The following is a 71,461-nucleotide window of genomic DNA, read 5'->3' on the forward strand; positions in this document are numbered from 1 at the left end:
TTTCTGCTCCCTTTTATTCTCTGTGGCCCTGCCAGAGAGGAGCCTCGTGAAGGGCTGTGGCCCGGGATGGAGCAGCCATGAAAGCCCGCATTCTGAGGGTGGGTGAGGAGCCTGAGGTGGCTCAGGGAACGGAACGGTCATAGGGTTAGGGTTAGGGTGAGGGGCCTGAGGTGGCTCAGGGTTAAGGTTAGGGTTAGGGTGAGGGGCCTGAGGTGGCTCAGGGGACGGAACGGTCACAGGCTCCCGCATGCCAGGCCAGGGCACTGTGCTGCATCATTCTCTCCAACGCTGTGTTGATGCCTATCAATTGATTCTGGCTGTAAACAAAGATTTTCCTCTGAATCTTGCCGTTCTTCCTGCCCTGTCTCCAGACCTTTAATCCATGACTTCTATCCTTGCCTCCTCTCTGGCTCCAAGCAGTGGGAACAGAGAGCTGAGGTAGCACCAACACCCCCAGGAACTCTGCTCAGCCCCCAAGCCATGAAGAAGTGAGAACTTGCACCAGGAGCAAACACAGCAAAAGGGGTTTGTGAGGGTACAGGATTCTCTGCTCCCCCATCCTGACTTCCAGAATACCGGTTTGATGGTTCCCTGCCCAACTTTGTCATGGGGAAAGGAATTCAGATTTATGGTTCAAAAAGATGACTGTGGGACTGTAAGTGGCCCTGGTCCCCGGCCTCGGGAAGGAGCACATCTTTACAGTCTCAATACACCTTTCCAGCTGGTGGCTGTCTGCTGTCATATTAGTAGTTACTGAAGCTACATTTGTCTGTCTTGCATTGCCTCACCGATGGCCTCAATAAGCAGCCAACACTCCCTAACACAGCCATGGCTTTCTACCAAGAGTGCTAGACACCAAGCCATGATACCTTTGCTAAGTAATGAACACTGCATAATTTTAGATAAATTAAAGTTTTAGATAAGTCCAAGGCTCATGGATATACCCTAATCCAATCATAAAATAAAGCTCACATCCAGATTCATTTAGTTACTTGATCATTACTAGGAATTTTCCTTGTTACAAAATCCAAAGAAAGGGGCTCAGTTTGATATTCATATTATCTTAGTTATCTATTTTCAAGATAGAAGAAAAACGACTCTGGATGACACAACGGATCCCCGCAGAGCACTCCTCAGTTTAGAGAGACGGAAACTGAGGCCTGATCACTGTCCTCTTGCAATGCTGTAGCAAAACGGGACCCAGAAGCAAAGTTTTCCATCCCTGGACCCAGTTACTGTCCTTGGTCAAAGCTCAGACTGTGAAATCCTTGCCTAGATTCGATTCTGGAGAGGGAAGAAGAAGGGGGAGGAGCTTAAAGAGAGGAGACCTGGGAAGGGCCGATGGGGCCTCCGTGGGATCGCTGAGGCTTGCTTGGGAGTCTCCAGCTGCGGCGGCAGAGGGGCTGCACCCGGGGACGCCGGAGAGCGGCAGCAGGGAGCTGAGGAGAAGTCCATCCCCAAACTCCACCCACTGCAGTTAAGCGTATAGCGACTTCGTCTTAGAAAACCTGGGTCCTCTCTATTTTGAGGTCTGGAACAGCTGGAACAGTCTGGCTGCAAGACGCATGCAGGACGCAGGTCTGCCCCACATCCACTGTTGTTCTCCACTACTCCAATTAACTTCATAAAACTTAAAGTAGGAATGTGTTGCTGACATGGCAATACTTGGATTTTGTTTGCTGTGCTTTCTGAAAAATCTAGTTCCATTAATTTATTTTATTAATGTTTTTGTATATCCTTATTTGTTTTCCATTTTATGAACACTGTGACGAATGAAAACAAAAGCATTTCTTGTTCCACATCCCGATGCCAAGGTGAGCAGTTTCCAGTGCAAGTCAGGGGCCCTGGGAAGACTTCAACAAGCAGCTCTGGAAAACGAGGAGGCTCCACCCTGGAGAAGCCGCATCTCAGCCGTCACCCCGGGTGGGGTGAGACCAGGAGGCGTTTCCATGATTTATGTAACACCTCGCTCCCAAAAGCATCTGAAGCATTTCACACACGTACACGCCTCGGGCAGAATTAAGAGTAAATAAAGGCTCCTGGACGCAGACGTTCCCATCAGGGAGGCCTTCGTTTCCAGGGGCCGACGCGTGGGAGCTTCCTGCGTCCAAGCGCAGCGGGTATTTGCAAAAGAATAAGCTCCCCCAGGAAGGGTCCTCAGAAGGGCGCAGACCTCCGGCCGGAGGCGGTCCTGAGCTTTAGGGCTGGGCCGACTCGAGGGCGGGTCCTCTCCGCCCTGCCCCCGCGGTCCCCTGTCTGCGTCCCCGCCGCTCGCTCAGAGGGGCTCTTCGCTCCCAGAGGACGTGTCTCTCCGGACGCCTTGCGGACTTCCCCTCCCAGGAACGGCGGAGTTCTGCACGGACGCGGCGGGAGAAAGCAGCGGGTTAGGGTCTGGGCTTTTTGTGGCTCGAAGGACACGGAGGGAAGCATCCGCGCGTGGGAACAAGGACTTCTCCCAACTCCTTCCAAGTGGGTCGTCCACGGACGCACGGGCTTTCCGATTTCGCCCCGTGTTATCCCTGCTGGCCACTTGCTAGCGCCGCGCACACCTGCGGATAAGGAAACCAGTATTTGTTTGAACAGAGTCCTCCAGGAGAAAACCGTCCAGTTTTGAGCCTCCGCCCACCCCCAGAGGAAACCCGACAGATTTGTGCCACGGTTCCTAATACCTAAGTGAGAGGCAGACACCTGGCAACCCCGGCAAAGGCGCGTCTTGGGCTCACCGGACGCTCCCTGCACCCGTCCCTCTGGCTGCCGAGCCCCCAGCGCCTTCCCGTTTCGGAAAGAGGCGGGCGCAGACCCCTCAGGGTGTCCCGGGGGACGGCAGGTCCGGCTGGTAGCTCCAGGAAGAGGCGGGGCGCTGGGACCCCAGCGCTGGGAGCTGCGCGCACTGGGATCCGCTGGCCGCCTTCCGCGTGAGCCCGGCAGCACAGAGCCCAGCAGGCGCGCAGAGCCCAGCAGGCGCGCAGAGCCCAGCAGGCGCGCAGAGCCCACCAGGCACGCAGAGCCCTCTGCATCATTGCTCACCTGTATCAGGGCTTTTAGGCCCAGATGCCAACAAAGTTAGAATCCAAGTGAGCATCTGGGCCCCCAGTGGTTACAAAGCTGAGCAATAAGTACGAAGTCATGCCTGTCTTTTGTGCTCTGTCACCCCGGCTGGAGTGCAGTGACGTGATCTCAGCTCATGGCAACCTCCGCCTCCCAGGTTCAAGTGATTCTCCTGCCTCAGCCTCCTGAATAGCTGGGATTATAGGTGCGCGCCACCACACTCGGCTAATTTTTGTATTTTTAGTAGAGACGGGGTTTCATCATATTGGCCAGGCTGGTCCCTAACTCCTGACCTCAGGCGATCTGCCCGCCTCGGCCTCCCAAGTAGCTGGGACTACAGGTGTGCACCATCATACCCAGCTAGTTTTTAAGATTTTGGAGAGGCAAGGTCTTGTTATGTTGCCCAGGCTGGTCTCAAACTCTTAGGCTCAAGTAATCCTCCTGAAGCACTGGGATTACAAGCATGAGCCATCGCATTTGGATGAGATGCCTTTTCTAATGACCACGTATGAAATTGCACCCAGACCACCAGCCTCCATGTCCATGATAGAAAATCCTGACACAGGCTGGGCACTGTGGCTCACGCCTGTAATCCCAGTACTTTGGGATGCCAAGGTGGGCAGATCACCTGAGGTCAGGGGTTCGAGACCAGCCTGGCCAACATGGTGAAACCCCGTCTCTACAAAAATACAAAAATTAGCCAGGTGTGGTGGTGCATGCCTGTAATCCCAGCTACTTGGAAGGCTGAGGTAGGAGAATCGCTTGAACCTGGGAGGCAGAGGTTGCAATGAGCCGAGATCACGCCACTGCAGTCCAGCCTGGGCAACAGAGTAAGACGCTGTCTCGAAGAAAAAAAAAAAAAAGAAAGAAAGAAAATCCTGACACAGCTTCTTCACAGCTCAATACTCAAAAAAAAAAAAAAAAAAAAAAAAGCCACCGAAAGGGAAACGATATTCACAAATATATATGTGTTACAGGACTCAGCCAGATTATATCAGGAACACCTGGAATCTCAATTAGAAATAGAAAAAAAACAAACCCTAATAGTAAAATGGGCCAAAGACTTAAACAAGCACCTCAAAAACAGGATATCCAAATGAGCGGCAAATCTGCAAAACTGGATTCATCAATGAAATGTATACCAAATCCACACGCCCACCAGAGCAGGTAAAATGCAAAACACAATACTGGGTGTTGACAGGGATGCCAACTCTCATGCACAGCTGGCAGGGATATTAGATTCCTCGACTTGAAAACCGGGTATACAGTGTACACCCAACAGAAATGTGTACATACATGCGCCAAAACACATAACACAGAAATGTCCACAGTCTCAGTAATCATCATAGCTAAACCATGGCAAAAACCCAGAAGGACACCATGTGAAACAAGATTCATAAACTGTGGTCTATTCATGCAGCTGAATACTATGCCACAGTGAAAAAATCAACCACACCACACTGTCTAAAATTCATAGATGAGTCTCACAAACAATGTTCAATTAAACAAGGCAGACACAAAAGAACACGTGTACGACTCCATTCAGGCAAGAGTAATCGACAGTTACAAGTCAGGACACCACCCTTGAGAGGGTGGGCACTGAGTGGAAGGGGAATCGGGGAATCTGTAGTGTGTCCTGGCCTGGATGCTGGTTACATGTGCATCCACTTTATAAAATGCCATCATATATGTACCCACAACTAGCACTGTTTTCAATATATATTTGATATCTCAGTTTTGTTTTTTGGGGTTTTTTTTTGAGACAGGGTCTTGCTCTGTCACCCAGGCTGGAGTGCAGCAGTGCAATCCTAGATCACTGCAGCCTCAACCTCCTGGGCTCAAGTGATCCTCCCGCCTCAGCCTCCCGAGTAGCTGGGACTACAGGCACACGCCACCATGCCCCGCTAATTTTTGTATTTGTTTTGTAGAGACAGTATCTCGCTCTGTTGCCCAGGGTGGTCTTGAACTCCTGAGCTCAAGAAATCATCCCACCTCAGCCTCTCAAAGTGTTGGGATTACAGAGGTAAGCCACTGCACCCAGCCTATATTTCAATAAAATTTAATAAAAATCAAAACAATACAAAAAAAGTTATGGACATGTATCTACTGATGTGGAAGTTTTTTCACAATCCTGAGAGAAACTTACAAAGCAATGCATATAGTATGATCCTATAATTACAAAAAATAACATATATGCATAAAACAGGATACACAACGACATTCACTCATTTAAAAATATTTATTGAGCATGTGCGATGCACCAACACACAATTTATTTGGAAGACGTCTACACAACTGTACTATCCCATGCAGAGTCCCATCGCGTACATCGCCACCTTAGCTCGCGTGCTGAGCCAGGGCAGTGTTCCCTACATGCCACTGGCACAGCCCTGTGCAATCCTACGTCCCACACGAGTGGATGAGCGACGGCAGTAAGGGCACCACTAACACAGGAGGCGGGGACAGTCACTGTCACACGGTACACGGGCTGATATGCGTGCGTCCTAGGAGTGTAGACCTAGACCTAGCTTAGGAACATGGAGCTCCGACCTAGCCACGGGTCGGCACTGTGGGCACCACGGGTGAACACCTGGAAACACAGCCTACTTCTACAGGGCAGACACTGGGCAGCGGGGGTGGCCACGGCAGCTCCTGCCAAGCCCAAGCGTGTTGTCTGTGAAGGACCCTGACGTCACCTGCCAGGCTGGGGAGGGGTCAATGTGGAGTGAATGTTCACCGACTTTCGCAGGAGTGTGCAGCAGCCAGGTGCAGCTTGGTTTGCTTGTGTTCATCACCCCTCAAGATATGCACACTGCTTTCCAAATAAAGCATCAACTATCATCTCCAGATGGGAAAGACTTTTTCTCCAACCTGAAAAAGATAAATGACGACAGGTCAATCAGATGATAAATCATTTGATTAACATGCTACATTTCCTAATGGTTTAATATTAGACAACAGTATTCAGGTGCAGAATTTTTTTAAATGACAAACTTTTAACAAAAACTTATCACAAAGCAAAGCACAAAACAAATATAAAAAATGAAGGAAAACCATTTATTTTTATTTTCTTTGCCACATTATTCGTGAGTCCAAAGAAGAACATTCCATTTTCAGCAGCCTCTGAGCAAGGAAGCCTGAGTGAGCTGGGCGAGCTACACATGAATTCACACACGGATCCGAAGGCTGCCAGTCAGAACACGCATCACGGACAACACACCTAGACTAACTGCTGCCTGGGAAGCCACAGAGGCCTGTGTAAAGGGAGCGCCAAGGCACAGCTCAGGCTTCTGTCCATCTGGGGGCCCCTCTGGACATGGCACGAGGGGCCTCAGGCTGATGTGGGTCTCTGCTCTCCCTCACTTACTGTGTCACCTGAGGAAATGACTTCCCTTCCAGAGCCCTCCACTTCCTGGGCTGTCAGATGAGAAATGAAGCCAATAACAACAGGTGCTTTCTGTGTGAGGATTAAATCACTCCTGCACAAAAGGCATGGACCCCAGTGTGGGCCAGCATCTGCCATCACTACCACCACCCAGGCCTGTCTCCCTGAGGACCGGCACCCACAGGACAGAATCTTACAACTACGTATCTTACTTTTTGAGATGTGGGGTCTTGTCTGGAAGTGACAGCCCAGCTCAGAGCCACAGACATGTGCCTTCTCCACACTGGGTTTCTCTGCAACACAACTGAACCCGTGACCACATCTCCTGTATGGACAGGGACTGGGTCGTCCATCATAAACAGCGTCTGCTTCCAGTGTGTGGTGCTGCAAGACAGGGGTGTGTGTGACCTGGAGGCTGAGCTAGGGCAGTCTCCGCATGGCCCTCGGGGCGCTGACTCGGGCTCGCACTGGCTGTCGCCCCCAACAGCACCCACACAGCCGGCAGTCCACCCTGAGGGCCTGGGGACACAAAGCTTGGCTTTTCAGGCTAACTCGGGGAACATATACACCCCCAGCCCTGTGATCTGAAGGGACTCTATGGGATACACTGGGATCAAAGTTATGCTGGTGAGACAGATCCTGCCAATGCCAAACACAAGGCTGCTCCTGAGACCACTCAGATTCCAGGAGGTATGGACGGCTCACCCTGGGTGGCCCAGAGGATGCGGGAGCTCAGGGGACACACAGCTGCACTAAAGGTCCTGTGTGGTGCTGACTCCCCAGCCCACCAGGAGGACTGCTGTGCACCCCCTTCCTGCACCCTTGCCTAAGCTGCAGAGGCTGGTGATCTAGCTCCTGCTGTTAAACCGTGGTGTACACAGACAGAATCAGGTCCAAGGAGTCGCTTCTGTTAAGGTTACAAGATGAGGACAACTGTCACATTTGGGGGGAAATAGTAAAACGCTAGGATTCTGCACTGTGTTGCGTTGGAAACGTCTCTAAGTTCTTCAGGCTCTGTCTTCCCTCAAACTCCCACTGTGCATGGTGGGGCCAGCAGTGAAGTGGGGGGCTCCTCAGGTCCCCAGTTTTTCCCTGACTGTGGCCACACCCCTCACCCCAGCCTGTGACCCAGGTCACTGCCCCCTCCACGCCCCCAGACTCGGGGATGGGTATAACCGGCCTCCAAGCTGCCCACCTCCACTGGGTGATGGCACTGGAGGGGGCACCACAGGACTCTTGCGATGGGGACCACATGCCAGGCCAGGCCATTAACCCCGCACCTCTGCGACCTCCCTGGAGCCGGGGTCCCCTCGCGGGGCCACCACGCTGGGGAGTCAGCAGGCCAGGTGCCAGAGCGGGGCAGCCAACCCCACCCAAAGGGAAGGCCTGCAGGGCCCCGAAGGCAGCTCCACCGCCACGCATGCTCAGGGTGCTGGCGGGGAAATATGTCCCAAAAAACAAGCGCCTCCAAAAGCGTCAGGTGAACCCCGACGTCCTGTGGAGGCGCTTTGGGTCAGACTATGAAGAGCTGTGGCTGCTCCTCCGGGGCTGGAAGACAGGGAGCTCCTCTCGTTGGGGCTGTTGTTGGGCGGGACGCCCCAGGCTGGGCCGAGTGGTGGCGAGACCCGGAAGGGGGCACACAGGCTGCCGTGTCTACACCACCCCTGTGCCCCCACGCGCGCCGCCCCCACCCCACCGCCCGCACCCCCATGTGCCCCGCCCACCCACAGCTGCCACGCCGCGTCCCACCCCCTCCTGCGCGCCCCATCTCCGCGCCCCCCTACTCCCCTGCACCCCATCTCCGCGCCCCCCACCCCGCACCCCGTGCCCGCGCCCCGCACACTCACGGGTGGAAGGGCCCGGTGCTGAGCACCTGCGGCGGCTGCCCCTCCTGCAGGCTCTGGAAGTGGACGCTAAACCAGGCCGTGAAGCCGTGCAGGGTCCCCGCCTTCCTGATGTCGAAGCGCAGCTCGCCCCTCAGGGTCTGGGTCAAGCAGATGACAAGGCACGCGTGGGCACCGCGTGGCACCGCAGGGCCCAGGTTGGGGCGGCCCCCTCCGCGCGCCCCACGCAGACGCCGAACGCGTCAGGAACCGCAGAAAAGCCCCCCGCCCCGGGGAAACCACCCCCAAAACCCGCATCGTGAGTTCAGAGGCTTCAGTCAGAAACATTTCAAGCATCTGAGCTTTTTGCGCCCAATTTTCTGCCCCAGATTCCTGCGGAATCTTTTCGGCGCTCAGCTCTTCAAGTTAGGGAGCTGGAGAGCTCCAGGCTGGGCCTTTCCACAGCAGAACGAACTAAAAACCAAAGCGCGCCCGCGCCGCCACGCCCGCCCCATCTCCAGACGCGGCGCCAACTGGGGTGCCAGGCAGGGCGGGGGCGCGGGGAAACCGCCCAGAGCCCACGAGCGCCACCGCGCGGCCGCAGACAGGGATTCGCGGAGGGAATTCTAACAATTCTGTCATGAAGGGTGGCTAAAAACACTTGAAAAAAACTGTAATGCAAATACCATAATGAAACGAAATATAATTTATTTGATTTTGAAGATGCTGAGAATATTAAACATAAATCTAAAATGAAGACGCTGGAGACATTTATAAAGAAAATGATGTACAATATGAAAGAATCAAAACAGAACGTAAAAAAGAAAAAAGACTGGAAAAAATCAGTAGCAAACGTTTTATAAACTCACTTGTTTGTATAATAAAATAATTAGTTATTCACTCACACCCCCAGCACTCACTGAAGGTTTATGATAAGCCAGGCTCTGGTTTGAGTGTTTCGTGGTCACTGACTATCGAATGTTAAGGAGCAATTCAGCTTTTTCTCACCTCTAGATCAGAAATTTGCACGGTTCTCATGTCCAACTGCAATATAGTGCACGGTTCAGAGAGACAGTCTTCTGGTTTCAAAATGTGGTTATACTTGGGCTTTGAAAAAAACTCCTTAATTGCTAAAGATCTAGGGGAAAAGGTCAAAGCGACTGTTGAGAGAAATTGCAAACATCTTAGGCTTCAAAACACACATGTGGGACCACAGTGAGTGCTTTCCCTTCTGTGTCACCAGGATGCTAAGCCACTATCTGGGGTCCTGGAACCCCAGAGCAGCCCTCAGGCCTCCAGAGGCCCTGGGTGCCTCCGCCTCTGAGAGGACCCAGACCCTACCCAGGCATCCAGAGACTTCCTGGGCCTGACCTGGAGGCATTAAGGAGCCTGCAAGTCACTGGGCACTTCCCTGTGAGGTCTCATTCATGGGATCTGAGCACACGGAAACCAACGCTCACCCCTCATAACCTAGAGGACAAGGGGAGTTGCAGCGTGTCTTGCCTAGTTTTAGAATGTATTTGATTTCAAAATATCTTTTGTGGGTTTTCTATTAACAGTAAATGAACGCGGTATTCCTGCTGTTAGGTTACTCTATAATAAACGAAAGGAACTAGAAGGGCTGAGGTGGCCCGAGTGAGTCTGAGTTTCAGGAGAAATACTTGCTCTGTTGCTACACAAATTCAACACAGAAACAGACACTAGACACCGCATGGCCCCTGCATGTCACCATTTGCCAACCTCCATCACTGGTTGCACTGGGCTTGTAAGTCACCTATTATTTACCACAGAAATGTTTTTAAAAATAAGCAAAGCGGTAACTTCTGAAATAGCAAATAAAAGTGAATGTTTTAATAAAGATTCCACTATATTTACATATTTATTTTTCTGATAAAAAAATTACGAATTTAAAAATTGGAAACTATGGACAAGCATAAAGAAAAGCTTAAATTACCCATATGCCTGTCTTAGCATTGTGATATACTTATTTTTATCCTCCAGACATATTTATATAAATTTATTTATGCAAGCAAACATCCATTCTGTATACACGGTTTATTCTGCCAAGTTTTACTGTCTCTTAAACCCTTTCTAAATATCATTACATATCCCTAAAAACCTATGGTTTCTTTTTTAACACATGCACAGCAGTGCCCCACCAGATGGATATACAGCAATTCAATCACGTTCCTCTGGACGGCCACTGGCTTCCAGTGCCGGGAGGAACACTCAGGTGGGAGGCTCTGGCAGTGACTGGGGTGGGCGGCCTGATGCCAACCTCTAAGGCCCCGGCAGCCACACCTCCCTGCCACTGCCAGGCAAGCCCGGGCTACTATCTTAATTTACTCTTTGCTTGTCTGGTAGGGAAAACAGCATGTATTTTAATTAGCATTTTAACTACTAACAACGTTATAATTTTTCATATATTGGTAATTTTATTTATTTTTTGCGGTTTGCCTGTTCATATGATTGGGCTGTAATTCCATCTGGCTAGTCATCTCTTTCTAATTGATTCCAAGACCTGGCAGCACATGATTTCCCTAATTACTTGTTTGCTTTTACAATTGTGTTTTTGCTGATTTCTGCCACACAGACTGCCAGATTCTATCTAGCCCAGGGTCCATTCCATCCATTGTTGCTGCTCATTTCTCCACCTAAGATGGTGCACACAGGCCCCCATGGATGTCTGTCGCTGACGCTGATTCCATGCAGAATTAAGTTTTCACGTATGGCGTGAGAGAACAAGGGCTCATCAACTGCTCCAGAATAATTTGCTGACTTGCCCCTCACTCCCTCCTAATCGTAATGCCACCTTTTTCACATACGAAAACTTTTGTTCCTTGCATTCTACCCTGCTCTGCCTATCTGTCTTTTCTTGTTATAGCACCATACTGCTTTAATTACTCCAATGCTACAACAGATTGTCCTATCTGGGTGCACAGGTACCCTCATTTATCCAACTGTCGTACGGGATCTCCTACGGCCTTGGCCCACCTGCGGACCGTGGACAAGGAGGCCCCACAAGACGGTGCCAGTCCCAGCTGTGGACACTTACTTCAGAGCGCTGAGGTTGAACTCGTATGCGTTGTCCCAGAAGAGCACCTTGCTACGATAATCCTTCTCAGCACTGCAGGGCACAAGGTGCAACGCAGCCATGGTGGGCCAAATGACCCCGTCCTCCTTCAGCCAGGCATCCCGGGCATACAGGATGGACTCGATCATGAACTCAAACTGCATAGGAGTGAAAGACACACAGGAGACACATCACAGGCCCTGTGGCTGCACAGGCCTCTCACCACCACATTCGTAACACTAGTCTGAGAGTTCTACAGTTTTAGCCTCAAGAATATTCCTGCCTAGGCCAGTGTACCATGCAAGAGAACATCGCGAGGGTTTATTTTATGCCCACATGTAATGGTCACTGATGCATCTCACAGCCTGGGTTTAAGTCACATAATTTCCCATTAGAACTATGAACTGGAGCAGAGCTAAAAGCAAGGACAAATCTTCACTCTTGTCCCATCTCAGTCATGGAAGAGTTCGTAGCTACCAGATTTTGAAAGAGCCCTGAAGTGTTGCAGGGTCCCAACTGTTACATAAAATATATTTGGTCTGTAGCATTCTCAGAATTTTCACAACCCTTTAAGTGGACTGAAATCACTCCTTAAGAAACCGAAAGCCACGCAGGCATGCCCTGGCCATTCATGTGCTCCTTTGGTCCACCTTGCATCCCTCAGAAGGTCCCAAGTCAAGGGAAGCACATCACATCTATGACTGAGGAAGTGGGGACCCAACGCCCTCAAAGGCCAGGCTTTCTGTCTAAACCAGATCTTGCTTCAAACACAGAAAGGAGTAGAGGGAGCACCAGCGAGGTGGGGCCAAGGCCTGTGGCCCTTGCAAGCCACCCGGGGAGCCTGCACTTCATCCTGTACTTGATGAGAAACAACAGAAGTGTTTTGCTTTCCTTAAATAATCTCCAGCTGCTTTTATTATAGAAGTAATACATGTTTTGTATGGAAAATGTAGAAAACTTAGAAAAGCTCAAACAAAAATAAAAATCACATATTAACCCAGTACCCAGAAGGAACCACTGTTATCACTCTGCGGTTTACTTTCAAGTATTTTTCTACACACGCACACAAAAAAATATACATCTTATTTTTTAATCTTATTTTTTCAGTTACATAGCGAAACAGCTTTTTTAGTGTACAGCCTACGAACTTTAGTGCTTGTGTGGATTTTGTCCTCACAACCACAGCCAGCATACACACGGCTCTGCCACCCAAAACACTCTTCACCCTTTTCTCTGGTGGTCATGCCTTCCCCGGCCCCAGCCTCTCAAGCCACCGATCTGGTCTCCATCCCCGTGGTCTTGTGTCTTTTTAAGAATATCATATAAATGGAACCAAACAGTACATAACCTTTCAAGACAAGTTTCTTTCACTCACTGTACCGTTTCTGGGGTTCCTCCAAATTACCTGTTTCAATAACTGGCTCCTCTTCGCTGCTCAGTAGTATTCCGCTGTGTGGATGCACCAGTTTATCCTTAAGGATTATCCAGATGAAGGACACTTGGGTTGTTTCCAGGTTTTTTTTTGCAATTATAAAGAGAGCTAGTATAATCATTCACGTACAGGTTTTTGTGTGAACACAGCTTGCGTATCTCTGGGCTGAACACACAGGACAGGGACTCCTGGGCATAAGGTGAGTGCACCTACAAGTCTATAAGAAAGCACCCACCTGTTTCCACAGTGGCATGTTCCCTCCAGCAATGCACGACTTTCTGCTGTTCCTCATCCTCAATGGCAGTTGGTATTACTATCAGATTTTTTTGTTTTAGTCATTTTTCAATGGGTGTAAGTGATATCTTACTGTGACTTCAATGTGTATTTCCCTGATGGCTATGTTGAACATCTTTTCATGTGTGTATTTCATATCTGTATATCCACTTTGGTAAAGTGCATGTTCAAGTATTTTGCCAATTTTCAATTGGCTTGTTTTCTTCCTGTTGAGTTTTGAGATTTCTCTGTATATTCAGAACACACACTGGATATATTCTTTGCAATATTTTCTCCTAATCTTAGCTTGTCTTTTTTATTCTCTTAGCATCATCCCTTTGCAGAGCAGTCGTTTTTAGTTTTGATGAAATTCAATTTATCAACAGTTTCTGTTATGGATCATGCTTTTAGAGTAAAAACTCTTTGCCCAAGTCCAGGTGATGAAGATTTTCTATGATTTTTTCAAGAAGACTTACAGTTTTATATTTCACACACTTAGATCTATGATGAATTTTAAGTTCAGCTGTGTATGAGGTGTGAGGTTGAGGTGCTGTTTTTTAGATGTGGATGACAACTATTCCAGTAACATTTGCTGAAAAGACTGTCTTTTCTCCATTAAATTGATTTTTGAACCTTTGTTAAAAAATCAATTGACCGTATTTGTAGAAATGTATCTCTCATCTCCATTCCATTGACTTACATGTCTGTCCCTTCACCAATACATTGTCCTGAATACTGTAGCTTTAAAATCAAGTAGTATAGTTCCTCCAACTTTACTCTTCTTTTTAAAAATTGTATCAGCTACTCTGGTTCTCTTAGTCCATTTTTGTGTTGCCAAAAAGGAATACCTGAGGCTGGGTAATTTATAAAGAAACGAGGTTTATTTGGCTCATGGTTCTGCTGCTTGGGAAAGTTCAGGATTGGGCATCCAGTGAGGGCTTCGGGCTGCTTCCCCTCACAGTGGAAGGCAAAGGGGAGCTGGCATGTGCAGAGACCACAGGGTGAGAGCAGAGGCAAGTGTGTGTGCCAGGCTCTTTTTCACAACCAGCTGTTGTTGGGACCTGAGAGAGCTAGAACTCACTTATCTACCCACGAGGAAGGGCATTCATCTATTCATGAGGGATCCACACCCATGACCCAAACACCTCCCACTAGGCCCCACCTCCCAACACCACCACACTGAGGATCAAATTTCAACATGAGATTTGGTGGGGACAAACCATAGCAGTAGTTCCTTTACATTCCATATACATTTCATAATGAGCTTATCTATAAGAACAAATCCTGCTTGGATTCTAATTGGAATTTTATTAAGTCTACAGATAAATTTAAAAAGAACATACAACTTTACTAGGTTGAGCCTTATCTCTCCATTTATTTAGGTTTTCTGGGATTTCTTTCATTATCATCTCATCATTTTCAGCATCCACATCACGTTTTGTTAGATTTCTAAGCCCTTCATATTTTTGAAGCTACTGTAAATGATATTCTTTAATTTCTAATTGTACATTGCTAAGATATAAAAATGACTTCTGTATGATGACCTTGCACTCTGTGATCTTGTTAAACTCACTTATTAGTTTTAGGAAATTTTCTCACAGATTCCTTAGGATTTTCTGTAGGTTTTTTTGTAGATGTCCTATGTCATGTTAAATTTCCTTCCATTTCTAGTTTGCTGAGAATTTTATCATGAACTGATGTTGAATTTTGTCAACTTTTTTCTTTATTGATATAATCATGATTTTTCTTCTTCAGACTGTTAATATGGTAGATTACACTGATTGATTTTCAAATATTGAACCAGCCTTGCATTCCAAGGATAGTTTCTTTTTTTGTTATGGTGTATTATTATTCCTTTTATATCCTGCTGGTTTAAATTTGCTAATGTTTTCTTGAGGATTTTTACATTTATGTTCATGAGGGTTATTGGTCTGTAGTTTTCATATTTTGTGTTAACACTGGTTTTGGTATTAGGGCAATGCTTATGTCATATAATGAGTGAGGAAGTGTTCCCTCTTCTTTTCTGAAAGTTGTTTAGAATTGGAGTTTTTTCTTCATTAAATGTGTTGATAGAATTCACCAGTGAAATCATTTAGGCTAGAGATTTACCTTTCAGGTTTTTAAAGTATTAATTCAATATCTTTACTAGTTATTAGACCATTCAGGTTATCTATTTCATGTTAGATGAACTGTGGTAATTTGCAGTTTTCAAAAGAATTGGTCCATTTCATGGACCTTCTTTGCTTCTCACTCTATGTATGTACACAGAGGGAGAAGAAGGAAAATGATAACTCAAGACTGTTTCAGGAATACAGCTGTTCCTTGGTGTCTATGGGGGACTTGTTCCAGGATCCCCGTGGATATTCAAATCCTTGGATGCTCAAGTCCCCCAAATAAAATAACATGGTTTTTACATACAGGCTACATACATCCTCCGACAGACTTTAAATCATCTCTAGATTACTTCTACCTAATACAATGTCAATGTTATGTAAGTAGCTGCTATACTGTATTGGTGTGTTATTTGTATTGATGTTTATTGTTGTATTGTTATTTTTATTTTCAGATATTTTCAATACATGTAGGTTGTATCTACAGATGTGGAGCCCACAGATATTCGACCGTACTTCAAATTCTTGTCTTCTTCACCAATCGATTGCTACTATGTCTTTGTTCCAGAGTCCTCAAATAGTTTCTCCCTGTCTACTCTCCAGGATTTATAGCTGCATTCAGTGGGAGAGATGAAAGGAATATGCCTTCTCCATCTTACCTGGAATTAAAGCTAGGTTACCACTATGTCTAATTTTTAAACACAAAATTGGAATCATACTGTACATACTCTTTGTACGTTTTTTAAAAACTAGTAACATGTCACCAACTTTTTCCAAAGATTGTTAAAAATCTTTCTAAAACATAATTTTTAATGACCATATGTATTGCTACAATTCTGTTGTTTCCAATTTTCTCCCCATTTTAAATGGTGCTGCCATGAACATTTTTTAACATAAATTTCTGTACAAATTTGACTATTTCCTTAGGATAATTTCATCAAAAAAATTGGGTGCCCCGTCTCTGGGTCCAGCTGCTGGGAAGGAGGACAGTGCAGTCTCAGCACCCACCAGCTCCTCCTCCTTCTTCCTCCCCCAAGGTCAATGTGCCCTCAGAAGTGCAAGCTGCTGATTAACTATGCTGCATTTTTTATGACGTGAAAGTTCGGATATGCTCCACACCAAAAAAAAAAAAAAAATCAAGAAAAGAAAAAAGGCTGTCATTTTTTGTCTCAGTGCAGACAAAGTGCATTGTTGTAGAAGGAGGTGAAGAGACCTTGATTGGAGATGTCTAAGTGTAGCCATAAGCAGTCCTTCAAGCATGTGGCGGCAGTGTTTACTGAAAAAGATGTCTCTGTACTTTGTATGAGGCAAGCTTTAAAACCAAGGAATCCAGAAGAGTTGATGGTTTTGTGTGTGTGCGTGTGGGCACCAGAACTAGCACCTCTGAAAAGTAAAATGATCGACATGAGCTCCAGGGAATGCAACCAAAAAGAAACATCAAGGCATAAAACACGAACGTCAAGCAAAGGGACCAGAAGTCCTCCCTTAGGCCTGTCCCACTGGGAAGCCAGGCGGCCTTGGTTGTGGCCTCTGCAGGGTGCCCCGTGTAGATCGTCCTTCAGTGCCACAAACTGAAAGTGCCCGTGTTTACTCTTATCTTCTTGTTGTGTAAATAAGGCAAATACATTTAGGCCAGAGTCTTGCTGAGGGGGAGCTGTCCCATCATCTGAACTACGCATTCTGTAAATATGTGCAAACAGCCTTAAATAAATCCAAAGTCTAAAGTTTTATTGGTGTGAAATTAAATTCTTATTGGCCACGTGCCTGTTTTCATGAGCTAACTTATAAAGATTTTTGTTAAACTCAGGATTTGTGATGATACAGTCCATAAAACAGTACAAGGCTGTGTGAAGAGAATTATTACATCTTTGTTAACCTCAGCAGTTACTTTGTTTATTTTGCTTAGAAAATTGGTCATAATGTGGTTGTAATTTTGGTCCACATTCTTTATTCTTCCTTGAGCTAAAGAGAATAACAGAATATAGTATGTCCTCATCACATATCGACAGCACGAATACACTAACAACGGTAAGACTGAGTCTGGCAGTCTTTTAATTCTACCAAGTGTGTAACGGAGACCCTCAGTGACCTTGCAAAGCATCCTGAAATCCAGGAGGCAGCCCCTGCACCTGCAGTGCCACTGGCTAGTGGGAGACTGCTCAGTGTGCAACCTGCTTCTCGGAAATCGTGGTGTGACCTCAGGAGAACAAGCAAGATCCTGTAACAACTAATGATAACGCAAATTAGGGCTCCATTGTCACCTGCTTTGTTAACAAAAATGATTAAATGGTCTGTTGATGATCTAGGACACCTGTGGTATCTCTACTTGCGTCTCCTTCAGAACTTTGATGCTTCTGGAAGAACAAAAAAATTTTAATGCTCTTTGACTTATTCTGCCCTATTTTCCTTCAAAAGGCTTTACCAATTTACAATGCCAAAAAAAGGGCATGGCGGTGCACATTTCCCCACAACCTCAGCATGGGGAGCATCAGATATTAGAGGACTGCTCAGCCAACTTTCCAGGTCAAAACTATTAAAGTTACTTTTAAATTGTTGGTGGCATTAAACAATGTCCAAGCTACTGGCCTCTGGCATTTCTCTGCCTTTCTAGCCCCTGCTCACCTTCCATGAGGTTACCTTTATCTTATGTTTTTCTGATTGCAACTCTTTACATCACGCAATTCTTTAGCTGCAATTCTTTAGTTTCATTTACCATTTAATAATTTTTAGCTGTGCTAATGTATGAAGGGGAATTTTTTGTCAAATATTTTATTTGACAGCTTCATTATGAACTTGGTTCTTAGAAAGACCTTTCCCATACTAACAACAAATAAACTTGTAGCAATTTTTTTATGTTTCCTCCTTTTCTTAAATATTTAACTCTTGAGCCCATCTGAGGTTTATTTTAGCAGATGGTGTGAAGAAGGGCCTCTTTTCTCCAAATCAGTCATTCCAGCACCATCTCTGAACAACTACCTGCCCCTGCTGCACTCACTGAAAGCTGCCCCTCCTATGCTAAACGCACATGCACTCTTCTCTGTCTTCAGACTTTTACTACATGTCAGCGTCAGAGTAAGAAGATGGGCGAGAAGAGATGAAGGCCTGAGGGCTGAGGGGCTCTGAGAACAGGCAGACAGCAGGCAAGGAGGATGTGAAGAGGGCCAGACGCACAGGTGCAGGGGAGAATGCAGCAGCTCAGGAGAGAGGCAGCCTGGGGACGGAAAGTGAAGGTGGGCACAGCTGCACCAACGACTCCCAAATTCACACCCTCCCTCCCTCAAAGCCTACCAATCCTGTACCCCAACAACTATTGCCATAGGAACTCTCACAGCCCCGTCTGCCTGTTCTGGGCCTCCTTGGCCTAAGTAATGATGGTGGTGGTCCCTCAGTCTCCCTGGGGGGAGTCTGAAGTCGGAACGGCCTCAAGCCCTCACCTGCAAAGCTCCACCTTCCCCCTCCACTGCCTGCACTGGAGAAAACCACCACATGGTCCTGTCTGACTTGTCCCAGCACTCCTCCAAATGTCCTGCTCAGGGTGGCCCCTCCAGGCCAACGCCCACCGAGACCCCAGGCCACGTCCCCACTGCCCAATCAATAGCTGGCCCTGCACATCGGATGGGCGTCCTATGTTCAAGAACCACACAGACGTCCACCCTCCCCAGGGCCCTCCCTACCCCGGCCCCCAGCCAGTCCTGGTGGCCCACTCCCTGCGGCTCAGGGCTGGGAGGCACCGTCCCGCTCACGCCAGGCCCCCTTCGGCACATCCTGCCCGCTGGCCCTGCTCTGCATCCCCACACCTGCCCCATGCCAAGCCCTGGCTCCTGCATCTTGACAGTAAAGCCACAGTCAGTCCTGGAAGTCTGTGCACCTCCCACACAGAGGGGCCTCCCCTCACACAGGCTGTCCCAGACCTCTCTGCATGCTGGGGGACCACAGCCAGTCCCAGCCACACAGACCCAGCGGCCTCCAAAACACAGCCCACCTCTTATTCCATCACTCACACACCAGTGGCACGTGGCACTCCCCTCGGTGTCCAGGATGTGGCACAAAGTCCTCAGACACACAGTTCCCTACGTCTGGCCTCTGCCTCCCTGATGCAACACAGTCTGGCCAATCCGGCCGCTGGGCAGCCCTGGAACACAGCAACATGGTGAACACAGTGGCTACTCCTCTCCCCTCCCTCTGCCTCGCGTCCCTCCTGTGTCCCTCTCACCCAACCTAGGGCACAGCCGGACACTCCAGCAGCCAGGCTTCCCCATATCACCGCCCACACACCCTGGGCCTCACCACAGCCTCGCTCCTCCTCTGTCCTCTTTTTGTCCCCGTGGCCGGGGCACCAGCTGTCAACAGATACTTACTGAATGGGCGCTGCTGTTCGGGGGCAAAGGCGAATGCCCCTTCAGGGAGTAGGAGTGGAGCCCGTTTCTCCTGTGTGTCATCTTATGGCTCCACAGATGTTATTAATAAGCCAAGTGACAGCATGGACATTGAGTCTATTTACATTTATCTTCTGACAACAAAATTTCAACAGGACTAAAGGCCCAGTGCCATCTGTTACCAGGGGAAACCGTTTCCTGGTAAGCAGCAGCCATACTCCACACTCCTTCACCCAGACCCCACCTTTCTGGGTCTCTACACTGAGACAAAGTTTCAGGTTGGGATGCTCCACTGCAACGTCCTGTGTCCCAGGATGCTGAGCCCAGGAGGAGAGCGCCGGGCAGACAGCATCCAGCCACACTCCCGTCAACTTCCCTCCAAGCAGACAGCGTTTCTGCAGGGCATATTTGCAAGCAACCAGAAAACAGTCCACTTCCACCCACATGTGAAACTCAGGGTGAGCAACCGAGGCTATGCTGGCCCTACAGATGCCCAAGTGGCTTCACAGCATCACTGGGGCCAGTCTAAGGCAAGGAGACCCCGGCCAGGGACGAAGGCCCTACTGGCATTAAAGAAACAGCCTTACCTGTTAGGCACAGGATTTTTACAGACCCCTGAGGAGAACACAGTTCATGTAAATCACTCATGAAAATGTTACATCATTTTTTAAATCAGGTGAAAATTCAAGACACTGAGCCAATGTCCACACAAGAAATTAATTATACCTCACATTAGGGAAAACAGCAAAATGAGTCATGCACGACCCTTGAGATCCTGAGGTCGACCCAGCCAAGCCTGTGCTCAGAAGCCCCCCAGCTCCGGCCCCCAGCTGCCCGCACGCCCGCCCTCACCAGCAGGCAGGTCCCCATCCACTCAGACACCAGCACGTCCACCTTCTCGGGCAGCACCACATCCTCCACCTTCTGCTGGAACACGGTGATGATGTCGGCAAAGCCATTCTGCAGGACCAGCTGCCCCGTGTGCTGTGCCATCTCACTGGCCTCCACTGCGTACACCTGCAGCAGCAGAAGCACTGTCAGTGCACATCCGGCCCGCACACGTCCCGTCATCTACTCTCCTGAGTCACAACCAGCATCACGAGAAACGGTCAATGACACAAGAGGGAAGCAGCGTTCCAGACAGCAGAGGCAGCGAGGGCTGGGCCACACCTGCCCCTCCAGGGGCACCCAGAAAGGAGCCGCCTCTAACCCTCCCAACTGCCCCCACCTCCTGGACAAGACACAGACGCAGGACTGCAAGAGGACGGAAGACTCGCGTGCCCAAGCCGGCTGCCACACACACAGCAATCTTAATCCATGACCAGCACAGCAAGTTCTTAGCACCCAAGTGACAATGCTGGTCTGTGCCACATCTGAGGCCTGTCAGACAATTTCAAACCCAGGTTCTCAGGGAAGGGTCTGGTGGGAAGCGCCCAAGCGCTGGGTCCTGGGTCCTGCAGAGCCTGGACTTGGGTGGACACTGTGCTGCGACCCCACCCACTGTGTAAGGAGTCTCCAAGGCTGCAGCTCGGCTCAGCTCAGCACAGTACAGACGGCCCAAGAGGGGTGGGGAGGGGGCCCAGCGTGTGCATCCCTCCCATCCCCATGAGACCATCCACACCCAAGGCCCAGCACAGACATGTGGGTGCACCCGTTTCTCTACTCAACTGAAATAAACGTCTCACAGAACATACCCCGCCCCACGCAATTCATGGGAAATTTTCTATTCTGCCCTATTCCTGTCTGTGCTGTTTGTGACTCATTACGTGGGCGCCACAGCCTCTAGCATGCAGTCTCAACACCCTGCTATTTTACCGACCCTGGGCCCCACGTGCAAGGACGCTCATCAAGACCATGGAGTGATCAGTGAGCCCCCAACAGCTCAGGGTCACAAGTCAGCACACTCAGAGGCCACCTCGGACGTCACCAGCCTTGGCACAAACACCCGGGACGCGCTTAAGACCCCACTCACCGCTTTAGGCCGCGCATAGTGTGCACAGAAGAGACTGATGATTCCAGTTCCACAGCCCACGTCCAGGATGACCTTATCTGTCAGGGACTCTTTATTCTGCAGGATGACACTGTGGTATTTAGTTGTTCGTGGCTGGTCTGCCAACATTTCCAAGTGGAGTTTCTGGAAGAAATGCACACTCAGAATCACTGCCTGTGACCTAGAGCCATGCTGAGGTCTGGACCGAGATGGACGGTCGGAGCCACAGCTGATGACCCCTGACCCCAACACCCCACATCTAAAAATATGAGCAAAACACAAGAGCAACAATACAGGCTTCTGGAGTCCCTCAGCTCAGCACAGCATGGCCAGGCGAGCAGAGAGGCAAGAGGGACCACTGTGCACACAGGGGTGCGATGTCGCCCGGACCACCCATGCCCACCTGAGGCAGGAGGGACCACCGCATCCCAACCAGACTCCCCAGGGCCAGGTGTCCAACTAGAGAAAACAGCAATACACCATGAGAGAGAGGCCAGCGTAGGTGGGCAGGGGGTCCCCCAAAGTCCTGTGCACACATGAGCTCACCCCAAGGGATAAGCGAGAGACCCAGCCTTGTCCTGAGGGAGGAAAATGCCTGAAACCCAAGGACACCCACATGAGAATCAGCCACCTGGAAAGGAGGCAGAGAAAGGCTTGCTCAGGGCAGCCAGCAAAGCCGCGGGCTGGTGGAGAGGCTGCATCCCTCCCACCAGCACTCTCAAGCTGCAGAAGGCCCAGCCTAGAAAGAGCATTGCCAGAAAGAAGACAGGCAGCAGTCGGGAGCAGAGCGAGGACGGCGCCCAGACCATGCCAGCAGACAGGAGCCTGCACGAGGCCCTCAGAGCCCACCTTGGAGCCTCCCAAGACTCCACAGAATAAAAAAACAAAGGGACAGGCGGGAGGCGGCGGGAGGCATAGACAACAAAGCAAGGCCCAACTCTCCTGCCCGGAAGCAAAGGATGGGAAAGGCCCACAGTGCCAACACCAATGGAGACAGAGCTGGAGCAGCTCCATCAGCACCACACAACACAGTTCAGAGCAAAGCAGGTTCCCATCGGTTCACATCAACACAGGAATCAATTCACCCAGAGGACATGATTATTCTAAATACTTCTGTACCTAAAAACGGATCTTCAAAATACATAGAGCAAAACCAATACAGATGCAAGAAGAAATAGACAAATTCACAATTATCATCAGAGATTTCAACACTGTGCTCTCAGTAACCGACAGAAGTAGAGAGAAAAATTGGTAAGACTGTGGAAGGCCTGGACATCACTGTCAACCAAGTTAATCTCATTGGTATTTAGAGAACACTTCACCCAACCCCTTATAACAGTAATAATAAACAAAAAATATCTAGGAACAAATTTAACAAGAAAGGTGCACAACCATGTATGATAAAGAGATATTATCCTTATCTTAAAATGCTAAGAGATATTAAACAAAGCTTAAGGAATCAGACTGAGAGTCAATGTTATAAAGATGTCGGTTCTCCCAAAATTAACATAAACATTCCATGCAGTACCTACTAAAGGAGGAAGCACAACAAAATGATAACAAAATTAGTTTCAAAACAGTAAGTGCCCAAGGCTAATGAGGAAAATGCTTTAAAAAAAGAACTGCTGGAGACCTAGCTCTTGCAGACCCTACAAAGGTGCAGTGATGAAAATGATGAAGCACTGGGAACTGCAGGAAACAGACCAGTGAAACAACAGGAATTCTACTGCACTCCAGCCAGTCATATGACAGTGTGACACCATCTCTAAAAAACATAAAAAACAAAAATAAAATAACATAGAATCATAACAGTTCTGAAAAAAAAAGTGTGGGTATTTATAATCTTACAGTGAGGAAGGTTTTTCACAAAGAAAAGAAAAAGAAGTCACAAAGAAAAGAAAAACATATCAGGCTATACAAAGAAAAAAGTTCTATGTGGGAAAGAATTTCACAAAGTCACAAAAATTCACAAATTCAGGCTAAACTACTTAACACATGAATCAACAAAAATCAAAAGAAGGGGCAAATAATATGAAAGTTTACAAAAAAAGAAAAAATACAAAAGGCCAATAAACACATAAAAGATGATCAATCTTACTTAAAAAATGGACATCAAAACTAAAAGATGCCATATTTAACCTTTAAGATCAAAGTCCTTCTTCCCTTTGATTTGTGGTGATTTGATGTGTGGTAGAGCTTTCACACACCACCAGTGGATCCGTGCCATGGTCTGAAATGTCCCCAAAAATCCACGTACTGAAACTTAATCACCAGTGTGATGGCTTAAGAGGCCACCTTTGGAGGTTTGTGGTGGAAGAGGCGTTCCCAGCCCTCCCACCTTCACCACGTGAGGACAGCCATGAGGCGCCATCTTGAACGCCAATGCCAGTGCCTCCCCAGCCTCCAGAACTGCGAGAAACAAAGCTTTGTTCTTCATAATTTACTCAGTCTAAGGTATTTTGTTACAGCAGCACAAACAGACTAAGTGTATAATTAGCAAATCTTTCTGGAGGGCGAATTGGCAAGATCCACTTAAGGAAACCACACGTACACACGCGCGCACACACACACACACACGCTAGGAATTTACCCTATAGAAATTCTAAACAGCATTTAACAGGATTATATAGGACTCCATTACAGCATTATTTATCATGATAAACACCTATTAAATAACCACTGTCCAAATATCAACAGGATCCTTTTAAAGTAACACAACGCTCTGCAGCTGTTATAAAGAGTAACAGGTGCCAATATGAGAGATCTTCAAAATACTACAGCTACGTGAAAAGAGCAAGGTGAAGACCTGAGTGGTGGAACAATGCCTTTTCTATACATTAAAAACATAAAATGCATTAGGTGTCACTTGGACTTCGTAAGCACAGAGGAATCTGGTGGGCAGTGGTTCTCTGAGCTGAGATGCAGCAGAGCTGGGAGGCTGGCATTGGCTTTTCATTATGTATCTTTCCTTAATGGACAGAAATCACTAGCCATGTACAGACATGAATAGTTTTTAACACTTTTAATTGTGAAATATGGCATACCTACAAAAAAGTGCAATAAAAAGTATCTGCACAGTTTATCAAGTATTGTTATATGGCAAACACCTCTATATCCAAACATCTCTATGCCTATATCCAACCCTAGAACACTGCCAGCACGTCAGAACTCCTGACTCAGCCACGCTGGTCCCAGAGCCTCCCCTACCAGCAGGTAACCTCCATTCAACAATCAGGGCTGTCTCAGTACCCACGCGCTCAGTCAGTCTCAGTACCCATGCGCACTCACAAACAGTACCTTCTGGCCGGGCGCAATGGTTCATGCCTGTAATCCCAGCCCTTTGGGAGGCTGAGACAGGAGGATCACTTGAGGCCAGGAGTTCGAGACCAGTCTAGCCAACATGGCAAAACCCCCTCAACTAAAAATACAAAAATTAGTCAGGCATGGTGGCACGCACCTGTAGTCCCAGGTACACAGGAGGCTGTGGCAGGAAAACTGCTTGAACCCGGGAGGCAGAGGCTGCAGTGAACCCGGATCCTGCCACTGCACTCCAGCCTGGGTGACAGAGCAAGACTCTGTCTCAAAAAAAAAAAAAAAAAAAAAACTTTCTCATGTGGCCTCTTAACTTTATATAATTGAGTCAAACGTTATAGATTCTTTGCCCTATTCCTTCTTTCAACTAACATCATTTTTATAACATTCATCCTGCAAGTAACTGTTTTCATCTAGTTTTAAAATGTAACCACAGATTGTCGCCTGGACCATCGGGTTACAGGCATTTCTCCATGATGGGGAAAAAATGTCGGTAAGCTGTTTAGAAGTTGGGCTTCTATTATTTTTTTAGGGACAGAGTCTGGTTCAATCACCCAGGCTGGAGTGCAGTAGCGCAATCATAGCTCACCGCAGCCTTGAACTCCTGGCTTCAAGTGATGCTCTGACCTCAGCTTCCCAAAGTCCTATGATTACAGGCATGAGCCACCACACCTGACCTAAGTATTATTATTCATAGATTTATAGAATTTTTTCTATTTTTTTTTTTTTTTGAGACAGGCTCTCGCTCTGTAGCCCAGGCCGAAATGCAATGGCACCATCATGGCTCACTGCAGCCTCGGCCTCCAAGGCTTGAGCAATCCTCCTGCTTCAGCCTCTCGAGTAGCTGGGACTACAGGCCTGCACCACCATGCCCAGCTAATTATGTTTTTTATTTTTTCTCACTATGTTGTCAGGCTGATCTTGAACACTTGGTCTCAAGCCAGTTGTCCTCTTGCCTTGGCCTCCCAAAGTGTAGGGATTACAGGTGTCAGCCACCACACTCAGCCTAATTTCGTTTTTAAAGTAAAATTTACTACTTTTTTTTTAAATACTGAGGGAGCATGCACATAATCTCATTGCTCAAATCATAGCTCTAAGCCAGGGGTCGGCAAACTAAGCCACGGGCCAAATCTAGCCCACCATCTGTTTTAGGGTGGCCTCCCAACAGTGGTTTTTACATTTTTAAATGATTTTTTTAAATCAAAAGAAAATAATTTGTGACACATGAAAACTGTACAGTATAAATTCAAATTTCAGGATCCATAAAGTTTTATTGGAACACAACACTGCACACTGTGTGTCGTCCATAGTGGCTTCCACACAACCATGTCAGAGCTGAGTGGCTACAACAGAGACACTCTGGCCTGTAAGACTATGGGCCTGCTCTGAACGTTGCAGCAGGAACTAAAGCTAGAAAGAACCCACCGCCTGGCCAGCTGAACAGGGAATTTAGAAAGCAATACCAGAGTTCCATAGCTGCCGAAGTACTCTTCATCCTGCCACGTGTCCTCGGGGTCGTACTCATCCATGTGCTTCCCCACATGGTTTGCTGGAATGTACCCACAGCAGCCCGCACGCTCACCCCACCACCAATCTGCAGTGGTTTGTCTCAGGATAAGAATTTTTTCTCCTCTCAAAAAACTGAGCTGGAAAAAAAAAAAGTTAAAATTCAATAAGAAAACCAGTCATTGGTATTTCAAATGTGGCTCAGTGATAAATCCCATCAATGGTGACAAAATCACAGAGATTTCAAACAGGAGTCAGTGGGTAATGACAGCAACTGAGAATGTTTGCAAGTGACACCATGACTTAGCAATGCCTCTGGAACATCTACCTGAAAGGAGGGCACAGCTTAACTGATATTTTTAAAAAGAAGGAGTAAACATTTTCAAATGGCTTAGGAGAGAATTTCTCAACAGCCTCTTCATTGTAACTCAACTATCCCAAGCGAGGCTTAGTCTAAGAAATCCCTGTCACAAAGTAAACAAAGCTACGTCCAAGCAGATATAGCTTGATATATTTGGTAGCCTTACTTTTCATTAACTGGGTGGGATCTAAATTCCAAATAGAAACCAGAACAGGTGCTTCTGCCCCTGGCTGAGGGTCGCCACTCCATACCTGGTGTCTTTACATCATGCTTGAGGCAGAACTGGTTAGGCTGTGAGCTTCACACACAGGTCTTGTGTGGCCCTAAGCATCTGAATACTACTTCATTTAACTTTGGTATGACTTCAGCAAAATTTGTCTCATTTTGCCACTGAACATGCTGAAAGCCATAAAGCACGGACCACCATGCGTGGCTACCTGGGTCTCATCGGTGGCAGCATAGTCCGCGATGGCCACGAACTCCTCTGGCTGTACTCCCTCCTGCAGGAGACCGGCCTCACTGCACTCAGCAGGCTCTTCTCCCTGCTGAAAGCCAAGGAAAGGGTGAGGAGAGGACGCTGGAGCTTCTTTTTTTTTTTTTTTTTTTTTTTGGCTATGTTATTAGGATGGTTTCAAATTTCAAATACAGATTCATGTGTCCAAGGATTTATTATACAAACTATTTGGATCATCTTTACTACTATAATCAAAGGCTGTCACCTTCACTCTACATTTCTTTTCTAAAAAAAAAAAAAAATGATTTGGACCCTAAAAGAGAACATCAAAGCAAGAAGTCAGAAACAGGCACCGCTAGTGTCTATTTGGTGAGGAGCCCTTGTCCTTCATCAGCTCTGCTTCCTGCAGGTGATCATCAACCCCATGAAGAGAAACCAGTGTGAGGACAGAGCCAGGGGCCCAGCACCCAAGGCAGGCACAGCCAGGGGCCTGTGGAAAGAGCTGATGGCATGGCACAAACCTCCACGAAGCAGCAGAGCCAGCTTGGACCCACATGGGTCCTTGGAGCCTCCCCCAACCCCTCCATTTTTTTTTTTTTTTTTTTTTTTTGAGACAGAGTCTCGCTCTGTTGCCCAGGCTGGAGGGCAATGGCATGATCTCGGCTCAGGGCAACCTCTGCCGCCTCCCAGGTTCAAGTGATTCTGATGCCTCAGCCTCCCAAGTAGCTGGGACCACTACACCCAGCTAACTTTTTGTACTTTTAGTACAGATGGGGTTTCACCATGTTGCCCAGGTTGGCCTCGAAATCCTGAGCTCAGGCAATCCACCTGCCTCATCCTCCCAAAGTGCTAGGACTACAAGCATGAGCCACCACGCCTGGCCATTCACTTTATATAAGAATAAGCCTGGAAGACATCACTGCAGGGGGCAGAACCTCAAATCCCACACTCCAGTTCAATGAATCAACCTTGCCTCAATACATACATTTTAAACACATTTTCCTAAATATAAAAGTAATTCGTGTTTACTTTAGAAAATGTGTGAAAACACCAAGTACACAGAAGAAAATTAAAACCTCCTGTAATTACGCTCACTGATCACAGATAATAACAGACAGCACACTGGTGTTTATACTTTCAGACTTTTTAAAAAGTGGACACATAACGTAAGTACAAAGCGTTCACTGGGTTCACACAATAAGCCTGTGGCCTATGGTTTTCACTTTATAAACTCTAAACATTTTTCTTATTAAATATACTTCTAACGCTATTTAATATCTATATAGTATTCCAGTCGATGAATTATCATGACTTACCTATCCAGTTTCCTAGTCTTGTACATTTAGACTTTTCAGTTTTTACTATTCTAAATTATGTTAAGATGAACTTCTTTCAACATAAGTCATTCTGTATGTACTTTAATCTTCTTAGGGTAAGTCTCTGAATGTGAACTTGATGGACCGAGACTACGCATACTTTACGGCTTTTGGTTTTACCACCCAGTGCTCTCCAGAAAGCTGTTCCTTGGACTGCTTGCTGAGAGGGAACTGCCAATCTTCCCACACTCTCACTCAATAGATACCAATACTTTAGTCTCTGTCAATTTCATGGGTAAAAATCACTTTTGTTACTTCCATTTCCCTCTCTTTGTGTGGTTAGGAGTTTTTAAAATACTTGCTGGCATCTTTTTTTTACCTTACTAACTGCCTATTTGTACCCTTTGTGCTTTTCCCTATGCCAGGAGCATGACTCACTCTAAGGCAGCACTGCCCTCTGCTTGCTCTCCACCCCATCCCTGATCCACCCAGCCCAGCAACCCTTACTAACCCCCCGGTGGGCGGCCTTCCACACCTCCACCATGCCCATGTCACACACAAAGCCCTGCGTACACGTACACACACACACACACACACACACACACACAGGCCATTTCTTTGCTTGACTTTAAGATGGAATCTCGCTCTGTCGCCTAGGCTGGAGTGCAGTGGCACAATCTCGGCTCACTGCAACCTCCACCTCCCCAGTTCAAGCAATTCACATGCCTCAGCCTCCCGAGAGGCTGGGACTACAGGCGTGTGTCACTACGCCCGGCTAATTTTTGTATTTTTGGTAGAAATGGATGGGGTTTCGTCATGTTCGCCAGGCTGGTCTCGAACTCCTCACTTCAAGTGATCTGCCCACCTGAGCTTCCCAAAGTGCTGGCATTACAGGCGTGGGCCACCACGCCTGACCTGCACTTTGCTTTTCTTACACAATACCTTCTGGAAAAACTCTCCAACTGTTAGAACCCTGATTTACTAGCTCCAATGGCTATATGATATTCCATAGCAGGAATTCCGCTTGATTCTTCAGCCATCCCCCATTGATAGACTTTGTCTTGGTATCCAGTTTTCTACCAACATAACCGATGCCGCAACAAAAGAAGTCTGTGCAGATAAGCTTATGTGATGACATTTTATTTCTGCAGGATAGAATGCCAGGGTTGAAGAACACGCTTTTTTCTTTTTTTTTTTTTTTTGAGATGAGGTCACCCTCTGTCACCCAAGCTAGAGTGCAGTGGCGCGATCCTGGCTCTTGGTAACCTGCACCTCCCCAGCTAAAGCAATCCTCCTACCTCAGCCTCTCAAGTAGCTGGGACTACTCTTTGTGTAATATAGATACTATCTGACATCTCAAGAAATTCCCAGTTATCTTGTTTATGATCAGCACCTCAAGAGTCAGGTCAACAAAAATTTCCCAAACTGAAGCACAAAATGAAAAAAAAATAATAGAGCATGAGACATGTCAAACAGCAGCAAAAATTCTAACCTATGTTTACATGGAGACCCCAAAAAAGAAGAGAGAAGATGAGGCAGAAAAAAAAATGAAGAGATAACGGTGGAGATTTTTCCAAAATTAAAAAAAAAAAAACATCAAGGCCAAGGTAGGCAGATCACCTGAGATCAGAAGTTTGAGATCAGCCTGGCCAACATGGTGAAATCCCGTCTCTACTAAAAATACAAAAAATTAGCCAGGCGTGGTAGTGGGTGCCTGTAGTCCCAGCTACTCAGGAGGCTGAGGCAGGAGAATGGCGTGAACCTGGGAGGCGGAGCTTGCAGTGAGCTGAGATCGCACCACTGCACTCCAGCCTGGGCAACAGAGCGAGACTCCATCTCAAAAAAAAAAAAAAAAAATGTAGGCAAAACACATTTCATAGTTTGACACAGCAGACTCACACTAGTAAATATAAACATAAAGTTGTCAGGTTGAAGGGAAAATGATCCTACATGAAAACACAGAATGCAAGAAAAAGGGAAAGACCTCAAAAAAGGCAAATAATATGTGGGGAAACATAAAAAAGACTATTTTACTTTATAAAAAAAGACTCGATAGCATAAAACAACAATGATAATTTATTGTGGGGTTTACAACATATGTAAAATTAAAATGTTACATCAACAGTATACAAATATGGACGCTGGTAAATGAAACTAAGTTCTAAGATCTTTACCTTATGAAGTGGTTAAAAAAAAAAGACTGAAATTGAGTTAGGATGCATACTGCAATTTCTTGGGAAAACACTAAAACAATATAAAAAGATACAGCTAACAAGCTAGTAAAGGAGGTAATGTGGAATTACAGAAAATACTTTATCCACAAGAGGGCAGGAATGGAGACATGCACAAAAAAGAAATGTGACAAATATAAAACAAACAGCAAGATGTTACACTTAATCATATTAGTCATAACATTAAATGTTAATAGACTAAATACTCCAATTAAGAGGCAGAAATTGTGTTTAACAGAGCAATAAAAAACCAGACCTAAGAGCTAGACCCAACTAGCTCTTTACAAGAAAAACGCTTTAAATATAAGGACTTGAGGAAAAAAAAATACACACACACACACACACACACACACACTTTATGTAAGCACTAATGATAAAAAAGCTGGTATAGCTAATTAACATTAAAAAAAGGTACATGCAAGAAAGGAAGTATTTATTAACAGGTAAAAAGACAGATATTTTATAAAAAATAAGGTCAATTCATCTAGAAAACAAAACCTATACTAAATATATACACCCAATAACAGGGACTCAAAATATACAAAGCAAAAAGCGATAGAACCAAAAGGAAAAATACATATATCTACAATCATAGTGGAGAATTTTTAGTAACTGACAGAAGATGGCTAAAAAAAATCAGAAAAGATATAGAAATTTGAACAATATTAATAACACATTTAATGACACTTACAGAATGCTACACTCGACAACTGCAGAATACATAGTCTTTGCAAGTACTCATGGAACCTTCACCAAAATATTCCATATGATTAGAATATAAAGCAAAGCCTGAATAAATTTCAAAAGACTGAAATTATGGAGAATGTTATGTTCACTAGCCAATGTAATCAAAGCAAAATTAAATAAGAAAAAGTAAAATTTCCAAACTGTGTAGAAATTGGTCAACATACTTTCAAACAGCCCAGAAAACTTCTAACTTCCACTGAATATATTAGAAAATATTTTGAAGAATGAAAATGCATTTAAATATGTGAGGTACAGCTATAGCAGTGATTAGAGGAAAGTCATAGCTTTAAAGACTATTAAAGAAAGGTTTAAAATCAATTATCTAAGCTTCCCTCTCAGATGTTAGAAAAATTAACCCAAATACAACAGAATGAAATAAAGACAAAAGCAGAAATCAATGAAATAGAAAAACAGAGAAATCAACACAGACAAAATTGGTTCTTTATGAAAATAAAATTGATAAAACCCTAAGAAAAGACTGATCAAGTGTGAAAAAAAGAGATAAAACACAAATTACCATTATAAGACATCTCTTCTATAATGGAGGGTGGTATTAACAGGATGAACACAAGTATTACTGAAATACTACCATGACCAGTCAGCAAAATTAAAATAACAAGATACCATTTCTAACCCGTGAGACTGACCAAAACTTACAATTCTGATACTGTCAAGTGTTAGCAAGCACTATTGTGGGCTACTGACAGACCTGTGAACTCATAAAGTCATTGTGGGGAACAACTGATCATTATCCAGTAAAATTGAAACTTGCAATCCCTTGCACCCTGCAATGCCATTACTGGAGCACAGAGGCATGGAGAAGGATGGTCACTACAGCATTGTTTGAAATAGAAAAAACTAGAAACAACTTAAGTGTCCAACAAAAGGGGAATAAGTAAAATGGGGTATATGCCTACTGTATAGCAGTGAGACTGCAACAGGCCCATACACATATCTACAAATAGGATACTTTACAGTTTCAGAGAAGGAACACACTACAGGAGTACCCCACAGTGGCAGGATTGACCAGCATTACACACATAACAACAAGGACAAATTCCCCAAAGGTAAAGTTAAGTGAAGAGGCAAGCTACAGGTGACACTGAGAGTATGACACCACTTATGGAAACTCTAAAAAGCCCACACAAACAATATCATATGTCATTCAAGGATATCTATATAAGCCATAGAGGTATAAAAATGGTGCAGTGGCACAAAACAGATTCATGATTCACAGTAGTGTTTGCCTCTAGAGAGAGAAGAGGAGGAATAGGACTGAGACTGGGGAACAAACTTTAGCTAGAGTGTTGCTTTTTCTTGTTTAAGAGATGAAGTCTCACTTTCTTGGCCACGCTGGAATGCAGTGGCTATTCACAGGCACAATCATAATACACCACATCCTCAAACTCCTGGCCCCAAGTGATCCTCCCACTTCAGCCTCCTGAGTAGCAGAACTACAGACACACCCGACAGTATTTTTTATACACACACACACACACACACATATATATATACACACACATATATATAGCTTAATGTACACTGTTTAATGTACTTGATGTTTACAATATCATTCTGGAAATGTCCTAATATTTGTTAAATTTCTCAAAAGAAAAATAAGATGTCCACGGAATTAAAACATTTTATGAATAATTAAAGAAATTAATGAAAGATTCTGACTATAAATAAAATTCCTATATATAAAAAGCCGAATGAAAGATCATTGGAATGAAAGAGAAAAAAAGAAAACATTAAAATTGACATAACAGATACGGAAATGCTTGATTTTTAAAAACAGTATCTACTATTCAGTTGGTGACTTTTACATAATCAACATTCCTTAAAATTTGAGGGTTTTTTTTTACTGCTAACTTGAACGAAACTACATGAGTACCCCAGGCAGAAACAGTATGAATACATAAATCTTTTCCAATGTGTCCAACTTGCCTTCAATATATTGTTGGTATTATGCCTGAAATTTTATTGAACAGCTCAGAAAATATGCTTGCTTTGCCAGTTCACGTACCAGAAATGGAACCCTAAATGATGCTGATGCTTTGGGGCTAAGTATTTCCTTAGAATTGTTATGGTGCCCAATGCAGGATGTCACCTCACAGGCACTGCGTCTCCTCTGCCTCACAATCTTCACATTTAAGCATTCTACTGCCGGTGGCCACCTTCCAAGGCACAAGTCAAGCTCCATCACATCTGTGAGCTGACGCTTAGCTCTCTGTAATGCTCATATTCATTAAACACAGATTTTTAGGAAGTGGAACCGAAATTACCTGCGATTCACTTCTGGGACAGTCACCTGATGTTGCCATAGTTCTCTTAGGCTCTGCCTCATAACTGCTGCTTTATTTCATTTTCTTTTCCATTTCTACTTTTAAAAAGAGAAGGAGACACAAAGTACTTGTTACATTGCTTAATAACTGAGTTCACTTAACTTCTAAGGTGCATGACAAATGTCCTCTACCAAATCGAAGTAAAATGTGTATGTGTGAAGAATAGTATAGAAATGAAAATTTACAATTCTTTACAGAGACAAAAGGATTTAAAAATCATAAACTTCAAATAGTGTGTTTTCTTCACTAGTCTGCAAGGTATTAATCTTGTTCATTTGCTGAAGCCTGTTAGTTTCTGTTAGATCAGGTGTCGACTTAAGGCAATAAATCAGTATTCATTAATTTCTTAGAACTGCGATAGCTTTAATTCCAATTAAAAGTCCCCACCTGGGACTTGACAGTGTTTCCACTAACAGGAACCAAGATCTGCATCTTCCAGTCTTTTCCTTCTTCTCAATTCCTATTTTTCCAGTGATAGTGTAACCCACACACTGCTCTGGGATCAATGTGTTTTTAAAATTGCATAGCAATTCTTTGTTTAAGATGCATGCTTCACTTCTAAATCCAGACTTGAAGCTTATTTTTGTGATATTCGTAGTTACAAATGCTTACTGATTTACATAATTGTATTTTCATTGGAAAACCTGGGTCCAAATTGGGACGGGGTCGGGGCGGAGGCCGCCCTTCTAAGATGCCCTCGGGAGGAACAGGATCATGGAGGGTGGGAACAGGTGGCCAATGAAGGGGGGTGAGAAGGGCGCAGGAAGCGAGAGGGCCGCGCGTGGACGCAGGGGCACGAGAGGGTCAGGCTGGGACAGCGCCGCGAGCTTCGGGGCTGGGGCCGCCAGGCAGGTGGGCGTGGCCGCGGAGGGCGTAACAGTTGGTGGCGGGGTGGGCGTGGCCGTAGAAGGCGCTGGATGGTGGGAGTGGCTGGGAAGGGGCGCAGCGCGCAGGGAAGGGTGTGACGGGGACCGAGCTCCCGTTTGGACGCCAGGGCAGGTGGCAGAGATCGCGAAGGCGCTCGGAGGTCCCAAAAGGGGGCGGAGGCCTCTGTCCGCCAGCGACGCACACGCAGTGCGAGGACGCCTCGCCTGGCTTGTCCTTCCTTACGCGCAGTCCAGCCATCTGAGCTGCCCATCAGGACACCTACCTCAATCGCGTGTCTCCGCTGAGTTCCGCGTCCACACCGCCAGCGCGGAGGGGCGGAAGGTCCTTTCCAGGAGCCTGAGCCACCGCCCTCAACCCGCGCAAGCGCAGTGCACGCAGGCCGTCAGCCGAGAAGGCCCGCCCAGGGCTCGGCGCCCCGCGCAGGCGCAGTCCTAAGACGTCCGCCATTCCAGGGAAGCCGAGCCGCCGCCCTCGACTCGCGCAGGCGCACCGCTCACAGATCGGCTGCAGCTAGGGCTGCGCCCCGCGCAGGCGCACTTGACATCTGCGCCTCCCGCGGTCCTGCGAGCCGAGGCAGCGCCCCCGTGTGGAGCTCGTCCCCAGTCGCCCTGCCCCGCGGCGGGGCTCGGCTTTGGGTCCGACCCAGAGTACATGGCGCGGGGCAGGATTCCGACCTGGGGCGGGGGGCGGGGTTGGGCCATTCACAGCCTGGGAAGCGACAACCCCTACGAGCCACAAAATGGCTGGGACTTGGGGGACCCCCACCTCCTCTGTCTTCCCGCAAATAATTCAGTTAACTTTCCCATCCGCGCTGCGCAGTGTGCGCCCTCTGCCTTTCTTCTGGATAAGTGGAAGCAGAACGATGACGTTTCTGTTTGGGGGTGAGGAAGTTTGGGGTTAGGGAGAAATGGGTGGCACTAATGCCTGTAAAACAGAAATAAAATTCGAAGCCCCCACCCCCTGCAGCTGTCTGACTGGACGCCCTCCTTTACCAGGGAACCCTGAAGTTCAACCTGAGAGACTATTCTGGCCTTGAGGGGAAGTAAGAGTTGGACATGCCTTTCTACACTGCTCCAGCATTAACATCAGGGCAGACCTTAAGTCTGATTTAAAAAAAAAAAAAAAGTAGAAGGAAAATAAGTTTTGGGGCCCCAAAATTATTAAGCTTAAAAGGAAAAGTCAAGCTGGGAACTGCTTAGGGCAAACCTGCCTCCCATTCTATTCAAAGTCGTCTCTCAGCTCACTGAGATAAATGTGTATCTGATTGCCACCTCTGGAGAGGCTAACCAGAAACAAGGGAATGCAACTATTTGTCTCATGTTTACCTATGACCTGGAAGCTCCCTCCTGCCTTTGCTTCGAGTTGTCTCGCCTTTCCGGACCAAACCAATGTTCATCTTACATATGTTGATTGATGTCTCATGTCTCCCTAAAATGTATAAAACCAAACTGTGCTCTGACCACCTTGGGCACATGTCATCAGGGCCTCCGACGGCCGTGTCATGGGCGTGCATCCTTAAATTCAGCAAAATAAACTTCCTAAGTTGACTGAGATCTGACTCAGATATTCAAGGTTCACATTTTGGTAACCACAATGGGATTCTGAGTAGAGATGCCACTGACCATTGACAAATCTCCTGTCAGTCCTTAGTACCAGCTTGAGTTACCTTGATGGCTCAAACCAATAGGACAATTTGCTGAGGCCTGGAAGCACCCCCTCCAGAGAATCCCTGATCTACCCAGATTTGGTCAAGATCTAGTTTATTTTGCTGTACAACTCCTTTTGTGTGTGTCGGGGGGGAGGGGGGTTGGGGGGTGGGGTGTGCTTTACTCTCTTCCAACATAAGGAAGTCAAGTTTTTTCCTGCTTCCATGACAATGGAAGGCAGGTAACTCCTTTATGGAGTTTGAGCTCGCTTCCCACAGGAAAGGTGAGGGGTCTTCTTCCCCTGCTTCTAGGATGGTAGAAAGCAATCTTCAGCCTGAGACTCATCCCTAGAAAGTAACTGAATTGGGGTTTGTCTTGGCCATTAAGATTAACAACCAGCTTGTCTTAATTTCTCCTTACCATTAGTGTGCTCAGTAATCTTATACATTGTCCAATCCTTCATTTTGCTTAACTGGTTTTTTTGTTGTTGTTTCTGTTTTTTGTTCTTTTGTCTTTTTCCCATTGAGTTTGACGACCTCTATCTTACTTGACCAAAACCAGCCTTCCTTCCTTCTTTCCTCCTTTCTCTCTCTTTCTCTCTTTATTTCTCTTTCTTTCCTCTCTCTCCTCTCTTTCTCTCCTTCTCTCCTTCTTTCTTTTCTTTCTTTCTCCTCTTCTCTTCCCTCCCCTCCCCTCCCCTCCCTTCCCCTCCTCTCCCCTGCCCTGCCCTGCCCTGCCCTTCTTTTTTTTCTTTGACACGGTCTCCCTCTGTTGCCCAGGCTGGAGTGAAGCGGCATGGTCTCGGCTCGCTGTAGACTCCCTGCCTCGGGCTCCCGTGATTCTCCTGCCTCGGCCTGCTGGGTGGGTGGGATTGCGGGTGCGTGCCCCCACGCCTGGCTGGTTTTGGTATTTTTGGTGGAGGCGGGGTTTCGCCATGTTGGCCAGGCTGGTCTCCAACTCCTGGCCTCTTGTAGTCTACCCGCCTCGGCCTCCCGAGGTCCTGGGACTGCAGACAGAGTCTCGCTCACTCGGTACTCGGTGTTGCCCCGGCTGGAGTGCAGTGGCGTGGTCTCAGCTCGCTGCAGCCTCCACCTCCCAGCCTCCTGCCTTGGCCTCTGAGGGTGCTAGGATTGCAGCCTCTGGCTGGCCGCCGCCCCGTCTGGGAGGTGTGGAGCGTCTCTGCCCGGCCGCCCCGTCTGGGATGTGGGGAGCGCCTCTGCCCGGCTGTCCCGTCTGGGAGGTCTACCATGGAGGCCAGAAGCAGTGTGGGAGCTGGACGTGGTGGCTCACACCTGTAGTCCCAGCACTCTGGGAGGCCGAGGCGGGTTGGTCACTTGAGGCTAGGAGTTCGAGACCAGCTTGGCCAACATGGCGAAACATATGAAAAATAAACCAACCAACCAACCCAGCAACAACAAAACAGGCTTACCCTGGAGTCATACTTGAATTTTTTCTATTTTCCTCCCTTTCTGATCTTTTATCCCACTTTCTTTTTCTTCCTCTTCCTTCGCCTTCTTCTTTGTCAAAGACATAGAGGATTGAGTTGTTATTATTGATCCATACAAAGTCCCTCTCTCATTTATTTTCTTTCATTCCCACCCCCATTTCTATTCCCGGTCTTCCCATGTGCAACCTTCCTAATATGTTTGATATGCATCTTTTTGTATGTATTTTTAGAAAATGTTTATTATTTTGTGTGCAAAAAAAAGAAAAAAAAATTAATAAAAAAATACAAAAATGAAAAAAAAAAAAAGGAAAGTTCCAAATTATGAGAAGCGAGGCCTCTGAAGTGGCTAAGTTTCCCCCCCTCCCCACCACACACACACACAAAAGGTGGTGTGGTGGGGGGAGGAAAACAGCTAGCAAAAGGAAAAAGAAAAAAAATTTTTATTTTGACTACTTAAAGGGTTTTTCTTACATAACAAGGCCACATTTTTGCTAGCCAGACCAACCAAAAAGAGTAATGTCTGTCACCCCACGCTGCAGTTCCATACCTAAAGGTTCTGCCTTCTTTTTTTCCACCACGACAGCCTGGGTTTAGTTCCTAAATCAAGCCCTTTCTGGTTTGATACTTGATACTTCTGAAATAGCAGAAATTTGTCCTAGTTGAAATATGATAATGAGATTTATTTATTTATTTAGACAGAGTCTTGCTCTGTGTTCCAGGCTGGAGTACAGTGGCACAATCTCCGCTCACTGCAACCTCCACCTCCCAGGTTCAAGTGATTCCCATGCCTTAGCCTCCTGAGTAGCTGGGATTATAGGCGTGCACCACCACACCCAGCTCATTTTTGTATTTTTTTGGTAGAGGTGGGGTTTCACTATGTTGGCCAGGCTGGTCTCAAACTGGCCTCAAGTGATCCGCCTACCTCGGCCTCCCAAAGTGTTGGGATTACAGGCGTGAGCCACCATGCCCAGCCAGTAATGAGATTTAAAAAGTTTATTTTTAAGGAGCTCAATGGTTAAAAGCTAACATCCAACATATGTGTGTATGTGTGCCTGTGTGTGTGTGTTTGCATTTAAAAGGCTTCGAGTTTTGTTTTTTTTGTTTGTTTTTTTCTCTCCTAGGACCTTGTCTTTTTGAGCAAAAGTTTTTTTCTTCTTAGTTGACTGGCTTCTGTTTTCTTCATTTACTTTTGCCATCTCTTCTTTCTCTTGCACCCTCTGCTTCATGAGAAACCTAATATAGTTTATAATACCCAGGGTTCCTTACAGAAAATGGAGAAGTGCCAGATTCCCCTTGGAGGAGAAACCTCTGTTTCCTTATGGAACCCCAAATGTGTAAACAGACAAGTTCATCTCAGCTCTTTTTTTTTTTTCATCTCAGCTCTTAAACTGCTTGCTTTTGTATTGTGTTACCTAATTTTTTTACTAAAATAGTTACTGCAACAGAGGCTACTCTGGAGTTCTTAAGGAATAGTGTAGTTTAGACACGTAGAAATGTCTTTGTTGAAAAAAATTTTTTAAGTGCACTGTAAAAACATGATGTAGTCTAACCTCATAATAATTTTCGCTTTTTGGAGACCCAGGATTCAGTGTAGGGTCTGCCCAGAGCTCAGAGATCCAGTTAAAATACAGGTAGTCTCTATCTAAATAAAATTGGTCTCCTTATACAATCCTATGATAGATTTTCATAATTTTATGTTTCATTTGGCATCCATCTTTAATCTCTCTTTAGCACCACCAGTCTTTTTCCTCTCTGTACCTTAAAATGTAAATTTTGCTATCTAATTTTTCATCTAATAGTTTCCTTCAATATGCAGATTTAGGGCTATTTAGCTGACAACTGCCAGGGCAATGACACAGGTTATCAAGAGTTTGCAAGTCTAAGATAGAAAAAAAAGGAAATCTTAGGAATCTATAAGATGTACTTCTATTGGTATACCTAATACATCTATGTATTTATGTGTTGTGTACACAATGTTTGTCTATTAAAAAATATAAAAGAGCTCTAATTAATGGGCTTAAAAAAATAAAAGTGCTCAAATAAATACTTTATTAATTAAAGAAAAATAAAAGTGCTCAAATAAAATACTTTATTAGAAAAAGGGAAAGACTAGTCAAATGTTAAGTTTACTTAACTTAAAATCTTTAATAAATAAGTTAGCTTTAAAAATAGTGGCAAAGTAATTTAGAAATGTCTTAAGAATTGCCAGCATACATTTTTGTTTGCATTTATTTATCAAGCAATTCCTACTTATCCCTGCCAATTACTATAAGGTGTCAACATTTGACATAGGGGTTACAAAACTATAAACCCAGCCCCAAATGGAAGAACATAAATGGCCTGATGGAGCTGAAAAACACAGCACGAGAACTTCATGAAGCATACACAAATATCAATAGCCAAATAAATCAGGTAAAAGAAAGGATATCAGAGACTGAAGATTAACTTGATGAAATAAAGTGAAGATAAGATTAGAGAAAAAATAATGAAGAGAAATGAACCCTTCTCAAAAGAAGATATTAATGCGGCCAACAAACGTGAGAAAAAGCTCTTCATCACTGGTCATTACAGAAATGCAAATCAAAACCACAATGAGATATCATCTAACACCGGTTAGAAAGGCGATCATTAGAAAGTCAGGAAACAACAGATGCTGGAGAGGACGTGGAGAAATAGGAATGCTTTTATGCTGTTAGTGGGAGTGTAAATTAGTTCAACCATTGTGGAAGACAGTGTGGTGATTCCTCTAGGATCTAGAACCAGAAATAGCATTTGACCCAGCAATCCCATCACTGGGTATATGCCCAAAGGAGTATAAATCATTCTACTATAAAGACACATGCACACGTATGTTTATTGCAGCACTGTTCACAATAGCAAAGACTTGGGACCAACCCAAATGCCCATCAATGATGGACTGGATAAAGAAAATGTGGCACATATACACCATGGAATACTATGCAGCCATAAAATAGGTGAGTTCATGTCCTTTTCAGGGACATGGATGAAACTGGAAACCATCATTCTCAGCAACTAACACAAGAACAGAAAACCAAACAACGCATGTTCTCACTCATAAGTGGGAGTTGAACAATGAGAACACATGGACCCAGGGAGGGGAACATCACACACCAGGACCTGTCGGGGTGGGGGGCTGAGAAGGGATAGTACTAGGAGAAATACCTAATGTAGATGAGGGTTGATGGGTGCAGCAAACCACCATGGCACATGTACATGTAACAAACCTGCACATTCTGCACATGTATCCCAGAACTTACAGTATGATAAAAAAAAAAGAAAAATCTGCTGATGTATAATTCTAAGCCTAAGAAGAGTAGCCATTACAAAGGAAGTCAAAATAAATTCATTTTCAGATAAATAGAATCTGACTGAAGCCAACATGCACTAAGATGCTAAAAGAAGAACTTCAGGCTAAAATAAGATAATCTCATAACTGCAGGAAGGACAGAAGAGTACTAGAAAGTGTAAATAAATGGATAAATATATTTTCAAAATTTGTCCTTAAATCAACAATAATTGTGACTTGTGAGATTTATAATGTGTAGAGGTGGAATGTGTGCCAACAGCCGCACACAGAGCAAGGGGGACAAGGAAACAATTGTAATGTGCTGGATCTTTGTTAGGACAAAGAAAAAGTATCCTAATAACTTCAGGCAGGTCAAGAGTGCATATTGAGATCTCAAAAAATACAATGATGTATGACAACAAGCAAAATAGAAGATAAAAGAAAAATAATAAATTTTAAAAATGGAAAAGAAAACGGTAAGAGAGTACTACAGAAATAAAAAAGACAAATGAAAAATAAAGAGCAGTGCAGCAAACCACCATGGCACGTGTGTACCTATGTAACAAACCTTCACGTTCTAGCATGTATCCCAGAACTTAAAGTATAATAAAAAATAAAATAAAAATAAACAGCAAGGTGGCAGAATTAAACCGAACTATATTTGTAACAACATTAAATGTAAAGATAGAAAACATGCCTTTTTCTTTTTAATTTTTGAGGCAGAGTCTAGCCCTGTCACCCAGGCTAAAGTACAGTAGCACAGTCTCAGCTCACTGCAACCTCTGCTTCGGGATTCAAAAGATTCTCATGCCTCAGCCTCCCGAGTAGCTGGAATTAAAGGCGTGCGCCACCCTTCCCAGCTAATTTTTTTTTCTGTATGTTTACTAGAGATGAGGTTTCACCATGTTGCTTTGCCTGATCTCGAACTCCTGACCTCAAGTGATCCACCCACCTCAGCCTCCCAAAGTGCTGGCATTACTGTGCCCGGCCAATGCCAATATTTTTAAGTATCTCTTTTAGAGATTTGACTAAATGGTAGTTATAAGAAACATGCTTTACCTATAAAGAAACATTCAGTTGAAAGTAAAAGAGTGAAAATACCACACCAACACAAACCATACTGACATTGTAAAAAGCAGACTTTAATGCAAATGGTATTACCAGAAATAAGAGAATTATTTCATAATGATAAATTGTCAATTCAGTAGAAAGAAATAGCAGCCCCAAATTTGTGTGTCTATAACATAGCTTCAAAATATAAAATCCAGAAATTCAAAAATTAATATAACTCAAAGGAGAAACGGAACCATCCATAATTGTAGTTGGGGAATTTAACACACCTGTCACGTAACTCAGAACAAGAAGGCGGAGGACAGAGATTCAAACAGCTCATTTAACCAACATGACACACTACATGTCGGCATATGTCATGAGACTTACATATATACACAAATATATAAAATCAGTATATCCACTTCATCCACCCCTAGCAGAGTGCCTGTTATTTTCAGGTACACGTGGAATATTTACCAAGAAAGCAAAGTAGACCTATGGTTTGTCATAAAGCAAAGTTTGGCCAGCTCTGAAGTGGCCCCACTTTCCCTGCCTCCTACTATCTGTGCCTGCTGCGTTCAATCTGCTAATTCAGGATTGCCCCCTCCCAATCAATAGGTCGAATGTCGAGATGGATGATGTGACACACACTAAGAGGGCATGAAAACACCTGTTATCCACCATGGGTGCTTCTGGGTGCAGCAGCCCAGCACCCAAGCTGGTCTAGAACTGGCTTGAGTGGCTTGGGAAAGGATGGAGGTGGGTAGCCTGGGTTTTCTTGGGGTTAGGGCACAGGGAAAGAGAAGAGCTCATGTGTGCAGGTAGGACTTGCGTGGTTTGAGCTTCCCACTGGCCCCACGGGAATCCATGTGCACACTTCCTCATCAGACCAAGATATGTGGTGGAAGGGCGGCAGGGCTTGAGAGCTGTCAGCAGTCAGCCCCTTATTGACGCCTGCAGTGTGTCCCTACCTTTAGTGGGTGGGACCTTTGATTTGCTTTGAACCATAGAATACCACAAGTGTAATGGGATATCACTTCTGTGATATAAGATTTTGACCTCCATTTTGCAAGGAGACTCTCTTGCTAGCTTTGATAAAACAAGTGGCTATTTTGGGGACATTCCCCATGACAAGGACTGAGGGCTGCCTCTAGGAACTCACTGAGGCTGACAGCCAACAGCCAGCAAGAACTAAGGACCTCAGTCCTACAACCTCAAAATCAATTCTTCCAATAACCAGGTATAGCTGCTGGTTTTCTAGCTCATGATAGCTAGTTTTCATACAATAGTCTGCTCAGGCGGCCTTAACAAAATACCACAGTCTAAGAGGCTTAAACAACAGAAATTTATTTTCTCACAGTTCTGGAGGCTGGAAGTGCATGATCAAGGTGCCAGCAAATTAGATTTCTGTTGAGGGCTCTCTTTCTGGCTCATAGACAGCCACCTTCTTGCTGTGTCCTCAAACGGCCTTTCCACTGTGTGCATGCAATGAGAGCACTCCAGTATCTGTTCCTCTTCTTATAAGGGCACCAGATTAGGTGCTATCAGATTAGCGACCCACCCTTATGACCTTGTTGAACCTTAATGACCTCCTGTGGAGCCTAAAGCAGCTCCATCTTGGATGCTGATCCTCCATGTTGACTTCTGATTGACCCCAGTTCCTGAAATGCCTCTAAGATTTGTATTTTAACTACTGATCCTTGTGTAAGAGCATGCACTTACCATAAATCCTGCCCTTAGGGCAAAACAATCTTGACATTATCTTACTTACCATGCAGTTATCCTACACATCACCTCTGAAGCATGCATACTCTTCCTCTATGGTCTATAAGCCCTGGGTCTGGGAGGGTAACAGTGAGCAGATCCACCCACTTCCCTCACTGCTGCCCAAGACACAGACATAGTTTCTAAGAAACTGGATTTGTCAGCCTCTTTCTTCAGCCTCTGAGCCTCCTCGCCTTTGGGGGCAGGTTTGCATAGACCTGCTCACCTTGGAATACCTTGCTAAAGGCTCTATCTTCAAATACAGTCATATTGGGGATTGGGTTCAATATATGAATTTGGAGGTGGGGGACACAATTCAGTCCCTGATATGGTTTGGCTGTGTCCCCACCCAAATCTCATCTTGAATTGTAGTTCCCATGTGTGGTGGGAGGGACCCTGTGGGAGGTCACTGAATCATGGGGGCAGCTACCCCCACACTGTTCTCATGATAGTGAGTGAGTTCTCATGAGATCTGATGGTTTTTATAAGGGGCTTTTCCTCCTTTGCTCAGCACTTCTCCTTCCTGCCACCCTATAAAGAAGGTGCCTTTCTTCCCTTTCATCTTTCGCCATGATTGTAAATTTCCTGAGGTCTCCCCAGCCATGAGGAACTGTGAGTCAATTAAACCTCTTTTCTTTATAAACTACCCAGCCTCAGGTGTTTCTTCATAGCAGCATGAGAATGGACTAATATGTAGATAATGTGTGGCTAGAGAGTAAGCTGTGGTGTTTTTTTTTTTCCGGTGGCTGTAAATTCTTTGACATCTTCCCATTGAGAAACAGGGTCCATGTTCATTCCCCTTGGTCTTGGGCTTGTAATGTCTGATGTAACCACTAGGTCGTGAGGCCTGCAGTGGCTCCTGAGGCAGCTCAGGAAAGGCCATGCAGCTCTCTCAGTCCTCTAGGAATGCAGGCTCTTGGGACACTCCTCAGAACCCAGCCTCGCAGAGACACCATGCACAGTGCTGCAAATGTCAGCTCCAGGTGAGCCCAGCCTTCATGTTCTCTCCTACCTGGTGCTACGTGACCTCGGGATGGTTCTACCCAGCCACAGAGCCACAGCTGTTCTGTCTCCCCAGCTGAGGTCCTAGACCCTGAGCCACACCAGCACCATGTGCCAACCGATCATGCCCTGGGAGAAAAATAAAACAGCTGATGCTTTTACGCGATTAGATGGTGGTTTCTTATGCAGCAAGAGTAACCAGAACAGAATCGGGTACTTTGAAGTGGGATGCTACCATGACAAAAGCCAAAAAACATTGCGGGTTGGCTGTGGGACTCAGCCCCAGAGAGGAGGCTGGCAGGCATGAGAAGGCAGCTGGCAAGGGACGGAGGAAAAGCAAGGAAATGTTCTGGAAGTGAAGGAAAGAAGGCTCTTGTCTTTGAATGACTGGCTTCTTTCACCTGTACATCATGAGGAATTAGGGAGAGAGGCACTGGAGAAGGAATGATGGGGTTTTCAAACAGAACTTATAAAAACATGAAGGAGCCAGGATTTGCTGGGCTCAAAAATGAAACTAATTTTCATCCCCAGTTTCTCCCAGCAGAAGATTCTCAAAGAATGAAAGGGCTCAGGGCAAAGGTGGGACCCGCAGCCCTGTAGGGAATATGTGGGTTCAGAGCAGACATGAAGCCAAGAGTGGGATTATAAAACCCTCCATTAAGATGCAGAAAGAGTTCAATTGGTGTCTCACCAGCCTTTTCAGATGCAAAGGACCTCCCAGGGATGGTACACATGTGCCTCCCAGGCCCCTATTAAGGAGACCTTCTGGGAATCTTAACAGCATTGTTCCACAACAGCCTCACACGAAGCCCCAAATAGGAAATAGTCTATTTAAAAGAGATCTGGGGTGCAGGTTTTGTCTAATGGAGTGAACATCAATACAATTTATAGAAAACCCACAAAGTTATTAAAGGAATTGTACTAGAAAAATAAAAGCAGCCCGTGTTTGTGGTTGAGCAGTCTTCTTAGCCTGTAGAAATTCAGGGGCCCACTGGCCTCCTTTCATTTTGTACTATCTGGTTCTTTTAATCCAAGCTGGCTTTTATTTTCTTCTCAGGTGCCTAGAGAATCAGTCCCTGGAGCAACACTGGGCCCTAATCGCAGACCTGTTGACCTGGGTCAGATTGGATTTCAGAATCTCTGCAGACTGCCTGCTTTTTGCCTCACTTTCCCCCTTCTGAGTGGCAGGGGCCAAGGTCTCTGTCCTATATCCATCCCCATTAGACATAGGCTGAAGAGGTGGGGTCAGGTGCTTGGCTCTTGAGGTCACAAGTCTGTGGACTGAGAAGGAAACACATTGAAGAGGCTGTGCCTGAGGAGCCGTGCCCATGGAGCCTCACCCCTGCACGGACCTGGTTAGGTGGTGAGACCTGGAGCTCTGGCTGTCATGATGATATGAGACCATGGGTGTCTGGGTGAGTCTATTTTGCATGTGTAGGGGGTGCAGCCAGAAGGCAGAATGTATTTTCCAAAGTTGGTCATAGCGATGTCTGCAATCCTCCCCACATGCCCTTCCTTCTCTTGCCATTTCTCCGTCAAGAAGTGGAGTCTGGCTGGGCATGGTGGCTCATGCCTGTAATCCCAACATTTTGGAAGGCTAAGGCAAGTGGATCGCTTGAGGCCAGGAGTTCGAGCAGCCTGGCCAACATGGTGAAACCCCATCTCTACTAAAATTACAAAAATTAGCCAGGTGTGGTGGCACATGTCTGTAATCCCAGCTACTCAGGAGCTGAGGTACAAGAATCACTTGAACCCTAGAGAAGGAGGCTGCAGTGAGCTGAGATTGCACCACTGCACTCCAGTCTGGGCAATGAGCGAGACTCTGTTTCAAAAACAAAAACAAAAAAAAAGCAGAGTCCAAGCACCTCCTTGATTCAGAGCAGGGCGTTTCCTCCTGCTCCGATCCACGGCAGCAGCATTTTATGTGGTTGGGACTTGGACTCTGGAGGCAGGCCCAGGTTCAAATCCTGGCTTTGACACTGAGTGATACAACCTGGGTGAACTACTCTGAGCCTCAGTTTCCCCCATCATGATGAAGAAACATGTGTTTCCTATGCAGGCTGAGGCTCCGAAGGCTGCTAAGCTCCTTTCCCCACTAAGGGGAGGTCCTCATTTATGCCATTGCCCGGGTTTCCTTTGCGTGTGACTTATCACACGGTGCTCTAGAGCCCTGTCCTTGGAGACTCACACCCCTGTGACCAGGATGAGGTCAGGGCTGTGCTTAATCAGGTGACTGTCCAAGGAGCCCCCTTCCACCTCCAGAGTTCAGAACTCAGTGTCTTACCTGCCTCCCAGGAACCAGAGCACACTAAACATGCAGGGCTTGGCAGGGCACCTGACGGCCAACACGTTGGGGGGCATTGGAGCACACAAATCAACACTCCAGGGGCAGGAGTGGTTGTCACTTGAGTTGCAAAATCTAAGGACCCTAAAAGAGTCCCTGTGAGGCCTGGCCCCTTGGTGTGCTGAGCAACTGACCCGTCCCCCACACTCTCCTACCCAAACAGGCCTCTGGAGCCTTCCTACGGCCAAGGGACCTGGCCAGCTGCACAGTCTGAGGACAGAGCGAGCTCAGCCAGGGCTCCGTGAACAGGTGTCCTTCTGTGGTCATCATCACAGGCAGCAGCAAGGTCAGGGTGGGGCATCAGCATGGGGTGTGCACTCTCTCATCCTGGGCATCTGAGTTTTTTGTTTTAAAAGTTGTGATCACCAAGACGCTGTCCTTGTCTGCCGCTGCATCTCATGGTCCCCGCTGTGGGGAGGTGCACAGCCAAGTGGGCCTCAGCTGGGGAAGGGAGGTGCATGCATGCGACTCAGGCAAACACGGCCCCTGGGCCTCATTCCAGGGAGCCCCAAAGGCAGAGTTCAGAAGATTGCAATCTTCTAAATTAATACACAATAACAGATAATTAATTTTAAATGTTGAACTTAATATTAATACATATGTTACAGGAATTACATCAAATTATTTGATTTTATTATGGAGTCTCTCTTAAGTTTTAATTCCAAAAATAGTTTATTCTTCCTATGATTTAAATTTTATTTACATTAGCACTCAGTAGAACTACTAGATGCTAAATATACTTGTGGATGTATTCCAGTTACACTAAAAATTGAAATATAGTGCCAGGTTTTTCACAGTGTTTTTAACTTGAAGTTTGTTTTTCACAAGCAAAAGAGGTTATTGTTCTGCAGTAGCAAAACTGCTAGGGATTGAGCTTCCAGATTTTTTTTAATTTTATTTATTTTTATATGTATATATATTTTTAGACGGAGTTTCATTCTTGTTGCCCAGGCTAGAGTGCAATGGTGCGGTCTCAGCTCACTGCAACCTCTGCCTCCTGGGTTCAAGCGATTCTCCTGCCTCAGCCTCCCCAGCAGCTGGGATTACAGGCGCCTGGCTAATTTTTTTTATATTTTTAGTAGAGACGGGGTTTTACCGTGTTGGCCAGGCTGGTCTTGAACTCCTGACCTCAGGTGATCTGCCCACCTCGGCCTCTCAAAGTGCTAGGATTATAGGCGTGAGCCACTGTGCCCAACCGAGTTTCCAGATTTTAGGTTCTCAGCTTTTCTCTTCTCTCATATGTTTGGTATGTTCTTTATTTAAATCTCTAAAATAAAATAACTCATTTCCACCTCCTGGGTTGTTGTTGTGGAGATGGTTCAATTCCACGAAGGCATTTTTACAGTCAAGGCGTATGCATCCTCACTTGTTACGTAGAGTTTGTTTGTTTGCTTTTGTTTGTTTTTTTGAGACAGAATCTCTGTGACCCAGGCTGGAGTGCAGTAGCAGGATCTCTGCTCACTGCAACCTCCGTATCCCGAGTTCAAGGGGTCCTCCTGTCTCAGCCTCCCAAGTAGCTGGGACTACAAGCATGCGACACCACGCCTGGCTAATTTTTGTGTTTTTAGTAGAAACAGGGTTTCACCATGTTGCCCAGGCTGGTCTCAAACTCCTGACCTCAAGTGATCCACCCGCCTCAGCCTTCCAAAGTGCTGGGATTACAGATGTGAGTTAAGTAGTTTGAACAATCAGTTGATTAGACTTTTGTGGCTGCTCACTTGTGCATGTGGCCAAGTACTGTGCTGTCCTGGCCCACAGCGTCCGACAGGAAGGGACGGGCTGTAAGACGTGGGATCTTCTGAAGTCATCAAATGAAAAACATTCGTGTTGAGTGAAAACAGAAATAGGCTAACCCTATGATTTTTTAAAAATTTAAACCTGACATGATTTTATTGCAAATTTCCAAGAATCCTTAAAAGTTATAAAAAGCATAATCAAAATAAATATCTGTGACAGAGTTCTACAAAAGACAAAACTCAGTTTTCCTTTTGAGATCTTGCCCCAGCATCAGTTCAAACACTTCCTCTCATATTTCACCAAGACTCAGTTCCTGAGCAAGAAACCACAGGCACAGCAAGTGCCATGAAAAGCGCCTTTGTGTGGGGTGGGCTCTTCACACTCCAATCTCCACTTCCTTCTCAAAGCTTCGAAAAAAGTTGGAAAATGAAAACAAAAGCCCTGCTGTGCTGAGCTGGGCTCTGGCGTTGCCATGGACCCAGGGCAAACAGCGGTGCTCCTGCTCTGCCCCGGCTCAGCTCATGCTGGGCCTGCACTTCTGGAAGGCAGCACGGACTTCGGAATGACTGGTTAGAACCCAAATGAATTAATGGAATTTGACATGGTTCAAAAATAATAAAACGTGATACCCATGAAATGCTGATATTCCGTCTCAATTTGCCAGACTGGGGGCCTCCTGGATTTAGAGTATTCTAAAGTAGCCGGTAGGTTCACTCTGCCCTTTTAGACCTCATGTATCTGGCTCAGAAAGAAGTCTCTGTCCCTCTGCTATTTGCTGTTCTTTGCTTTGCCCAGTCTGACTCCTGCCAGTTCCAGGTTCTGCAGACAAGAACAGTAACTTTTATAATAATAATAATGACTCCCAAGTGAGTGCATTGGGCCCTTCATGTGTGTCTGTATGTGTGCACATGTATGTGCGTGTCAATTTCTGGGCCCTTCATGTGTGTCTGTATGTGTGCACATGTATGTGCGTGTCAATTTCTGGGCCCTTCATGTGTGTCTGTACGTGTGCACATGTATGTGCGTGTCAATTTCTGGGCCCTTCATGTGTGTCTGTATGTGTGCACATGCATGTGCGTGTCCATTTCCTTTACTCCTCTGACAGCCCTCTCGGGGTGCAGCTTTTTTTCTCTCTTTTACTCCGCCTGAGAAAGGTTGTCTTTTGACAAGTTTTGTTCAGAGGTCACATCTGAACTCAGCTCCAAGGCTCCAGCACCCAAGCCCTGACCCCATGGCTGCCTGCTGCCTGGGAGTGGCATTCTCTAGAACAGGAAAGGCAGTGAGTTCTCATTGCATCAATACTTGCATTGGCTACAACAGAAGCTTTTTGTCTCTTCTTCACATTCCTTTAGAACACAAGCCTCCTTTTCTGCCTGTGGCCATCGGTCACTGGAATCAGCCTCGTGAGTGGCTTGGTGGCGGATGGCACCGTCCTTTGTGGGAGAAAACAATGTTGCTGCCCAGGCCTTTCTGGAATGACCTCTTCCCACCCCTTGACCAGCCCCAGCAAGGCCCAGGGCTGGCTGCCTAGTTGATTGGAGCCAAGAGTTTGCTGAATGGATGAAGGGAGAAGGGACATCCAAGTGACTGAAGAAGATCTTAACAGAAGATTTATATATTCAAATAGAGGCCCCTACTGAGCCACAAGCTCCTTGGTGCTCTGGCCTGGGCAGGCAGCACTGTTGCTTGGGAAGGAGAGCCCCTTCCTGTCATGGCAGGTCATCGTCTGGGAACCTGGAGCTACATCAACTCATTTCCCTCCATCTGCAGAGTAGACAGAGGGTGAACCACACGGGTGCCTTTGGCATTCAAGGTGCGGTAGACTAGACACCATGGGCCTTGAGCCTCCATCACCCCCTCCCAATTATCTCCAAAGTTTCACAGGCTGCAATGCCAGGCAGCTCTCCACAATGCCATGACCACTAGTCAAGTGATAGCTCTTGGCCACAGAGTCATGGCAGCGTTGCTCACAATGGCACCCTTCTTCCCAAGCCAAAGAGTGCATGGTCTCACTCTCCTGGGAAACACCATGGTGATCGCTCTCCAGCAACCAGCTGCCTGTTGGCACCCTTGTTGTCTCCTTAAGCTTTTTTATTATGGGGAGGAAGAGGTAGTACACATTATTTTACAGGTGGACTAGTGACATTTGTGATGTCTTATTATACTACTTCGGGGATTTTATATCTTCAGAAAGTAACTACTCATTTTTGGTTTCCAGTTCAACATGCAAGGAGCTAAGAAATCTTTGCTCCATCCTAACAGCAAGTAAAAGGCTGAACAAACTGAAAAATTAACAGCCCCTCTTAGATCCAGTAGAGAAGTGAGGTCACAGGACAAACTATTGTTCCCAGCGTTGGAAAGACAGACAGGTGGGGAGAGAGAATCACAACTCATCTCCAGCGGAAACCTCCAGTGCCAGGGTAGGAAAACCTGAAAAATTGCTGGAGGCTCAGTGCGGCAAGTCTGAGGGACAAAAGCCTCTAGGGGGACCCCCGTCCTGAGGGCCCCTACACTTTTGTGAATTTTACCTCCAGGAGCTCGACCAGGCCCTCACAGTGAATATTGGAGAAAAATCCCCTTGTGCTTCAGCAGGGGGAAGAAAAAAGGAAACATCTTGACATAGGGCATTCTATTCTTAACAATGCCTGTCCTTGGGAGTCTGTTTTATCCCAGCCAAACTGGCTGGGTTACATCAGAGCCTGACCTACCAACTCCAGGTGGCTCTGGACTTTCATGCAGGTGAAGAGAAATACACAATTTCAGCCCCCTACAGCCATCCTGTCCCACTTACAGATGGGAGAGCACTTGTGAAGGTCACAATTCAGGGGGGCAGGGTCACCACAGACCTAGACCTACTCATAGGACTGTAGAATGCTTCCCTCCCCCGCACCTACCACCGCATCACTAAAGGTCTTTTTACAGCAGTTCCTTCTAGCCGGATTTCATTTCCAGCCTTCAAAAAACATTACGAGGCACACTAAAAGACAAAAACTAGTTTGAAGAGCCTAAAAAAGCCTCACAAGCAGAGTCAGATATGGCAGGAATGCTGAAATTATCAAACCAGGAATTTTGAAAAGCTATGAGTAATATGTTAAGGGATTTAACAGAAAAAGCAGATGGCATGCAAGAGTGGATAGGCAACAAAAGCAGAAAGATGGAAATTCTAAGAAATAATCAAAAGTAAATGCTAGAGTTTGAAAGCCATTGTAACAGAAATGAAGAACCCCTTTGATGGCGTCATCAGTAGACTCATGGCTGAGGAAAAAATCTGAGAGCTTGAGAACATGACAATAAAAACTTCCAAAACTAAAAAACAAAGAGAATAAAAGCCAGGCGGGAAAAGCAGAACATAATATCCTAGAACTATGGGATAGCTGCAAAAGGTGTAACATACACATAATGAGAATAAAAGGAGAAGAAAGAGAGAAAGGAACAGAAGCAATACGTGAAGCAATAATGACTGAGAATTTCCCCAAAATTAATGTGAGATACCAATCACAGATCCAGGAAGCTCAGAGAACACAAATAAGATAAATGCCCCTCCCCCAAAACTAGGCATATCATATTCAAGCTTCACAAAATCACAGTTAAAGGAAAAATCTCAAAAGAAACCAGAGAAAATAAACACCTTACCATAGAGAAGCACGATAAAAATTACATCTAACTTCTCCTCGAAAACTATGTAAGCAAGAAGAAGATGGAATGAAATAGAGTCATATATCACTTAATGATGGGGATACATACTGAGAAGTGTTTCATTAGGCAATTTTGTCCTTATGCAAACATCATACAGTGCAGGTACACAAACCTAGCTGGTACAGCCTGCTATACACCTAGGTTGTATGATACAGCCTGTTGCTTCTAGGCTACAAACTTGTCCAATATGTTACTACTGGATACTGTAGGCAATGAAACACAATGGTAAGTATTTTTATATCTAAACATAGAAATGGCACAGTAAAAATATGATATAAAAGATTTTAAATGTTATAACCATATAAGGCATTTACGATGAAAGGAGTTTGCAGTACTGGAAGTTGTTCTTGGTGAGTTAGTGTTTGAGTGGTGAGTGAATGTGAATGCCCAGGACATTACTGTACTCTACTGCAGACTTATAAGCACCACTGTACTCTACTGTAGGCTTATAAGCACTGTACACTTAAGCTATGCTAAACTTATTTATTTACTTATTTATTTATTTTAGAGACAAGGTCTCACTGCGTTGCCCAGGCTGTTCTTGAACTCCAGGCTGTTCTGAACTCAAGCAATCTTCCTGCCTCAGCCTCCCAAAGTGCTAGGATTAGAAGCTTAAGCCTCTGCAGCCAGTCATACATTAAATTTATTTAAAAATATTTAAAATATCCTTGCCAGGCATGGTGGCTTACGTCTATAATCCCAGCACTTTGGGAGGCCAAGGTGGGTGGATCACTTGAGGTCAGGAGTTCGAGACCAGACCGGCCAACATGGTGAAACCCTGTCTCTACTAAAAATACAAAAATCAGTCGGGTTTGGTGGCACACGCTTGTAATCCCAGCTGCTTGGGAGGCTGAGGCAGGAGAATCGCTTGAATTCAGGAGGTGGAGGTTGTAGTGAGCCAAGATTGCACCACTGCACTCCAGCCTGGGCAACCGAGCAAGACTCTGTCACAAAAACAAAAACAAAATTATTCTTTCTTCAATAATAAATTAAACTTGGCTTACCATAACTTATTTACTTTATAAACTTTTTTTCTCATTGACTCATTTGTAATAACACTTAGCTTAAAATACAAACACATTGTATAGCTATACAAAAATATTTTCTTTCTTTATATCCTTAATCTATAAGCTTGTTTCTATTTTTAACAATTTTTAAATTTTTTACTTTTCAAACTTTTTTTTTAACTGAAACACAAACACATTAGCCTAAGCCTACACAGGTCAGAACCATCAATATCACTGTCTTCCAACTCTATACCACATCTTTTCCCCCGGGAGGTCTTCAAGGACAATAAGACATATGGAGCTGTCATTCTCTATGATAACAGCTCCTTGTTCTAGAATATGTCCCAAAGGACCTGCTCGAGGCTATTTTACTGGTAACTAACTGTTAACTAACTTTACATAGATAGATAGATGATAGATGATAGATAGAGATAGATGATAGATAGATAGATAGATAGATAGATAGATAGATATAGATAGATAGATATAGATAGATAGATAGATAGATGAGTACCATCTAAAACAATACAATGTATTGTATAGTAAATACATAAACCAGTAAGATAGTCATTTATGATCATTGTCAAGTATTATGTATCGTACATAAGTTAATGTACGATACTTTTATGTGACTGGTAGCACAGTAGGTTTGTTTACACCACTATAACCACAAACACATGAGTAATGCATTGCACTACAATGCTACAACATCACTAGGCAACAGAAATTTTTCAGTTCCATTATAATCTATGAGACTACCATCGCATATGCAATCTGTCATTGACCAAAATGTTGTTACATGACATATGGTTATATTTAAAGTGTTGTAAAAATAAACCCTCTGACATGGTTTGGCTGTGTTCCCACCCATATCTCATCTTGAATTGTAATCCCCATGTGTCATGGGAAGGACCTGGTGGGAGGTAATTAAATCATAGGGGGAAGTTACCTCCATGCTGCTGTTCTCATGATAGTGCCCCCAGTGAGTTCTCATGAGATCTGAAGGTTTTATAAGGGACTTTTTCCTCTTTTGTTCTGCACTTCTCCTTGCTGCCTCCATGTGAAGAAGGATGTGTTTGCCTCCCCTTCTGCCATGGTTGTAAGTTTCCTGAGGCCTCTCCAGCCATGCTAAACTGTGAGTCAATTAAACCTCTTTCCTTTATAAATTACCCAGTCTCAGGTATGTCTTTATTAGCAGTGTAAGAACAGACTAATACACCCACCAACCTAGAATTCTGTGGTCTGCAAAACTGTCCTTCAAAAGTAAAGGAGAAATAGACTTTCTGAGACAAACAAACATTGTTGCTAAGAGATCTGAAGAAATGTTAAAAGAAGTTCTCCAGAGAAAAGGAAAAGGATATTTTAGAAACTCAGGTCTAAGCTAATATCATGATGACAGGATCAAATCCACACATATTAATACTAACCTTGAATGTAAATGGGCTAAATCCCCACTTAAAGGACTCAGAGTGGCAAGCTCAGTAAAGAACCAAGACCCAGCTTTGCGCAGTGGCAGTATCGTAGCCAATGAGGTCTATCCGAGGCGCGATTATTGCTAATTGAAAAAAAAAAAAAAAAGAACCAAGACCCAATAGTATGCTGTCATCAAGAAACCCATCTCACATGCAACAACACTCACTGGCTCAAAATAAAGGGATGGGTAAAAATCTACGAAGCAAATGGAAAACTGAAAAAAGTAGGAGTTGCAATCCTAATTTCAGGCAAAAAAGATTTTAAACCAACAAAACTCAAAAAAGACAAAGAAGGGCATACAAAATGGTAAAGGGTTCAGTTCAACAAGAAGACCTAACTACCCTAAATATATATATATATATACACATACATATATATACCAAACACAGGAGCACCCAGATTCATAAAGCAAGTTCTTAGAGCACTTCAAAGAGACTTATACTACCACACAATAATAGTGGGAGACTTCAACACCCTGCTGACAGTACTACACAGATCACTGAGGCAGAAAATTACCAAAGATACTCAGGACCTAAACTCAGCACTGGGGTAAATGGACCTGATAGACATCTACAGAACTCTCCACCCTAAAGCAACAGAATATACATTCTTGTCATCACCACATGCACATACTCTAAAATCAACCACATAATGAGACATAAAACACTCCCCAGCAAGGGCAAAAGAACTAAAATCATAACAACCACTCTCTTGGGCCACAGCACAAGACAATTGCTCAAGGCCAGGCAGGGTGGCTCACGCCTATAACCTCAACACTTTGGGAAGCTGAGGCGGGTGGATCACTTGAGGTCAAGAGTTTAAGACCAGCCTGTCCAACATGGTGAAACCCTGTCTCTACTAAAAATACAAAAATGAGCCAGGTATGGTGGCACATGCCTGTAATCCCAGCTACTCAGGAGGCTGAGGTGGGAAGATTGCTTGAACTCAGGAGGTGGAGGTTGCAGTGAGCCGAGATTGCCTCTCTGCACTCCAGCCTGGGTGATGGACTGAAACTCCATCTCAAAAAAAGAAAAAGAAAGAAAGAAAATTGCTCAAAACCATACAATTATATGAAAATTGAATAACCTGCTCCTGAATGACCTTTGGGTAAATAAAGAAATTAAGGCAGAAATCAAGAAGTTCTTTGAAACTAACAAAAACAAAGGTACAACATTAACTAGAGTCTCTTGGACACAGCTAAGGCAGTGTTAAGAGGGAAATTTTTAGCAATAAATGTCCACACCAAAAAGTTAGAATGCTCGCGATCAAACAACCTAACACCACGACCAAAAGAACTAGAGAACCAAGAGCAAATCAACCCCAAAACTAGCAGAAGACAAGAAATAACCAAAATCAGAGCTGAACCGAAGGAGACTGAGACAGAAAAAACCATCCAAAAGATCAACAAATCCAGGGGTTGGTTTTTTAAAAAGTTAATAAAATAGACCACTAGCTAATAAAGAAGAAAAGTGAGAAAATCCAAATAAACACAATTAGAAATGACAAAGGGGATATTACCACTAACCCCACAGAAGTACGAATAACCGGCCGGGCGCGGTGGCTCACGCTTGTAATCCCAGCACTTTGGGAGGCCGAGGCAGGCGGATCACGAGGTCAGGAGATCGAGACCATGGTGAAACCCCGTCTCTACTAAAAAATACAAAAAATTAGCCGGGCGTGGTGGCGGGCGCCTGTAGTCCCAGCTACTCGGAGAGGCTGAGGCAGGAGAATGGCGTGAACCCGGGAGGCGGAGCTTGCAGTGAGCCGAGATTGCGCCACTGCACTCCAGCCTGGGCGACAGAGCGAGACTCCATCTCAAAAAAAAAAAAAAAAAAAGAAGTACGAATAACCATCAGAGAATGTTATGAACACCTCTATGCAAACTAGAAAATTTGGAAGAAATGGATACATTCCTGGATATATACACCCTCCCAAGACTGAACCAGGAATAAATTGATTCCCTGAACAGATCAATAACAAGCTCTGAAATTGAATCAGGAATAAATAGGCTACTAACCAAAAAAAGTCCAGGACCAGATGGATTCACAGCTGTATTCTACCAGAGGTACAAAGAAGAGCTAGTACCATTCCTACTGAACCTATTCCAAAAAGTCGAGGAGGGGGGACCCTCCCTAACTCATTCTATGAGGCCAGCATCATCATAATACCAAAATCTGGCAGAGACACAACAAGAAAAAAAGAACTTTAGGCCAAAATCCTCGATGAACATCGATGCAAAAATCCTCAACAAAATACTAGCAAACTGAATCCAGCAGCACATCAAAAAGCTTATCCACCATGATCAAGGAGGCTTTATCCCTGGGATGCAAGGTTAGATCAACATAGGCAAATCAATAAATGTGATTTATCAAACAAACAGAGCTAAAGACAAAAACCACATGATCATCTCAATAGATGCAGAAAAGCCTCTTGATAAAATTCAACACCATTTCATGTTAAAAACTCTCAATAGGCCGTGCGCGGTGGCTCACGCCTGTCATCCCAGCACTTTGGGAGGCCGAGACGGGCGGATCACGAGGTCAGGAGATCGAGACCATCCTGGCTAACACGGTGAAACCCCGTCTCCACTAAAAATACAAACAATTAGCCGGGCGCAGTGGCAGGCGCCTGTAGTCCCAGCTACTCGGGAGGCTGAGGCAGGAGAATGGCGTGAACCCACGAGGCAGAGCTTGCAGTGAGCCAAGGTCGCACCACTGCACTCCAGCCTGGGTGAAAGAGCGAGACTCCGTCTCAACAACAACAACAACAAAAAACAAAAACAAAAAAAACAAAAACAAAAAAACTCTCAATAAACTAGATATTGAAGGAATATACCTCAAAATAATAAAAGCCATCTATGACAAACCCACAGCCAACATCATACTAAATGGGCAAAAGCTGGAAGCACTCCCCTTGAAAATTGGCACAAGACAAGAATGCCCTTTCTCACCACTCCTATTCAAAATAGTATTGGAAGTCCTGGCCAGAGCAATCAGGCAAAAGAAAGAAATAAAGGGCATCTAAATAGAAAGAGAGGACGTCAGACTAACACTGTGAACAACAATCAATATACAGAAATACTTACATGTAAAATCCAAAACTATAAAAACCCTGGAAGACAACCTAGGTAATACCATTAAGGACATAGGAATGGGCAAATATTTCATGATAAAGACACCAAAAGCAATTGCAACAAAAGCAAAAATTGACAAATGTGATCTATTTAATTAAACTAAAGAGCTTCTGCACAGCACACACACACACAAAACTATCAACAAAGTAAACAGAATGGGAGAAAATTTTCACAAACCACGCCTCTGACAAAGATTTGATATCCAGCATCTATAAGGAACTTAAACAAATCTACACACACAAAAAACCCCAATCCCATTAAAAAGTGGGTAAAGGACATGAACACTTTTCAAAAGAAGACATACATGTGGCCAAAAAGCATATGAAAAAAAAACAAGTCAACATCACTGATGATTGTTAGAGAAATGAAAATCAAAACTACAGTGAGATACCATCTCCCATCAGTCAGAATGGCTACTATTAAAAAGTCAAAAAATGGCCACGCACAGTGGCTTACACCTGTAATCCCAGCACTTTGGGAGGCCGAGGTGGGCGGATCACCTGAGTTAGGAGATCAAGACCAGCCTGGTCAACATGGTGAAACCCCATCTCTATTAAACAAATACACAAATTAGCTGGGCGTGGTGGCACATGCCTGTAATCCCAGCTACTCAGGAGGCTGAGGCAGGAGAATTGCTTGAATCCAAGAGGTGGAGGTTGCAGTGAGCCAAAATCGAGTCACTGCTCTCCAGACTGGGCAACAGAACGAGACTCCGTCTCAAAAAACAAAACAAAACAAAAAGTAACAAGATAACAGGTGCTGCCAAGGTTATGGAGAAAAAGGAATGCTTGTATACTGTTGGTGGGAATGTAAATTAGTTCAACCGTTGTGGAAAACAGTGTGGTGATTCCTTAAAGATATAAAAACAGAATTACCACTCAACCCAGCAATCCTGTTACTGGGTATATACCCAAACGAATATAAATCATTCCATCATAATGACACATGCATGTGGATGTTCATTACAGCACTATTCATGGTAGCAAAGGCATGGAGTCAACCTAAATGCCCATCAGTGGTAGACTCAGTAAAGAAAATGTGGTACATACACACCGTGAAGTATTATGCAAGCACAAAAAGAACAAGAACGTGTCCTTTGCAGGAATATAGGCAAACTATCGTAAGCAAACTAATGCAGGAACAGAAAACCAAATACCACATATTCTCAGTTACAAGTGGGAGCTAAATGATGAGAACACATGGACACATAGAGGGGAACAACAGACACTGGGGCTTACTGGAGGGTGGAAGGTGAGAGGAGGGAGAGAATCCTAGACTTACTCCAAAATCCCAGAGGTCTGTGCTGCAATTCTACGGGTGCTTGTCAGAGGGTCCACACTGCATTTCAGTGTGCCACAGACACTTCAAATATCACTGGATCTACCAAATCCTACGAGAAAAGTGGTAAAGCAGCTTGCATTACAGCCTAAACTTTCTCTGACCCCCATTTGAAACTTCCAGCCTCATAGGCTGAAAGTAGCACATGCAAATATAATAAATGTTGTATCTAAAATCCCCAAAGCCCAACTGAATATTGTGTTTCTTTTTCACAGGAGGTGGTGCAAAATACATCAACTTGTTTTTCACTTGGAGGGGATATTTCAACATATTCCACACCTCTGAACCTGCTAGAAACTTCACTGAGGTGGAGGGCCCCTAAGCTTTGTGGAGATCATCTCCCACCTTTGCTACTTCCTCTTTTTCAGATTCAATAAGCATAATATTGTCAATATTAGCGGACCAGTGTAATGTTGTGTGAACTGACAAGATGACTAGATCTCTGCAGACAATATCATTGCACAGAGCAGAAGAACTGGCCTGTCCTTCAGGCAACACTGTGAGTGTATACTGCTCACCCTGTCAGGTAAAAGTAAACTGCTGCTGGTGGTCCTTGAAAATTGGTTTGAGAAAAAAGCATTAGTAAGGTCAGTAGCTGCAGGCAAAGTGCCAGAGAATATGTTGATTTTCTCCAGTAGAGATTTCTCGTCTGGCACAGCAGCTGTAATTGAAGTCACTAGCTGATTACATTTGCAAAAGTCCACATTCTTCATAATCCATATCGTTAGGGAAGCAGGCACCTAAGAGAGTCAGAGTAATGCCACTTTAAGTTCAGCTCCATTTTGAGATTAACAAGGCACATTTCTTGCAGTCAAAACCTATAGACCTAAGATGTTTATAGCTGAGGAAACAGCTGAACGATACTTGCAAGGACACACTGCTACAACAACAGAGAGTGCAGACATCCCAATACCCAAACAATATACGCTTTCAAGATAACAAGGGTTATGCTTTAATGTACACACACACTAAAATCTTAAGGATAGTTTTCTTTGAATCAATAGAATAATAAATTTTGCCACGCCGTCTGCTCGCCCGCATACAGTCACAGCTTAGTTTAATCTTTACATAGACAAAACAGCTATATATGCACTTAAAGACAGCACATTCCTCTGCTTGCTTTCTGAGGATGCCCTACTCTGTAATGGAATATAAGAGCTTTCAATAAACTATCTCTTCTCACTTCACTCTGCAACTCACCTTGAATTCTTTCCTGTGTGAGATCCCAGAACCCCCACACTGGATCTGGATCGAGACCCCTTTTTCTGGTAACAATATGAGTTTTGCACAGGCCAAAGTGGCCAGTTAAATGGGTTTGTAAGAAGTGTCACAGTGCCTGCTTATTTCAACTCTTTAATGGTGGCATTAATCTCCAAAACTCTTTCAGGAATTCAGTATTTCTGGATAAGAAGGGGAAGTTCTGGGACTTTCACCAAACTTCTCCTACCATCATGATCCTCATCTCATACGTAAGAGAGCCAGTGAGGGGATTTAGCTAGTGTATGTTTGCTTGAATTATACAACCAGGAACTGAAAAACTAACTATAGCGAGAATAGTGTACCAAGTGGGCCCCCTGTGAGTCGGTCTCAAGTTAGAACCTCTATCAAGTGAAGACCTGACCATCACAAGTTTCTACTTTGACTGGTGAGCCACAGTGCCATTTTTGGTTCCCAGGAATTTATGTCAATTGAGGCAATCCCTGAGACATCTAGGTTATTTCCTTTTCATTAGTTGATGGCTGCAGGACACTTCAGAAAAGGTGTGGAAGAGGGTTTATGGTATTCTTTCTCACTAGCACAGATTCTTTCTCAAGGGGCCTTGGCTTTTTTCCCTTCAATCAAGATGCTCTAGGTCTGACTCAACTTAGGTCTGGAAACTTGGAGAGAGCCCATGATCTCCACTGTGGTGATTCAAGTTAGGTATTTTGGTGACCAGACCTAGAGGTTTTCCTGTTGTGTGGATTAAAGACTACTCTAGCGACTGTCTGTCTCTTCATTCTAAGGAACACCGTGAGCAACTGACCACCGCCAAAAATCTCTGTGGACCAAGGCATTCTGATTATTGGTGTGTTCCTTCTGCTGTTTATGGCTGACATGCCCACCCTGTCTTAGCCTGCCACTCTGAAATATTATCATCCCGCTGAAATCAGAGGTCTAGTCTAGCAATCCATATGGTCATAGGTAGGCTACAGACCATGGAACTTTTCAGGTGTTCCACTCACTCAATAATGCATTTCTCATTACTTAGCAAAGGGTCTTCCTGTGGAATATAGCTGCAGGGGGTGGGTGAATGTGGGAGTCACACATGATTGGATCTGGTGGCTGTCCAGTCTAATGGGATAAGATTAAAACTGAGGGGTCAGGACAGATAAGCCAGGGTGATCAGGAAGTGTGAAGGTCAGGGAAAATCACCCAGAACAACCCTGCAAAGCAGGGACTATGGTCACCCCTTTCACAGAAAGGCTTAGTAATTTATCCAAAGTCAAACCACTGTTAAATGGTGGAGGCAAGATTCAGACCCAGCAATTGTAGGAATCTATGGGAAGCTGGTGAGGTTGTATCCATGAGCTCCTGGGGAGCCTGGGCAGAGAGTACCATCCTGGGGCCCTAGCGTGCTTGAAAGCCCTTCTCCTCCCTGTGGCAGATCCTCTCTCTCAGCCTGCTCGCAAGACCTGGGAACAGGGTGGACCCACGACCCCACACTTGCCATCCTAGGAAGCTGCAGTGTGCAGACGGCAGGCCCGCCTGGGCCCTCCTGCTGAATGCAGTGCCCTAGGCACAAGTGTACGGTCACTGCATGAGTGGATTTCAAACTATTTTTAACCCCTGCAGGAGCAGGCTAGAGCGTTTTCTATGGATACTGAAGGGTTAATCCAGAGTTCAGGTTGCCACTCTGGGGAAGTGGTCAGCACTTACAGGGATGGTCCCTCCAACATCTGAGCGAGGAAGGGGCACAGAGCACAGTTGTGCCTTCCTTGGACCTGGGCAAGCTCTGTGCTTCACAGAGCAAGCCTGTGTCAGATCCTTCAGCAGAGACCACAGCCAGGGATGGAGAAGCCAATGAGGAAGTGAGGGCCAACCACACTGCTCAGGCCGTTCCTTACAGGAGGCTGGGGCAGGCTGAGCCACGTAAGACCACAGCTCTCAGCCCTGTGCTATTTCCAGGGTGCACTTATGGATCCTGAATGGTAGAGAACTTCCTAGATAAAACAATGACAGCAAAACAGCCATGTGCACAGATATCTTGTGGGAAACCCTTTCACGGCCACTTTGAAACTGGGTTGGGAGAAGGACCTGATGCTGGGTCAGGCATCCGTTGGGGACCATGGACATGTTTGGAGAGTTTGGGCCAGTGCTCTTGTGTAGTTTGTCAGAAGGAACACCTACGTCTTCACTCTTGTGAAGAAGAACCCATAAACTGGCACCCGCGTTCAGAGGCTCCAGTCGAGCGAGTTGAGGGGACAGCTGGACTTCTCCTTCCTCAGGCTGGCTGGAGGCTTCAGCAGGGGGCACACCGTCCACACGCCTCTGTAAAACAGCGTTCGAACAGGACATCTCTAAGGCATTGTCCAACTCTGACAGTCTGTGACCTTCCACCCTGGGGTGGAGGGAAAGGCTTTGGGATACAATCCACACATCACGTTTTCCCCTAAAAGTACCACCCGTTTTAGTCCCTGCAGACACTGGCCTCAGCAGCTTCTCTGAGGCAGCCCCGTCGAGCCCAGGACTGACCACAGACAAGCACTACTGTCCACAGAACTTCACGCCCAGTGGGGCCAGACTTGGAGGATGGCAGAGGAGAGAAGCTCCAGCGGCCTCTCCATTAGAAACCAGCTTGCAGGCCACTTAATCTCCTACGCTCAGCCTGTACTTGGAAGCTGCTTGTTCTTGGCTGCACATTTGCTTTGTTTGAATCAATTAATCCAAGTCTCCCTCCTCTCTCCACCCCCAACCTTGCCTCTAGGGGAACATCAATATTCATGTAATAAATAAACCGCACAAAAAGCTGACTCCCCACTTCCTGCCCTACAGGGCCGTTTTTCTTCCTCAGCCCACGTGCAATCCTGGCTCCCAGCAAGTCCCCGGGGCTGCTTGGTCAATGCAGCCCTGTGTGCAGGCCTGGCAGCCCTGCCACCCCCGCCCTCGGCTCCCATTGGCTGCCACGGCCTGCAGTGGGCTGCACCAGGGTTCATCCATCCTCTCTGGGCAGAGGGAATAAGAGGCTACCTCTGCCCACCAGTCCTGCCGCCCAGGACCCGCAGCAGAGACGAGGCCCGCAGCAAGGAGACCAGGAAGGGGTGAGACAAGGAAGAGGTGAGACAAAAGAGCCAGGCCAAGAGGACGCTCAAGAAGGAATGGTTCTTTTCTTTTGGGTGGAAGGGAATGGAGGGGTAGAATCTAAGTGGTAGCTTAAAAAGCCCCTTTAGGACAATTGGCAGCATTTCAGAAGTGTCAATAGGATGATGTGTTTTAATCTCCACATTATTGCTGCTTTGTGGACACCTGACTGCATCAGCCCTAGACAGCTAGAGGTGTGTTTTGCCGTAAATCAGAGAAACGTCAGGTTTCATGGCCCAGAAGTGATCGTTGACATTTTCCCAGCGGTACTACAAATACTGCCTCCTCCGTAACTATTTGAAGAGTAAAGATTTTGCTTCCCACTGGGGCTGAAAATGATGGAGAACCTAATGCTAGTTTAGTCCTATATCATAAATAAATGCTTCCCTTTTCTCCTTATTATTTCTTCCACCGCCCTGGGTAAGTAACTCTTCAGTTTTCCAGTTTCCCTCAGTTTGAAGTGCCAGGGTCCCCACAGCCCCAGGACGCCACTCAGAAATTACGTAACAATTACAAATAAACTCGGTCAAAGAAACTGGGGTTTTGGTGGGTTTTAACTTTCCTCAGTCTCATGGTTTCTCAGGGAGGTTGAACCCCTTCTTTAGCGGGATCCTCACACGCTAGGTAACTTGTCTTTCTAAGGAGTTAAAGTTCAAATGTTCTCTTGTTCTCAATATTAAAAGATTAATATAGGACATCCAAAGAATGTGAGACAGAAACGGATACTTATTTCCATTTCTCTTAAAAGATAAACTATAAACCATCAACTATTTCTTAGGTCAAAGGGAAAAATTTAACAAGAATTTTTTAAATTGATTTGTAGTGTGGTTATGAAGAAAACCACATTTTCTAGTGGTTTCTATTAGTGTTCTAATATATGGGATACATGTTTTATGCCTTTCCTTTGTAATAATCCCATTAGTCATAATTCATAGAAAAACAATTTAATCTCCTTTTCCCCAAATCATCATGGACTTTGAGGAGCATCAGAATGGTGTAAAAGTGTCTTGTTTTGTTTAAAAAAATACACACACATGCAAACACACATATATCAATAATTGAAAACTTGAGTGCAAAGAATAAGAAAGCATGGAATGTTAAAGATTTTAATCCATCTTAATTGTTCTATTTGTGAATTATCAAATTTTTAGGGACTCAAGAGCAAAATAAGGTACACTGATTATTAATAGAATGACTTTAGCAAAGATCTGGCCAGTATAAAAAAATCTTCAATCCTGTTTCCTTCAGAGGATCAGAAACAAATAAAATTTTTAACATCTAATTCCAAAATATTTTTAAGATGTAAGTCATATATTCAACATGGGAATGATTTTTCAACACTATTTGATTTATTAATTTGTTTTTAATTATGACAGTGCAAATGTTCTTATTTAATGATTAGAACTCAAGGCCAAAAGCTGGTAGATTTCTCTGACTGCGCATCTGTTTTGTGAAACAACTGACAAGGCATCCTTTGTAAAATGCGCCTCATTCCCAGACTGACCAGATATTTCCTTGGTTTGTAGGCTGTGGCGTAAGGTACTTGCTGTGAGGGAGGTAGGAGGGCTCTTACTTTGATAGCTGCAGAGAAACACCTATTCCTGCCCGCCCCCACCCCCGCCTCCGTCCCAGTCACTGCAGTGAATGAGCCACCCTTTCCGTACACTGGAGGTGGAATGCAGGCTCAGCAGCTCAGCTTTCTGCTGGATTCTGTCCCTCCCTGCGACAGAACCACACCTATTTAATCAGTTAAACTTAGGATACATTTTTTTTCCTGGTAGATCAAATAACTTTCACTGTTATTCTTCAAAAAGATTGTGGCCTTTCTACCATATTTATTTTTCCTGATGAATTTTACAGCTGTTTTTGTCATGTCACCCATCCAAAAAAATTCCATTATTTTTATTAAAAATGATTTAAATTTACATATGAATTTAAAGGAAAAACTTCCTACGTTTCATGTTCCTCAGAATCTCTTGGAAGGACCTACATTTTTCTTCCTAAACTTAGTCTTAGATCACATGTTATTGCTATATGCACAGGATATTTTGCACTGTATTTTCTACTTCTTTCTTTTCTTTTTCTTTTCTTTTTTTTTTTTTTTTTTTTTTTTTTTTTTTTTGGGGGCCTCCTCTTTTGCCCCAGGGGGGGGTGCGGGGGGGCAATCTCGGCTCACTGCAAGCTCCGCCTCCCGGGTTCACGCCAGCTATTTTCTACTTCTTTACTGATAGAATACAGGAATGCTATTGATTTTTGTCTTCTTATTTTGCTCTTAGTCACTGTCTCACTTTCAGATTGATTTTAACAGCTTGCAGTTGATGGTTTGCTCACCTGCACTCTACCACCTCATCTTGGAGCCTTACGGGAACGGAGAGGGACCCTGTGGGGAGGAAGCAGAAATTAATCCCTGAATTCCCTTGCTGCTCTGCTTCTGTATTTTTGCCAGTTTCCCTGTTGGCCCAACCCAACCAGAATTCAGAGGGCATGGGAATATATTCCTGTGGTCCACAGGGACAGAGAAGGCAGGCCCACAGCTGTCTAAGGGGCAGGTGGAAGGATTATGATAAAAGTGCAGATTCCCAGAATGCCCTTCCAGGCCATGCCTGCTGCTCTGAGCTTGAAAAGAGTGCCAGGGCCATTCCATCCCCCTTGTCTGGGCTGAGGTCTGTATTGATAACATGTGAAATGTTTTATGATGAGGTATAGATGAGAAGGCAACTTTCCTTTGCGAGCCCCTAGGATGTCTGAGCTGGAGAAGGCCATGGTGGCCCTCATCGACGTTTTCCACCAATATTCTGGAAGGGAGGGAGACAAGCACAAGCTGAAGAAATCCGAACTGAAGGAGCTCATCAACAATGAGCTTTCCCATTTCTTAGAGGTAAGTCTTGCTTTTTAAACTTGACACTTTCTCCATCTCCTCTTAAAATCCACCTGTACACTGGCTTTATCTTCTCAGCTGCCCTGAAGGTGATTTCATTTCCCTTCCAAGACTCCTGGGCTGCTTCTGCAAACTTGTTTGAGTAACGGAACCCTCAGTGTGGGGCTGGCTCAAATGAGCCCCTTGTTTTCACTTCCTTATCAACCATCTTGTGTACAGTGGGTGCATCAAGGTCCCGAAGGCCAAAGCATCCCAAATAATGCTGGACTCATAACTTACCATGGGCCAAAGGGAACATAAAAGGAAACTTAAAAATAAGCTTTGGGAATGTTTTTAGGAAAAGGATATATTTTGGCTTTACCTAGATGTTTAGTATTTACTATGGAGATAAGATATGCCAGACTTTCACTCAGTAAACACTGACTGTGCACTAATTAAGAACTGTGAGATATGCAGGCACGACAGACATGGCTTCTGCTCTGGGGCACCCAGCCTGACACATGGATGAATGACCATGACTGGCTTAACTGAGGGCGTGACAGGGGTCTGTACACATCCTTTGGAAGCCCTGGGGCTTTGCAGGAGGCTCTGTGGAGTACCGGATATTGGTGAGGAACTGTCTTTAGTTGGGGCCCCTACTTTAGGAAGCTGTGTGAGGGCTCCTGGCAAACCCTGTTCTTCAGACAGTTCCCGTTGTGGCTTGTGGTGGAAGTATGTCCAGACCCCTGCATTAGGACTCATTTTCCTACCCATCGTCTCCACTGTCCTTGGGTCAGACCCACCTGTCTTTACTGCCCACCTCATGCCCTCATGGAAGTGAACTGTGAACCCCCTGGTACCTAATGCTCTCTTAGAACCAAGGCTGGCTTGAGGCATGCCTTGAGCCAGAGTGAAGCACCAGTGGTGTGCACATATGAAATGTAATGAAGGGCTTCCTGGGTCACTGATACGAGCAATCACAAACGGGAGAAATGACCAGACAATGAGCCAGCACACTAGTGTCTCACCAAGCCCTATTCCAGGATAAATACCAGGGCAGGGCTCTGCTGCATGGGGATGGGGAGCTGCCCTCCTGAGCTGGCCAAGCCTCTCCGTGCAAGATGACAAGCCCTGGCTCCAGCAGCATGGCAGTCCATGTTTTCAGGGCAGGGGGAGGGGGTGCTGGCTGGTTCTCCTGTCCCCACTCCCACCAAACACTGCCCCATTGTGAATGGTTCAGAGTGCAGACAGGCCTGAAACTTTGCAGAGGGTGTCCCCACATCTGATTCCAGGACCGGTTTTCTCAGGCATTCAAGCCGACAGAGTGACAGCAGTCCCACTAACACACGCAGTTTTCTAGTTCCACCAATCTTGCCTTCTGACTTGATCTGAAAGTCCCAGGTTCTTCTGAACAAGGGCTGTTGTGAGGATGAAACGGGACAGTGCTTAAGTGCTTAACATATAGTGAAAGCTCAGCTCATAGTAGCTACTATTATTATTTTTATACATAGAAAAAGCTTCGCATGTGGGAATCTTAATTTGTAAATGATAAATAATTCATGGTAAGCATTTCAAGGCATCACAAACATTTGCTGCCCTGTTTTATCAAGGTAATTTCAGTTTGGAAGCAGATGTATAATATAATTGAAGTTAGTGCCCTGCTCCTGCCCATCCACAGGTGCCTCCCCACCCCTACCCCCGTGGAGTTACAATCTTCTCTATGTTTTGTTCACTTATTTAGTTTTTGAGATAAGGTCTTGCTCAGTCACCCAGGCTGGAGTGCAGTGGTGCAATCTTGGCTCATTGCAGCCTCAACCTCCCAGGCTCAAGCAATCCTCGGCCTCAGCCTCCTGAGTGGCTGGGAATATGGGCACACGGACCACGCACAGCTAATTGTTTTATTTTTTTCTTTGTAGAGATGGAGTCTCCCTATGTTGCCCAGGCTGGTCTCAGACTTCCTGGACTCAAGTTATCCTCCTGCCTTAGCTTCCCAAAGTGCTGGGATTACAGGTGTGAGCCACTGTGCCTGACCCCTGTGTGTCTTATAGCCAAGGCAGCTGTTGTACATTACACTTGACCTCTCCAGGCCAAGCCTTCCTATCCTGGGGAATTGTTACTCTGCATTTATGCTCTTCATCAGTGTTCAGTACCCAAATTTTTCCCATCACGTTTGTAGCCCTGCACTGTGGTTGTTCCTCTGAGGCTTTGTACATCACTTAACAGCCACACCATTTATTTGGCTTCAATGTCAGGCAGAACTGTCAGGAAAAAGTTTCATGACACCTAGAAAGCAATTCAAGTGGGAAAAAGAATACAGGGTTAACAAATGTAGGCCATGTTCCCAAGAGTTACTTCAGCAACAAAGAAGACTTTCAAAACATTAAATTCCACTGGAAGCCTTTGAGACAGGGACTTCCACACGCAGAACACATGAAAAGTTTAGGAGGGCCAAAAGTTTATTTTTATTTTGAGACATTTGCTCAGGCTGATCTAGATGGTATTTTTTTTTCAGGTATTTTAAGTATGATAACAACCTTCAGTTTTTCACCTCTTGCCTGTTCCATTCAGCCTTTTCCAGTAGCTCAGGGCCAGACACTGACCCCCAGAGATTTATCCTTGGACAACAGCCCCCTGGTCACATGAGACATCTTTTCTGATATTTTGCATTTGATGTTCTTAGGTTATTTCGGACACAAATTATCAGTCACTCAACTTTTAATCATGTTTTGATGGTCCAAAATTCCATTTAAAAACAAGGTCGGCAACTTCTTTTATCTCTCTTAGGAAATCAAAGAGCAGGAGGTTGTGGACAAAGTCATGGAAACACTGGACAATGATGGAGACGGCGAATGTGACTTCCAGGAATTCATGGCCTTTGTTGCCATGGTTACCACTGCCTGCCACGAGTTCTTTGAACATGAGTGAGATTAGAAAGCAGCCAAGCCGTTCCTGTAACAGAGACGGTCACACAAGAAAGCAGACAGCAAGGGCTTGCAGCCTAGCAGGAGCTGAGCTTTCCAGCCATGTTGTAGCTAATTAGGAAGCTTGATTTGCTTTGTGATTGAAAAATTGAAAACCTCTTTCCAAAGGCTGTTTTAACAGCCTGCATCATTCTTTCTGCTATATTAGGCCTGTGTGTAAGCTGACTGGCCCCATGGACTCTTGTTAACAGTAACTTAGGAGTCAGGTCTCAGTGGTAAAGCGTGCACCGTGCAGCCTGCCATGGCCGTGTAGACCCTAACCCGGAGGGAACCCTGACTACAGAAATTACCCTGGGGCACCCTTAAAGCTTCCACTACCTTTAAAAAACAAAGCCTTATCCAGCATCATTTGAAAACACTGCTGTTCTTTAAATGCGTTCCTCATCCATGCAGATAACACCTGGTTGGCCAGTGTGGCCCTGCAAGGGCGTGGTGGCCTCGGCCTGCTTCCCGGGATGCACCTGATCACCAGGTGAACACTCAGCGCTGGCAGCGCTCCTGGAAAAAGCAACTCGATCAGAACTCGGAATCCGAACCAGCTCTGGGGGCTCCAGCGCGGCCTCCGTGCCCCATGCGATTCAAGTCGCAGCTGCAGGATCCTTGCCTCCAACATGCCTCCAGCACATGCGGCTTCCGAGGGCACTACCGGGGTCTCTGAGCCACCGCGAGGGCCTGCGTTCAATAAAAAGAGCGCAGCTTGGGAGGCCGCAGCAGGTGGATCACAAGGTCAGGAGTTGGAGACCAGCCTGACCAACATGGTGAAACCCCATCTGTACTAAAAATACAAAAATTAGCCTGGCGTGGTGGCTCGAGCCTGTATTCCCAGCTACTTGGGAGGCTGAGGCAGGAGAATTGCTTGAACGCAGGAGGTGGATGTTGCAGTGAGCCGAAATCGCGCCACTGCACTCCAGCCTGGGCGACAGAGCAAGACTCCCTCTCAAAAAAAAAAGAAGGGCAGCAACAGCGCTCCAGCGCCATCAAAAGGCAACGCAAGCAAAGAACGTGGCTTCCCCTCTGCCCTCGCGAGCGGGAGGCTTCCCCGGTGGCGTCCAGCCACTCCACAGGGGACTTCCGGCCTGTTGGGTCACGTGTTCTTCCCTAAGCCAATCACCAGGAAGGTGATGGTCCGGGGGCGGTCACGTGCCTGCCCACAATGCATGCTGGGCCACCAGCCCCATTCCCGGTGTTCACTGCGCTCCCCGTGGTCCGTGGCCTCCATCTCAGAAATCTCACGTTCCTCAGGGTCCCTCTGTGCCTTCTGAACAGTAGCACGTAAAACAGGAAGTCCTGCCTGTCCCAGGCAGTGTGGGAGGCCCGGAGGCTCGCAGGGCCCGAGGCTGGGTGGGGCAGAGGCAGGAACCACAGCTGTGATGCCCGAGAGATGGGGTGGTGAGAGGGGACCCAGCGAGGCCACTTCACATGTAGCCACCTGGGGAGTCCCCGGGGCCCTGTGCTCACTTCTCGCTCAGCTCTCGCCGTCTGGAAATTCTTGGTTACTTTTGGCCAAAGGGCGATGTTTTCATTTTGCACCGGGCCCTGCAAGGCTGGTCCTGGTGCGTGCTCTGGGCTGGGGAGCAGGAGACCAAGCTTGGGAGGCCCAGGGAGCGACCCTAAGTTGGGGGGTGGAAGGGGCGCTGCTGCTGGGGGGCAGCTCTGGGCTGCCCTTG

General features: G+C 45.6%; 2 protein-coding genes and 1 pseudogene across 11 annotated transcripts; 2 read left to right on the plus strand and 1 right to left on the minus strand.

Moving 5' to 3' along the window:
• Nucleotides 1-5,273: 5,273 nt before the first annotated feature.
• PRMT2 (protein arginine methyltransferase 2) lies at nucleotides 5,274-35,082 on the minus strand. Of its 8 annotated transcripts, none has more exons than XM_032174077.2 (11): nucleotides 34,934-35,082; nucleotides 33,724-33,818; nucleotides 27,128-27,232; nucleotides 26,287-26,469; nucleotides 21,494-21,655; nucleotides 20,374-20,538; nucleotides 11,312-11,487; nucleotides 9,265-9,394; nucleotides 8,281-8,417; nucleotides 6,646-6,817; nucleotides 5,274-5,919 (listed from the first exon to the last, which is right to left on the minus strand). In XM_032174077.2, exons 2-11 carry the CDS (start codon nucleotides 33,760-33,762, stop codon nucleotides 5,887-5,889), a joined length of 1,302 nt encoding a protein of 433 aa, XP_032029968.1. In that variant the 5' UTR covers nucleotides 33,763-33,818; nucleotides 34,934-35,082; the 3' UTR covers nucleotides 5,274-5,886. The 8 variants fall into 8 exon arrangements, with proteins under 8 accessions (XP_032029968.1, XP_032029967.1, XP_058283510.1 ...); XM_032174076.2 differs by having other exon boundaries at nucleotides 27,128-27,235; nucleotides 34,934-35,081; XM_058427527.1 differs by lacking the exon at nucleotides 34,934-35,082 and adding an exon at nucleotides 34,396-34,422 and having other exon boundaries at nucleotides 27,128-27,235.
• Nucleotides 35,083-55,172: 20,090 nt separating this feature from the next.
• On the plus strand, nucleotides 55,173-55,256 carry LOC116482846 (U4 spliceosomal RNA; annotated as a pseudogene).
• An 8,561-nt stretch (nucleotides 55,257-63,817) lies between these two features.
• Nucleotides 63,818-70,150, plus strand: S100B (S100 calcium binding protein B). 3 transcript variants are annotated; one of them, XM_032174538.2, is made up of 3 exons: nucleotides 63,818-63,932; nucleotides 66,663-66,834; nucleotides 69,598-70,150. In XM_032174538.2, the coding sequence occupies exons 2-3, from the start codon at nucleotides 66,697-66,699 to the stop codon at nucleotides 69,736-69,738; spliced, it is 279 nt and encodes a 92-aa protein (XP_032030429.1). In that variant the 5' UTR covers nucleotides 63,818-63,932; nucleotides 66,663-66,696; the 3' UTR covers nucleotides 69,739-70,150. The 3 variants fall into 3 exon arrangements, with proteins under 3 accessions (XP_032030429.1, XP_032030430.1, XP_032030428.1); XM_032174539.2 differs by having other exon boundaries at nucleotides 66,689-66,834; XM_032174537.2 differs by having other exon boundaries at nucleotides 63,821-63,932; nucleotides 66,696-66,834.
• Nucleotides 70,151-71,461: the final 1,311 nt, after the last annotated feature.

Source organism: Hylobates moloch, unplaced genomic scaffold, assembly GCF_009828535.3.
Source record: "Hylobates moloch isolate HMO894 unplaced genomic scaffold, HMol_V3 SCAFFOLD_14, whole genome shotgun sequence".
In the NCBI taxonomy this organism is placed as follows: Eukaryota; Metazoa; Chordata; class Mammalia; order Primates; family Hylobatidae; genus Hylobates; species Hylobates moloch.

Coding starts and splice junctions, on each gene's coding strand:
- S100B (XM_032174538.2), top strand. CDS start 66,697: ATGTCTGAGCTGGAGAAGGCCATGGTGGCCCTCATCGACGTTTTCCAC. Junction 66,835..69,597: donor AGCTTTCCCATTTCTTAGAG/GTAAGTCTTGCT, acceptor TATCTCTCTTAG/GAAATCAAAGAGCAGGAGGT.
- PRMT2 (XM_032174076.2), bottom strand. CDS start 33,762: ATGGCAACATCAGGTGACTGTCCCAGAAGTGAATCGCAG. Junction 20,539..21,493: donor ACTATGCGCGGCCTAAAGCG/GTGAGTGGGGTC, acceptor CTGCTGCTGCAG/GTGTACGCAGTGGAGGCCAG. Junction 6,818..8,280: donor AGCACCGGGCCCTTCCACCC/GTGAGTGTGCGG, acceptor CCTGTCTTGCAG/CACCACACACTGGAAGCAGA.